A 56,264-nucleotide genomic window follows, 5' to 3' on the forward strand; every position below is an offset into this window, starting at 1 on the left:
AAAATTAATCAAAGTAGTAATTTGTGTTGGCATAAAACTATGACCTTTACTGGTCGAGAGTTATATGATGATGTGTCAAGAAGCACCAAGACAGTACCTAAACATGGCATTGGAGAGTTCTCGACAAAAACTATAAAGCCAACTTCCTCAAAATCATGGGATACCAACTTCAAACCACGGAGCTCAATGTTTTGTGCCGAGACCTTTACCGACAGTTTATGCTGCCATTATTTACCAAAACCAACAGAGTGGCTCATTCTCGACTTGTCCTTTATGTTCTCATGGATATGCTACATACCCTCCATATAACACAATGGTGCCTGTCCAACCACAGCTTGGCTTTTCAGATAATCACCCTGCTAACAATCTTGGACCTCAGAGCGCTGCGACAGGAAATTATAGGACTCGAAAGAAAAATGCAGCAAATTCATTTCCAGTGCTGAAAAATTTCAACATGCAAGTTGGCTTCTTAGATAATCACCCTGATAATTATAATTTTGCACCTCAAAACTCAAATTATGCTGCAGGTAGAAACATAATGACTGCAATGGAAAATTCAGCAAGTGCATGTCCGTTGCTGGCTTTGCAGATAATCATCTTGGTAATCATAATTTTGCACCTCAAAACTCAGTTTATGTTGCAACTAGAGATATAGTGTCTCCAATAAAAAATTCAACAAGTGCTCTATTGCCGGAATTTGCAAATCTCCCTGCAGCAGCAACATATGAGGAGCAAGAAGCGCAAATTGTGGAGGAGAACCCTTTAGATATCTATCTGAATTGGGAGAACATAGAGATGATGCTGAACCAGGGTATTCCCCTCAATGATCCGAGCCTATCTGAACTTAGTGGGAATATCTAAATTGAAGAGGAAATTTTAGCGAGTCTGTACATATAAGTCGCGTAACAGTTTAAAAAACTTCGAGATTGCTCTAATTATTTATTAAGAGTGCTGGCCCTATGTTCTGGATTTCATTGGTTAAGGAGTTCTGTTATAATGTTTTAATGGTCTTAGAATCCTATTAAATTCATTATAAAATTAACTTGAAATATTTATTATTAGAAAAGAAAACATTTTTTGAAAAAAATTAGGAAAAGAAAATTTGGAAGAGTTATTCTTAATGAATGGAGGGGAGAATTACCATTCTTTTACTGAAATTATCATTAGTCTCTTGTAATATTTTATTCTATTGATTTTTAAAGAATAAAAAAATCATAAAAATATTTTATTTTTAAAAAAGAAGTATTTATTAATTTAAAAATGGTACTGCAAATTCTAGAAATAATAACATGTGCTTTTTGAATTTTTTTTTTAAAATAATTATTTTACTAAACATAAATACAAAATATCACTGTACCTTTAATATATTTTATTATAAACAGCTATATCAAGTCTAAATTTAAAAAAAAAAATCAAACATTAGCCTATTCTATAATGTATTGGGCTTGGACTTGTGGAGTCCAAAGCCTGAAGACTATACCTTTTGTTCATTTTTAATTTATTTAATTAATATTTTGATTACTTTATATTAACCAATTCAAAATACTTTTTACTAAAAATATTATTGGTATTTTGTAACATTTTCCCATATTTCTTTTTAAGAAATAAGAAACTGATTAAAATATTTAAAAAAATTTAAAATTAGTATTTATTAAAATTTTAAAATAGTATTCCAAAATCTAGAAATAATAACATGTACTTTTTAATTTGAAAAAAAAAAAACTATTATGACAAAGATAATGTGAAATATCATAATTTTAATCTATTTTTAATCTGTTTATTACTATACAGATATATCAAGTCTAAATTTACAAAAAAAAGTTCAAATATTAGCCCACTACATAATATATTGGGCTCAAACTTATACGTCTCAAGGCCCAAAGACTATGACTTTTGTTTATTTTTAATTTATTTGATTAATATTTTGATTATTCTATATTAACCTGTTCAAATATTTTTTGCTGAAAATATCATTGGTCTTTTGTAGTATTTTGTCATATTGGTTTTTAAAAAGTAAGAAAACAATAAAAAATTTTGAAAAAAAGTTCAAATGAATATTTATTAAATTTTTAAAATGATACTCCAAAATCTAGAAATAATAGTATGTACATTTTTAATTTTTAAAAATAATTATTTTACCAAAACTAATATGAAACATCACAATTTTCCTATACTTTTAGCCTAATTACTATTATAACTAAGTAGATCATGTTCATATTTTTTTAAAAAAAGTTAGAACATTAGCCTATTTCATAATGTGTTGGACTCGGATTTGTCATGTCTCATGGTTCTAGGACTATACTTTTTGTTTATTTTTAATTTATTTGATCAATATTTTGGTTACTTATATTAATCTGTCCAAAATATCACTGTACCTTTAATATATTTTATTATAGACAGCTATATCAAGTCCAAATTTAAGGGGGAAAAAAATCAAACATTAACCTGTTCTATAATGTGTTGGGATCGGACTTATCGACTCCAAAGCCTGGAGACTATACCTTTTATTCATTTTTAATTTATTTGATTAATATTTTGATTAATTTATATTAATCCATTCAAAATACTTTTTATTGAAAATATTATTGGTATTTTGTAACATTTTACCATATCTATTTTCAAGGAATAAGAAAGTGATTAAAATGTTATAAAAAAATTTAAAATTAGTATTTATTAAAATTTTAAAATGGTATTCCAAAATCTTGAAATAATAGCATGTACTTTTTAATTTGAAAAAAAAAACTATTTTGACAAAAATAATATAAAGTATTATAATTTTACTATATTTTTAGTTTGTTTATTATTATACAGGTATATCAAGTCTAAATTTACAAAAAAGTTCAAATATTAGCCCACTACATAATGTATTGGCCTCAAACTTATTCGTCTCAAGGCCCAAAGACTATGACTTTTGTTTATTTTTAATTTATTTAATTAATATTTTAATTATTCTATATTAACCTGATCAAATATTTTTTGCTGAAAATATCATTGGTCTTTTGTAGTATTTTGTCATATTGGTTTTTAAAGAGTAAGAAAATAATAAAAATTTTTTGAAAAAAAGTTCAAATGAATATTTATTAAATTTTTAAAATGATAATCCAAAATCTAGAAATAATAGTATGTACATTTTTAATTTTTAAAAATAATTATTTTACCAAAACTAATATGAAACATCACAATTTTACTATATTTTTAGCATAATCACTATTATAACTAGGTATGTCATGTAAAGGCGCGGAATTTAAAAAAAAATAAAGTCATGAATTAAATATAGAAGCGAAACAATAGAGTTTATGTAACACTTAAGTGATTCTAATTTTTTTCTTATTATTTTTATTTTTCTTTTTTTGTATTTGAATTTTTTAGATTTTTATTTAACTTAATTTAATTTAATTTAATGAAAATAAAAATAATAATAATGATAAAATTGGGTAAAAATATTATTTGGATTTAATTGAAATTGATTTTGGGAAAAAGATGTGAAAATTTGGATTCGGGGGTGTTTTTGAAAAGAAAATCGGAAACCCGGGGTCAAAACGCAATTTAAAAAAGTTGTGCCATGTCAGCAGCCACGTCAGCTGCCCGGTCAGCTGCCCCGGCCAACCAGGGCATGTCGCGTGGTAAGAAAGCGCTGACACGGGATGGGCCACGTGGGCGATCCGCGGGCGTGCGATCGGACGGCCCAGATCCATTCCTGCGCGCATGGACGATCCAGATTTAATCCCAATTAAATCGCGATCGAACGGTCCAGATTTAATCTTGATGGATGGTTGAGATTAAAAGGCAAAGGATAAAAATAACCCCACTCACATCTGACCACGAAACCCTAGCCGCCAGTGCCTCACCGGAGAAGAAGAACCAGACGCCGGAGGAGCCAGCCGCCGCTGCACCGGAGAAGTTTCTGACCGCCGATCGAGGTAAATTTTCTCCCCCTAGCTCGTTTTTCGATGCTGAGTCGGCCTATTAACGAAAATACATACAATAATACAATCCAACTTGAACATAAATCTTTTACATAGAAAATAAAGTATCTATCATTCATGTAAACAGTAATTGGTCAAATACTACTAGTCAAATATAAATACTAATACACACATACACACACGTACGTACGTACGAGGGATGTTATGAATTATTATATGCATGAAACTAAGGCACATCATTACAAAATTAGGTCACGAAATCTTCTATATCTTTATTATTAACTTAATTGATTAGTACATTGGTGAATTATTCATTTCATAAATACTTATTCTTCTTTATTGAAATATAATCTCTCCTTCACGAATATTGAAAAACTCTTCCTCTACCTCCAATTATGATTATCCAAGCCGCACTAACAACTTTACTATACTATTCCTCATAGGTTAGGTTGGTGAATATTCATTAAAAGTTTATCTTTAAATAATATTTAAAAAAGAATAATAAAATAAATTAAAAAAAGTTGAAAAGGTTTATACTACTCTAGGGGCCCGAACAACTAGATTCATGTATGTGTCAAACTCTTTGGTTAGGCTTCAAATCACGTGAGATGTTGGGATCAAGAATTTTATTCTTGAGATTGATTCTCTCCATCTTATGCATTAGATTATGAGTAGGGTCAATTATGAAGTAAGTTCTTACCACAGATGAGGAGCAAAACATTTGAGAGTTTTTGAAGGGGGATTATACTATCAATATTTTTGTTATCTATAAAAAAGGCAATGTGTGCACTAATTAATTAGTTAGTTAGCCCATCGAATCATCATTGGCTTTTTTAGATTTTAGTAAACTCCCAACAAGCTGGAGCTATTTCTTCAACTTTGTGATACTACTTAGGCCCATCTTATAGACACTATAGTTTCTTCTTCAGTTTTTTTTTTCTTTTTTTTTTTTTTTGCTCTATTTCTTTATATTGTAGGGGGGAAAAATCCAAGATGATCTTTTACGACTTCACAAACTTGTTAATGACTTAATTTATACCAGTGACGTTGAAAATGCTATTAGATTTATAAAATCTTCCATACGAGAGAATTGTTAGATTTTTCATAATTTTTTAACATTTATTTTCTGAATCTTTGTAAAAAAAAATAATTAAACATAATAGTTATTGATAAAAGTAAGGACAAAATCATTAGATTGAAACTCCAAATAACAAACAGTATTAAAAAAAGAGTTGAAGGTGTATAAACTAAGTATTAACTAACTTATATACGTAAGATTTCAAACACACATAATTATTTAATATCGTAATCCATTAAAAGGAGAATTTATTAATCAGAAGTTACATGATCATAAAAACTTATTAAGATGCCAAACACGACTTGAAATTCTTTTTCAAAACGATGAAATTCATTCCATGTCCCCCTTCTTGTTTTCAGAGCTTCCATGTTCTTCTTCCATGATATGATTCTTAGCAGCAACACCAAGAATAGCTTGATAATTTTTCATAAATTTCCTCAGTGCTACCATCTCCTTCTCTATATGCTCCTTAACTGTTACCACTCAAAATAAAATATTGTATAATAGTTACACTCTCACATAGAAACAATATCAATTGAAATTAATTTATTGATAAAAAGTTAAAGGATTTGATATATAAATACATATATATATATATATATATACATGTTTGTGTGTATACCTTGTTGGGTGTTCGTTGTACGTGCCTCCATATCCTTTATAAATTCTTTCATTTTTTTTATTTTCAGCATTCAGCTTCTCAGTTTCTAACTGCTTGTTATGCATGTAAGCAATTTAAAAAAGTCATGAATGATTTGATTAGTTATTATTGAATTATTAAAAATGTACATGTGTATATATAATGATAAAAAAGCATAGTGATTAACTGAGGTAAATAATCACCTACCATCACTGTGTTCAATTTCTTTTCTAAATCAGTTGAATCAAACATCAATTCCATGAGGTGATGTTGAAGAAAACGAATCTCATTCAATTCTTCTTGTGTAAATTCTGTCATGCTATGTTTTACACAGTTATTATTAGTTAAAAATCAATCTTAGACATAGATACAGATTATCCACATCTATAAGACAAGATGATATTAGATTAGATTGTTTAATTTAGTATATGTGTCACATATACAAATATATATATTAACATACATATAATTAAAAAATTGTGTTTATTATACCTGTGTTGGTCTAACGAATAATTTGGATGAAATAAAAGAAAACGTGACGATGGAAGATTTCCAAACACTTGAGACTGATGTCGAGGATGAGGCTGAGGCTCAGGGAGAGGCTGAGGTTGAGGTTGAGGTTGAGGTTGAGGCTGCGCTGCTGCCCTCTGCACTGAGTCTTCGGGGCCGTTAACGCCATTTTGGGCAGACTCAGCGTGCATCACTTTCTTGCCCTTGTCCATGGTTGACACTCACCTAGCTACACCCAGGTTCACAATAAAAAAGAAAGGCACTGATCAATCAATTAAACAATTATATGTAAGATTCATATTAATTCTATCAAGTAAACAATTAAGTAATAAAATAAAGAGAAACAACGTATAACAATAATTAAAAAAATCAGAAAACGTCAAGCAAATGAACATGGGAGAAAATTATAATAACTATAACATAAAAAAGTAAATCATGACAACAAACCGGCAAAATAATTGAATATCAGAAATATTGTAAGCAAATTAAGAGAAAAAATAAATAATTTGCTGAATGAAATTCTAACAACTAGTTAGATAGTTGCACGCGTGAAGCCTTTCACTATAAATGCTGGTATTAGATATGATTACATTAAGAAAGAAAAGTAAGCAAGAAAAAAGGTAGGAGGAAACAAAATAAGAAGAAAGAAAGGAAATTAAACTCTAACCTAGAAATGAATTTGGATGTTTTTCTCTTGTAAATTAACCTAGCACATCCCTCTATTTATATTAGCCTGCCAAGTATCTAATAAATTCTTATTGAAAAATAAGTAAGAAATTGACATAAATGAAAAGAAATTTACTGATTTTTCTAATAGAAATTCAATCTTTCACTGTATCCAAGGACCGATATAATTCCAATAAATGAAATCCCAGTCGTCCATTTCTCATTAGACTTTCTCAATATATATGATTTTCCCTCCTAGATATATTCTACCATATTTCTTTTCTCGTTAATCAGATGCTTATTCTATTTTTTTGTATAAATGTCAAATAATCGGTAAATTTGATTTTGCCTAATTAAGATTTAAGAACTTCCATTTACAAAGATTTAATATCTTCTATAATTGGAAATGCATCAAATATAAAGTGTGAAAATATGTAGTGCTAGATTTATGTGGGATAATACTGCCAACAAAATTCTTCTAGAATTTCATGTAGACTATACTCATAAATAATTTTATGTTGAATTTTTTTTATAGATTTTGTAATATACGGGTCCGGAATTTGACCCGGGATTAATTTTAAAAATTTTAAAAAATATATAAAAATATAATTTTAAAATTAATAAATTTTTATTTAATGTGAAATTAGGAAAAAAAATAGGTTAATAATGAAATTTAAAATAATTTTAAGAAAAATAGATGAAAATTTGGGTTCGGAAGATATTTTTAAAAGAAAAATCAAAAACTGATGGTAAAAATACAATTAAAGAAAATTATGTCACATAGAACTGTCCAGTTAACAGCCTAGACGAATCGGAACGTGTTACGTGGCAAGACACGTTGACTCGGTGCCACGTGGGAGGCCACGCTGACAATTCGCGTGCCTGCGATCGTAAGTGTACCCGCGCACATGGACGTGTTACGTGGCAAATTAACCCAGCACGTCCCTCTATTTATATTAGCCTGCCAAGAAAAAATTAAAATTTTTAGTGAAAATTTAATTTTTCATTGTATCCAAGGACCGATATAATTCCAGTAAATGAAATCTCAGTCCGTCCATTTTTCATTAGACTTTCTCTATATATATGATTTCTCCTCCTAAATATATTCTACGATATTGCTTTTTCTCTTTAATCACATGCTTAATCTATTCTTTTTTGTATAAATGTCAAGTAATCAACATTAAATTTTATTTTGCCTAATTAAGATTTAAGAACTTCTTTTTACAGAGATTTAATATCTTCTATAATTGGAAATGTATTAAATACAAAATGTGAAAATATTTAGTGCTAGATTTATGCGGGATAAGACTGCCAACAAAATCCTTCTAGAATTGCATGTAGACTATACTCATAAATAATTTTATGTTAAATTCTTTTATAGATTTATATTTATTTAAATTATAACAAATTAAAGATCTTACTTAAAATAATATAATATAATTAAATTTAAAAAATAATTTTTTTATAAAATATATTCTAGATTTAGTTAAATTCAGTAGAAGCTAAAATATTTTATTTCAATTTTACATAAAATTTTATGTGTATTTCATTTTCTTATCATAACAAAATTTACATTATTTTTTTTAAAACAAAAATTTATTAATTGTATGAGCAAATTACAACATACTTGTCCTGTTGTGCCTAACAAATGGCTCTTGAGTCAATATCCACACGACCCACATTTTCAAATTCTTATGTTTATTATTTCTTCCTTTTTGGGTCATTATCGTGATGATTTTTTTTTTCATTTATTTTATGTTTACGTTTACTGTTATTGAACCTAACAAGATTTAGTGGGTACGAAGTATGATCCCAATTAAGATAATGTCATCTGTCTTAAAATAGTGTGTTCTATGTTAAAGATATTTAGTTTGAATAATAAATAAATTTTAATTATAAGTATAATAACGAATGAATAATTTTTTATTTTTAATAATTAAATAAATATAATTATTTCATAATATTTCTGATTGCGGAATATAATAATATGCATTTTTGCGGATTATGCTCATATTTTCACAGTTCTATTACCAGAATTAAGTGACAATGTTAATTACGTAATTATTTTTTTTATGGTTATCTTTTTTTTTTTTTTTATGAAAAGAATTTGTATGGTTACCTTAAAATGCCTTGTTAGATCCAATTTTGCTACTATATGTAAGACTATGACGGAACCTAACTTGGAACATTTGGGAATATAATTAATAAAATTATATTTGATAATTAAAAAATTTTACCTTGAAATAGCTCACTGCAGCTACAAATGTGGATAATATTCTTAATTGAATATGCTTAACTCGAGTTCGATCGAACCTGCCTGAATTCAACCTGTTATCATTTCTAACTATAAATTGATCATAGACAAAATTACCAATTTGTCAAATCTATTCCGAATGAAATAAGTAAAAATCAGTAACTAACAAGATACGAAATGAATGTAAATCAAAAGTTAGAGACTCAAAGTATCTGTAAAATGAATATGAATTTCATACTTGTCCAACCCCACACTATATATATAATTTGTAAAAGTTTAATTTTATTTTTAATTCCATTCAAAATAGTAAAATTTTAATTGCTAAATATTTAATGTTATAAATGCATACTATTATTTTATTTTTATCATTTAGTAAGAGTTATATTTTATATTGGTTGTTACTTAGAATTTTTTTAGTTATTTTAATTTTTTATTTAAATATATTTTTTTAAATTAAAAAAATAAATAAGACAAATAATAAATAAATATTTATTGTAAATTTAATAACAAATGAATAATTTTTTATTTTTTTAAATATAAAACGAGTATAAATTTATATTTTTAATAGTTAAATAAATACAAAAATAAATATGATTCTCTCCTAGTATTTCTAATTGCAAAATCTAATAATATGTATTTTGCGGGATATGTTTATATTTTCACAGTTCTATTATCAGAATTAAGTGACAATGTCAATGACGTAACTATTTTTTATGGTTATCTTTTTTTTTCAGGAAAAGAATTTGTATGGTTACCTTAAAATGCCTTGTTAGATCCAATTTCACAACTATATGTAAGATTATGACGGAACCCAGCTTTGAACGTTTGGGAAAATGACCTCAGCATGAGCTTAATCAAATTTTCTTTTGGTGAAATTCAAATATAAGACATAAACATATATTATATTGGCTAAAGTCCAACACCAACTGAAGGCCAGTTAAATGTAAATCAATTATTTGGGTTAATTTAAATTAAAAAAATAGTTATTTGTCAAATTAAAAGTTAAATAAAAAAATAAATAAACTTAAAGGTTAAGTTAAAATAATCATAAGGCAATAATTAACTATATAATTAAATAATTGATATATCATTTTTTTAATAAAAATATTACGAATTTGAATCAAGTTATATTTTTATTTAAACTAATATTTAGTGTGTCATAATTATTACAGTAAAATTACAGTGTTCAAACAATCTATTACATTTCTCAGCCAAAGAAATAACTAATTTCTCATAATAAAAACAACTACAAGCATTACATATTTTATCCTTGAAGGGCGGAATTTCAAATCCTACTGGGCCTAATCAACTCAAAGCATAAACAATCTATTAGGCTTCTTTTAAGTCAAGAATGAAAAGTAGGGAAAACTATACATGGCAGTCATTCCCTACTTTCTTTCTTTTCTCCTCAATTCTCTCATTCCAAGCATAATGCTAATAAAAAAAAAAGTTTTTAAGGAAGAACCTGCATTGTGTACTGAAGTTGTTAATAATAGCATGAGATTATATGTTCGGCCTCTTTTACAAACTAAATGTACCTGCATAAAATTTTTCGAAAAACTTAAAACTCGTGCCATCTCTAAAAAAGATCTATACTTTTGAAAATGTTCTTGGTTACTGTAGACGAATTAACATTCTCTACATTAAAATAACAAAAAAAAAGTTTTTTTTTTACAAGATAAAAATATAAAATTTTAAATTCATTCAAATTACTGATATTATAATTGATGTACTGATATTTTCGATTAAAATAATATTGTCTAAGAGAAACAAATATTTTTACCATTTTAAAGGAATCATAATAAATTGAGAATATTAGTTCAAAAGAATAGGGTACACCTTCACTCTCATCTTAAGTACTCAAGAATTTTCCAACCACCAATACATGAAAGAATTACAATAAACAAAAAAATTATGCCATTTTTCTTGCAGAAGGTCACAACATGACTTGATATATCTTGCGGTCGGACAACAAAGTGCATATTGTACCAAAGATTAATTGGCTCTCAGAAAATGTAGATGAAGTAAATTGCACTGAAAATTAAGCAATGCATTCAACGCTAACCTCTCAAACCATACTTCAAGGAAGAAACCTGACTAAAGCCCCCAACCAATCTTGTAGCTCAATCTCATGTTTGCAAATCTCAACTATTTGGGATTGCTACACAAATTCATTTTCTTGCTATTTTATTAGTGTTTATTTTTTTTAAATAAATAAATAATTTTATTTTTTATCATTTAAGTTGTTATCCTTAAAATATTTATAAAATTTCTAATCTATTGATAAAAAAATTTTATTCTATTATAATTCTAATAATATGAGATTATTATTCTCATATAATTCTAATTATATAATATTAAATAATTAAATAATTATATAATAAAATATGGTATTCAACACCCCTTAAGTTGGTATAGGGATATCGCACATGTCCAACTTGCAAATTAAGTTCTGAAAAGTCATCATACAATCTACCATAGGTGTATGCGCGTTCGACTCAGCTCAAATAGCTCGACTAGGCTCAAAACGACTCGGCCTGATGCAAAACAACTCAGCCTGACTTAAAACGGCTTGGTTCAACTCTAAAATAACTCGGGTTCGACTTTAAAATGGCTCAGGTTGGGCTTTAAAATTGCTCAGACTCAGTTATAAAATAGTTCGAAGTCAGCTAAAAAAAATAGCTCGAAATCGACTTGGCTCGTCTTCTCCGAACAGATCTCTGAACTTGCACAGAAAAATAAAATGACACGGCTTTTTTTATCGACATCTGTAGATATGTAGTTGTATTTTTTTATCAGTGTCTCCAGGCACCTTTTTATTAGCGCTTGTGATGTGCGACTGTAGTTTTTTATCGACGCTAGAGTGTTGCTGCACCTTTTTACTAGTGCTTAAGACATGTGACTGCACTTTTTACCGACGCCTCACTGCTGCTGAAAATCATTGTAAATACCACAAAATACATCGATGGGTTCAAATTTGTTTTGAGTGGTGATAAGAGTAGATCTGGATAAAATGGTACCAAATCAGCATATTGTGCTATTTTACAGTTTGGAAAGAACCCTAAAATAGCTTTATTTAGCTTTGATACCATGTTGATTTTTAGAAAAAAAAATAATAATTTTATTTCTCACCATTTAAATTGTTACACTCAATATATTTATAAAATTTATAATCTATTGATAAAAATAATTTTATTCTACTAGAATTTTAATAATATAAAATTATTATTCTTATATAATTCTAATTACATAATAGTAAATAATTAATTAATAAAATAATTATATAATAAAATATAGTATTCAACAATTAGACTTAGGGTCAGAACCAAAAATTATTAGACTCGGATTTGCATGTTCCTCCACAATGATCACATTCTTTTGGTTTTCCTTCTGCTTATTCTATGTGCTTGACAAGATAATGCTTGTGATTTCTAAATGCAAACTCCTCTTTGAAGGATCACTGTGCATGCTGAACACGAATTTTGAATTTGATCAATAGACTAAATTTAGTCTGCAAGAGGAACAAGCTAGTGTCCTGATAATGGACAATACCACATCTATTATGATATTATAGATTCATTACGCCTAAAATGAATTCTTTTATATGTAGCGAAAACATCATTTTAGACTATAAGATTTTATAGCATAATCTCCAGGTACTTTCCATAGAGGTCTATCAACTTCATCTTTCATAATACTCTTACAATCCTATAAACAAAACAAATATCGTACATACGGAGCATATAAAGTGGCCAGGTATCCAGTACATCTTTGTCGTCCTTGCTTTGTTCTGGCTCTCCTTGGAAAATATTACCAAGTAACGAGGAGTTAGGCTCATTCAGAAGCTCGACAATGCATGATAAATTATCAAGAGAACAATACCTGAGCAAAAATATGAGATGATACAACTGCATCCCATTCAGAATTCTTTGTATCTAAAATAACTAGGACTACATCAAATCTGCTCAATAAGAGACCAGAAAGTGCAGTACTGACAGAAAGACCTAGATGGTGTTAATAATAACTACAACAGAACAAATGACAATATTAATCAGATAAACCCCACGAAGAAGAGGAAATTAATAAAGAAATTGTGAGAGACCTGTGACTAAAGATTTTTTTCCATGCTATGCCAAATGATGCAGTGAGGATAGTAGAATTTATAACTGAGCAACTAATTTTGAAAAGCACATATTGAATCAATCACACGCTTCCCCTTGTTCATCACTCAAAATTCCCAATACAGCACCTACTAACCCAAAATTATTTAAAGACACATAAAGTTTTATTTTGTTATATTTCATTTAAAAACACATAAGTTCTTTAATTATAGATTAGAAAAGATATTTAAGTAAAATTAACTTTGGTACTTAAAAAATGTCAAACATTAAAAGACACATTATTTAGGAAAAATAACCGAGAATTTTCATTCCTAAATAGACTAAACTTATTTATGAAAAATATCTAGCTAAATCTAATAAAAAATATATATATAAGTGCTCGAGAAAATACAGAATTATGCTTAGTTCATTAATATTTTCCTTAACATAAGAAAATCTTAAAAAAAATAAAACATGTATGAGTCGAAAGACATTAACAGAAAACAATCGAAAAATTTGATAACAATCAAAACAAAACAGGTAAAAATTCAGTTCATAAACAACTTTAAATGACAAATAATTGAAGATTTAGCAGACGGTAATTTTATCGAGAAATAAGAGTTGTGTTTATATATATATTTCTATACACATGTAAGTATCTGTATAATTATGCTCTTAACATATTTGTATAAAAAAATCATTAGAGACAGAATATATAAGAAGATGAAGAAACAAATATACTCGAAGATATATATATGTATATGTATATATGTACGACTACCTGTAAACTCGTACCTATAATGTGTACGTATCAAAAAATTCTATCAGAAAATTCTTTGGGCACAATACATAAGATACTTATAATTTATTTGTCTCAAAAAGTCGTATAAAAAAATTATAAAATATATATTTTTTTGAAGTAAAAGAGAAATATTAATATGAACAATAATATCAAGAGGGTACTGCCTGTATACAAAATAAATTTATATCTCGGTCAAGTGGTTGATGACCATCCTAATATAGTTCCAATCTTTCATGTCATGACCCAATAATATTGAACCAAAAATATTAACCCATCTATTTCTAATTTTTACAAAGCAAATTTTTATATTCTCAAAAATTCTCATATTTCTTTCCTTCCACACAACCTAAAAAATGGTAAGTACAATTAGGAACAATTGTCTATTCTTTTTGCATATACCTGACAAGCCTATAACTCTTTACCAACAGCGTCCGCACTGATCCAATTTAACCTCAGCATCCCATGGACTGTCGTCCAAATATTGTAAACAAACGGGCAATAGAGTAAGAGATGATTGCATGATTCCTCAGCACATTTGTAAAGATAGCATATGTTAACCAAAATGTTGTCTATCCTTTTCAACATATCAATAGTAAGGATACTTCTTTTAGCAGCTTCCTAGAAGGAGCTTTTGACTCCAGATCTGCTTATATGGTGCTGACAGCAAAACATTATCCCATTTCTTGCACAAGAATTTGTAATATGACTTTACCGAGAAGCCCTTCTGCTTGTCAAGTTTCCAAATCCTGCTGTCCCCACTTTCCGTCAGCTTAATATTGGTCAAACAGCCAAGCAAATTGCAATATTCATCCACTTCCCTATCTGAACCTTCAGATCTCTATTAACACTCACATTCCCCCCCCTTCCCCACTCAAACGCTTTCTCTCTTTAGCAATGGAGTAATGTTTGGAAACCTATCTATCCTTCAGTCTATCCTCCGCCAACCATTCATCCTGCCAAAAGCGAATCCCCGTCCCATTCCCAATCTGCCAACCGACACAATTCATAAACCCACTTCCCCCCTACTGATTTTTCTTCCAAAGACTCATCCCATATGGTTTATATTTTCCCCTTCTTCCCCCATCCCTTTCCCAATTCCCCCACCTCGCCTCCACCACCGTCCTCCACAATTTTCCATCCTCATTCTCAAACGCTTTCTCTCTTTAGCAATGGAGTAATGTTTGGAGAGAGAGAGAGAGAGGGAGAGAAAGAGAGGGAAAAAGGGGGGGAGAGAGAGAGAGAGAGAGAGAGAGAGAGAGAGAGAGAGAGAGAGAGAGAGAGAGGGAGAGGGAGAGGGAGAGGGAGAGGGAGAGGGAGGGAGAGTGAGTGTTGATATGAATATTCGGTTGCCTATAATGTGATATTTTTCCTATATGGCTCTTACTATTAATTTTTTATAATTATTCAAAATCCCTATTGTAAGAAAAATTTTCTTATTTGTACTTAAGAATTTTTGTATATATATATATATAAGTCATTTGTAACACAAAAAACATAATGGAAATAAAGTAAATATTTTTTCCTAAATTTCTACATGGTATCAGAGCAAACTAAGGGTATTTTAGGGTATATTTTTAGGGTTTCTATCAAAATCTTCTCATTAGCCACCCAAAATAGAGGGAGTCTCACCAGGCTGCTAGCCGCCCTACTCTGGTGATTATCTCTGCCCTACCCAACCTACTTGCTCCACCAGACTTCAGCGGTTCGAGCAGTGTTTGGCGGGCAGCTCTCTGGTTCATGTTCTCAACTCATCTAGTTCGCGTACCCAACCCATCTGCTCTTTCGCACATAGCCCTCTACTTGCTCCGTTCGCCTACAGTGGTTCACGTGGCATTTCACATGCAACCCTCTACTTTGCATTCTGATCCATCTACTTGCAGCTATTCATGCTACTTCCTTCTCTAGTTCGTATTTTGAGCTACTCCGTTCACGCAAGACACTAGTTTGCGCATGAATAGCTTCGTAGATCCGACTTTGCTGCCTGACCTGATCAATTTTCTGGGATTCGTGTGGCTGCGTGCGATTGTTGTCCTCCCAGCCACGCATGGTCACGATCTACCCTCCCTTGGCACGCAAATAGCATTTGTTTCTGGAGCCTAAGTGCGTTGTTGAGGTGAACCGCTTCCAAGCTAATATGAGTCATTTTTTGGAGCCAATTTGAGCTATTTTTGGAGCTGTTTTTGCTGTTCAATAGATCTGGTTCCAGCTTGTAGCAATTTTGACATCCTTGATAGTGACAGGAGTAAAGAGATTGTTGGTTCCAAGTTCGGGTTACCCTTCATCAACTATTATGATGTATGTGAGTTAGTTAAACATAAGAGTTCATGTCATGTGAGTAACCATAGAAGTACTACTCCTTTTATGACCATTCATTCTGATGTTTAGGAATCTACTCAAAATACATCTTTATCTAGTCATAAATGATTTATTATTTTCATTGACTGCTGTAGTAGATTAACATAAATTTATCTGTTGAAAACTAAAAGTGATGTGTTCCTATACTTTCAGTCATTTTATAAAATGGTATGTACACAGTTTGATGCTCAAATTAAAATTTTAAAAGCAGACGATGATACAGAATATATGGATGATAGATTCTACACCTACTTAGAGTCTAATGGGATAATTCACTAGACACGTTGTGTCAACACCAATGAACATAATGAGGTTGCTAAAAGAAAAAATAAACACATAATGAAGGTTACTCGATCACTAATGTTCACCATGAATCTACCTAAAAATTATTGGAGAGATGCTGTTCTCTCAGTTGCTTATCTTATCAATAGAATGCATTTATGAGTTCTTAATTTTAGAAGTCCTCTAGAAGTTTTATAAGGTACAAATTCCTATATTGTTGCCCCCAAAGTGTTTGAATGTGTCTGCTTTATTCATGCTAGAAACGTGAGTAAATTGGAACTTAGATATCTCAAATGTATATTTGTTGGATATTCTGCTACTCAAAAGAGTTACAAGTGTTATCATCCGCCATCTAGAAAATAATTTGTGACTATGCATGTTACTTTTAGAGAATTTAAACCATACTTTAGCTCCACCCAAACACTTCTTCAGGAGGAGAGTGAAATAGAAGAGGTGATGTCTAGTTTGGTCACTCTTGACAATCATATTCAGGGGGAGAATTTCATAACAGAAGATCATATTCAAGAAAAAAATGTGAACGACTGGATAAACCAGACTTGAAGAGGTATTCAAGGAGAGATAAGATAGAAAAAACCATCATGCAGTCTATTTTAGGTAAAAAATCTTTTTCAATTCGTAAAGATACTGGTGAGTCATTTTTGCCTTGTGAATTATTTAATAAACTCATTTCTCTTAGAAAAGGAGTCAGAACTTGTAATAAATATTTTATGTCTAAATTTATCTCTTATTACTCTCTATCTCCCTCCTACAAAGTTTTTGTCTTATTTGTTTCCTCTGTGTTTATTCCACAGGATTGGAAAGAAACTCTAAAAGATCCAAATGGAAGGAATGATTGAAGAAACGAAAATATTGGCCAAAAATGAAACATGAGAACTTATTTCAACCCCACAAGAAAAAAAAGATGGATAGTTGTAAATTGGTGTTCACTGTAGAATACAAAAAAGCAAATGGGTCGATTGAAAGATACAAAACTAGATTAGTGGCTAAAGAGTATACTCAGACCTATGAAATTGACTATCAAGGAACTTTCGCACCTGTCGTAAAAATGACCACAATCAGAATATTACTATCCTATGTTGCTAATCTTGATTGAGATTACACCAGTTTAATGTAAAAAATGTCTTCCTCCATGGAAACTTAGAGGAAGAGGTATATATGAAAATTTCACTTGGATTCGGAGATGAAAGAACATACGAAAAGGTCTGCAAATTAAAGAAGACATTGTATGGATTAAAACAATCTACAAGAGCATAGTTTGAAAGGTTCAGAAGAGTTATGATCTCTTTTGAATATCAGCAAAGCAATGTTGATCATACTCTGTTCATCAAGCATTGTGAGGGTAGGATCACTCTTCTCATTGTTTATGTAAAATAATATTGTAGTGACTGAAAATGATACAAAAGAGATGACTCGACTAAAGGGACTTCTTACTCGAGAATTTGAAATTGAAGATTTAGAAAAATTGCAGTACTTCTTGAGAATTGAGGTTGACAAATCTAATAAAGAAATTTTCATTCTTAAAGAAAGTATATTTTAAACTTATTAGAAGAGATTGGAATGATGGATTGCAAGCCAGTAGAATCCCCTATTGAAAGTAATCGCACACTACAAACTAGCAGTTGTACATCAGTTGACATGGAAAGATATTAGAGATTGGTTGGAAGATGCAAGCCAGTAGAATCCCCTATTGAAAGTAATCGCACACTACAAACTGGCAGTGGTACATCAGTTGATATGGGAAGATATTAGAGATTGGTTGGAAGACTCATTTATCTCTCACATACCAGACCAGATATAACTTATGCAATTTGTCTGATGAGTCAGTACATGCATGATTTTCGTGAAACTCATTTACATGCTGTCTTTTGAATATTACAGTATCTGAAATCTGCATCAAAAAAAGGTTTACTCTTCTTCAAAAATAGTCACCTTAAGATAGAAGCATTTATAGATATCAATTGGGATGGATCTTCAGATGATAAAAGGTCAACTAATGGTTACTGTACATTCGTTGATGGCAACTTGGTTACATGGAAAAGCAAGAAGTAGAGTGTGGTTGCCCATTTTAGTGTTAAAGCAGAATATAGAGTAATGACTCAATGGGTATGTGAATTATTATAGTTGCAAAAGCTAATGAATGAATTAAAATTACTTAAAGAAGGAAGTCTATCATTATTTTGTGATAATAAAACAATCATTAGTATTACACAAAATCCAGTTCAAAATGAACTGACGAAACACATTGAGATTGACCGTCACTTCATAAAAGAAAAAGTGTTTGATGGCTCCTTATGCTTATATCATGTATCTTGTAGCAATCAAGTGACAGATATCTTCACTGAGGGACTTTGCAACAAAATTTTTTAGAACTTGATATGCAAGTTGGGCATGTGTGATATCTTCGAACTAACTTGAGGGGAAGTATTGACATGAATATTTAATTGCCTAAATAATATGGTATTTTTTCCTATATCTCTTACTATTAATTTTTTATAATTATTCAGAATCCATATTATAAGGAAAATTTTCTTACTTGTACTTATGAATGATTGTATATATATGAGTCATTTGTAATACCAAAAATATAGTGGAAATAAAGTAAATATTTTTTCTTAAATTTCTACAAAGAAAGAGGGGGAAGAGAGAGAGAGATAGAGACATAGAGAGAGAGGGAGAAAGAGGGAGAGAGATAGATAGAGAGTGAGAGAGAGAAGGGAATGGGAGAGAGAGGGATAGAGATAGAGAGAAAGGAGAGAGGGAGTGAGGGAGAGAGAGAACAAGAGAGAACGAGAGAGGAGGGGAGAGAGAGGGAGAAAGAGAGAGAGAAAGGGAGAGGGAGAGAGAGAAAAGAAGAGAGAGAGGGAAAGAGAGAGTGAGAGAGAGGGATAGAGATAGAGAGAGAGGGAGAGATAGAGAGAGAGAGAGTGAGAGTGAGAGAGAAAGTGGGAGAGAGAGAGAGAGAGAGATGCTATCTTTTACCTTTTTAAACTTTATATATTCTCATGAGCAATTACACTTGACAGTTAGCTTTTGCCTTCCTACTATCCAGACATGTTTCCACGGGTTTATCTTTCTCAGGGAGTTAACATAATGGATAAAGATGTCTTCTTCTATTTTTAAGGATGCCAACTTATTCAACTTAATCTCAATTGGCATATATTTTCTTCTGTTGGTTCAACACCTAACAGGTTTGGTCATGTTCCCTAATACACTTGTCTATTCTTATCTCGAAGGTTCAAGGGTATTATTTCACTTTGTTTGAGAAGCTATTTTAGGAACATGGTTTGATTATAATCCTCAATGGATGATAACATACCTCTTCTTGGGTTCTTAATTTATTCCCTACTTGAATGGGAAGGCAATTCTTATAATCTTGTCTATTTTTGTACTTTGAACCAGTCCTTAGTAGAATGATAATATAATTTCGACAACTTTATTTCCTCATAGAGCTTGTTCTCAAATCAACATAACAGTTTAGCTCTTCCAAAACATATGCATGATTCTTATGATCTCAAAATCTTAAGATTCACTCTTCTAAGTCATAACAATATCAAATCTCAATAGTATTAATAAGATATTTGCTCGTAATCTTTTATCTCCCAATGTATCATGTTTTAATCCATCTCTGCAAAAATGAAAAGATTATTTTGTCAGCCATAAAAAGTCAGTACCAACAAAACCCCATAAGAAGTATGCAGTCCATGCAAGTAATACTGGGAATGATCAACCCATGCATGCTTTCAGGGGTATTCAAGATTGTCATAATCTTTTTTATATCATATGGAGTTGAAGTAGTAAGAAAGCTACACATATGGACTATTGCTAAGTTGTTACAGAATTTTAATGATCATAGCTTTTTATTACCATCTCCAAAACAAAAGCACAGCAACAATATGGTTGAGCTTTTAAACATATTTGTAGATAATAAGACAAACCTTCTGAATCTACTGTCTTCACAGACAAGGAGGCTAGTTTAAGAGAATTCATCTCAGTTTTCACTAGTGAAGAAACATATTGAACATATTCTGCTCATTCTTCCATGTTCATTGCACCTTGTAATGAATGAGTGCTCTTAAGTTTCCACCTGGGTATTATTCGAACTTTCCTCACTGAAATAATCCAATAGTAATTGAAAGCGTGAGTGAACTTTATGACATTTTAATCCCTTCTCCTTATTAACTTCTGAACCAAATCTAAATATATGTATACTAGATCTAAGTACATGCAAACATATATATCCAAACCAATTTTCAAGCAGGAAACTTAGTTTTAAAGAGATAATTACAACAGGTGTCCATAAATGTATAAATGATTGATATGTGAGATAACCACTATCGCACAAGAATGTCTTACCTTTCACTCTTATTTTTCCAACCACTTTCTTTCCTGTCACTGTGCATATTTGTTCTGAATGCTTACTGGCCCTCAATTCTGTCATTTGCACGCCTCGAGGTTGGAACAAAAATTTTTGTAATCTATATAAGAATATGAGAGACCACCATTTAGACTTAACCTAGCCATACAAGTTCAATGAATTTCATAAGCAGATAAGCATCAGACAACCTACCCAAAGGCACTTCGCAGAAGAAGGCATTCATCACGCAGAAACTCAGTTGCCTCAGTGCAGCCTCTCGCCTATGCAAACAGACAAAGCCGAATGCATGCATCACAAGTTATAAGAGTTTGCCAGGCATACGGACTAGTGCAATAGCAAAATTGGAAGGCAATATTAATGAAAAATATACATGAAACTCTGGAATGCTGATGTTGACAGAAGAAGCATATCAAGAAATTTTCTTCATAAAAATACATTCAGGGTATACCAGTTTAAGCCGGTTAAATTAGCACTGAGAAGCAAAAATACATTCAGGATCTACCAGTTTAAGCCGGTTAAATTAGCACTGAGAAGCAATGAGCACTGGTAGACATCAAATTTTCACTTGTGGCAACCTTATCATGCTCTAGTAAAATAAAATCAGACTATAAAAGTGGGTCGACTAGTGCAAATTGAATTTCAGATGCATAATACACCTTGTATTATAGCAAGGTGAATGATCCAGGCTGCTTTGCCAATAAAGGATTTGCACTCCTCCACTTGTGGTATTTTTTGTACTGCAAAAGGCCAATTCAATAAACTTAAACGCCTGGAATTAATGGCAAGTCATAAACAAAAAGTGCTAACTGTGCACTGTACTGAGCACGGAAGAAAAAAGAGCCAACTGTCGCCTCTCGCTACCAGTGTCTTTTAAAGCTTGCATCTTGCTATCATCTGCTGAACATTCTTTCCTACCATCAAATTCTGATTCCCTCTCCTTGGAAATTCTTACTTCATGTTGCTCTTCTTCTGCAAAGCTCTTCACTTCTCTTTCAGTCTCAATTATAGGTGGTGCACTTGGTGTACCCATATGTTCTACCTCAGCATGAATGCTTTTAGAGTCAACAGGAGTAACCTGTCCGACTCATTAATTTCCAGCACAATGAATCATCTTAAAAATAAAGCTTTTAAAGGATTGATATAGTTCTATAGGGAACATCAATTTCAATTCAACACCAAGATCTTCTACTTTTAAGTAAGCCAAGAATTCAAGATCCCTATAAATTCCACCAATGTCAACTTGTCATAAAAACCAACACTTTAAGCACAATCCTTTTCAAGGATTGATTGGATAACAAGGTTAAGATAAAGGAAATGCCCATCTTTACAATTCATGCCATAAGATCAGGGTGTTCAAGTTCTTATTTGTCAGAGAAGGAATGTATTACAAACTAAATAATAAATTGAACATGCAACACTTTTAGATCCCTAATCTAAATATTTTCTATTATAATCATATTATAATAAATTTCCTGATCTTATGAGATCAGGAAATGACTTCTACTTTTAAGTAAGCCAAGAATTCAAGATCCCAATAAAATTACCACCAATGTCAACTTGTCATACAAACCAACACTTTTAGCACAAATCTTTCTTCAAGGATTGATTAGATAACAAGGTTAAGATAAGGAAAATGCCCATCTTTACTATTCATGCTATAAGGTCATGGTGTTAAAGATCTTCTTTGTCAGGAAAAGAATGTGTTACAGACTAAATAATAAATTGGACACCAAATAATAATATAATATATATATACATGTATATAATAATTTTACACTATTGATCACCAACAGCAGTAGTTCATGAGTCAAATTTTAACATCTATAAAAAACATGTATCTTTTGCCTTATAAAGTGTACAAAGATACCAAAATTCTTACTTGGGCATCGGATAATTGAACTCCTCCAAGTCGAGCACTAACACCTGGGAACGAATTCTTGATGACAAATTTCATCATCCCCAACTCGCCATTTGTTACTGCTAGGGATCTCAATCCTCAAATTCTTTTCCTTCAAGAACCCTTTATTTAACTTTGAGCTATACTTGTTACCAAGAACCTCCTCTTCATCATATTCCTGTACAAGTCCTAAAACCTCCTCCTCTTATTCATCCACAGAGAAACTCCACCGGCACCATTAGAAACCGAACCGACACTCTCTTGTTTTCATCATCGAGGCAAGAAGTCGCAAGGCTGTGAGGAGCTAATAAGGCAGAGTGGAATCTCAATGGTGGCAACCCATGAGGAGACATGAAAGCAATGGGAGTATTATAGGAAAAAGGAGATTTCAGAGATGTATCAAGAGGTAGATTCTTGTTAAAGGGAGATCTGATGTAAGGTTCTTGATCCGTATCCGTCCCCTTCTTGATGCAGTTGATTGCATTTTCATCTAAACCTCCGTGAACATCTTTAAACTCTCTACACAAACTTTACAAATTACTCAAGCACAACAAAGAAATCAAGAACATGAATTAGCTAAAGAGACAAAGATTAGGAAGAGAGAGTGAAAGAGAAGGATGAGAAGATAAAGGGAGAGAGAGAGAGAGAGAGCAAAAGAGAGGGAGAGATAGAGAGAGAGAAAGAGAGAGAGAGAGATAGAGAGAGAAAGAGAGAGAGAATGGGAGAGAGAGGGGGAGAGAGAGGGAGAGAGGTAGAGAGAGGGAGAGAGAAAGGGAGAGTGGTAGAAAGAGAGAGAAAGAGTGAAGGAGAGAGAGATAGGGAGAGAGAGAGAGAGGAAGAGAGAGGGGAGAGGAGAGAGAGGAGGGAGAGGGAGAGAGGGAGACAAAAAGAGAGGGGGAGGGAGAGAAAGAGTGGGGGGAGAGAGAGAGGGCAAGAGAGAGGGAGAGAGTGAGGGCAAGAGAGAGAGAAAAAGAGAGAAAGAGAGAGAAAAAGAGAGAGAGAGAGAAGAAGAGAGAGATAGAGAGAAAGAGGGAGAGAGAAAGAGAGACAGTGAGAAAGTGAGAGAGAGAAAAAGAGAAAGAGAAAAAGGGTGAGAGAGAGGGAGAGATGGAGAGAGAGAGATAGAGATAGAGAGATGGAGAGAGAGAGAGAGAGATAGAGATAGAGAGAGGGAGAGAGAGAGAGAGGGAGAGGGAGAGGGAGAGAGAGAGAGAGAGAGAGAGAGAGAGAGAGCGAGAGGGAGAGCGAGAGAGGGGTAGAGAGAGGGAGAGAGAGGGAAAGAGAAAGAGAGGGAGAGAGAGAAAGACGGAGAGAGAGGAGAGAGAGGGGTAGAGAGAGAGAAGGAGAGAGGGACAGAGAGGGATAGGGATAAAGAGAGAAAGGAGAGAGCGGAGGGCGAGAGAGAGGGAGAGAGGGAGAGATGGAGATAGAGAGGGAAAGATTGAGAGAAAGAGAAGGAGAGAGAGAGAGATAGAGAAAAAAGGAGAGAGAGGGTGAGAGAGTGAGAGAGTGAGAGATTCCTAGAAAGAGGGAGAGATGGAGAGAGAGAGAGGGAGAGAGAGAGAGGGAGAGAGGAGAGAGAGAGAGGGAGAGAGATAGAGAGAAAGAAAGAGAGAGTAAGAGAGGGAGAGAGAGAGAGAGAGAGAGAGAGAGAGAGAGAGAGAGAGAGAGAGAGAGATGTTATCTTCTACCTTTCTAAAGTTTATATATTCCCATGGTAGGGCAATTACACTTGACAGTTATCTTTTTATCTTTCTACTATCCAAACATGTTTTCAAGGGTTTATCTTTCTTTGAGAGTTAAGATAATGGGTAAAAATGTCTTCTTCTGTTTTTAAGGGGTGCCACCTTATTCAACTCAATTCTTAATTGGTATATATTTCCTTATGTTGGATCAGCGCCTGACAGGCTTGGTCATGTTCCTCAATATACTTGTCTATTCTTATCTCGAAGGTTCAAGGGTATTATTTCACTTTGTTTGGGAAGCTATTTTATGAATTTGGTTTCTTTATAATCCTCCGTAGATGATAACATACCTTCTCTTGGGTTCTTAACTTATTCCCTACTTGCATGGGAAGACAATTCTTATAATCGTGTTGTACACTTTTGTAGTTTGAACTAGTGCTTAGCAGAGTGATAATATAGTTTCGACATCCGTATTTCCTTACAGAGCTTGTTCTCAAATCAACATAATGGTTTAGGTCTTCCAAAACATATGCATGATTCCTATAATCTCAAAATCTTAACATTCACTCTTCCAAGTCATAACAATGTCGGATCTCAATACTGTCAATAGAACATTTTCTCGTAATCTTTTATCCCCCAATGTATCATGTTTTAATCCAACTCTCACTACAAAAGCATATAATACTTGTCTCAGTCAGTAACTTCTTTGGCGAGGGTAACTAATGAAACCTAAGGGCTTAAGAGAACTCCTCTTTACTGCCACACAGAACACTTTTCCTAACTTTATTATTCTTTAGATCAAATGTAAGGCTTTGATAGGGCTTCTCAGGATATATTTTAAATAATTAAATCTGGAAGCTGATGTTTGTGAAGGAGTAGAGCTTGTACTTGTACAAGAAAAAAACCTATTGTCTATATTAGAAAGGGCTTCTATAAAAAGAATCAAAGGCTATTGATTTACGAAAAAGAGTTATTTGTCATCCTCTATGCAGTTAGCAAATGGAGGCATTACTTGGAAGATGCTCCCTTTATCATAAAAACAGCTATTTGTCATCCGTTATGCAGTTAGCAAATGGAGACATTACTTGGAAGATGCTCCCTTTATCATAAAAACAGATAAAAAAAATTTTAAACACCTAATGGAACAAATGGTAACTTTCATGCTGCAACAAAAGGAAATTGTAAAATTGCTGGGACTGAACTACTCTATTTAGTACAAAAGGTGTAAAAAACAAGATGATTAATGCACTCTCCAGAAGAAAATATGAAAATCAGAAGAAAAAAAGGAGGTGGTAAAGCTATCGGCAGTTACCGCTAATTCACCCTCTGGGCTCGCAAAAATCACGACAAGCTACCATGGAGATCCTCTTACTGAAGAACTAATGAAACAATTTCTAATTAAGAAGGATGCCCTACCATGCTATCAACTCGAGGCAAGAATATTGAGATGCAAAGATAGGTTGGTCATTAAAACATTAGGAGAACTAGGAAAAACTAATCCAAAGGTGCCATGACAGAGAATCAGAGACACTTATGAACTCCTCAAATAACAATTTTTCTGGTCTGCTATGAAAGAAAATGTAGTGGAATAAGTGCAAAAATGTGAGACATGCCAGAGGTGTAAAACAGAAAGTGTTCCACCATCGGATTTCTATAACCACTTTCTCAATCCAACCTAGCCCCACATCTCAATGAATTTTATTAAGTAGCTCCCCAAATCAAGAGATAAGAGACCCAACCCATACAAAAATCACGACAAACTACCACGGAGATCCTCTTATTGAAGAACTAATGAAAGAATTTCTAATTAAGAAGGATGCCCTACCATGCTATCAACTCAAGGCAAGACTATTGAGATACAAGGATAGGTTGGTCATTAAAACATTAGGAGAATTAGGAGAAACTAATCCAAAGGTGCCATGACAAAGAATCAGAGACACTTATGAACTCCTCAAATAACAATTTTTCTGGTCTGCTATGAAAGAAAATGTAGTGGAATAAGTGCAAAAATGTGAGACATGCCAGAGATGTAAAACAGAAAGTTTCCACTGTTGGATTTCTATAACCACTCTCTCAATCCAACCTAGCCCCACATCTCAATGAATTTTATTAAGTAGCTCCCCCAAATCAAGAGATAAGGGACCCAACCCATGCAGGGACTTTTGTGATTTTTCTAGTTTTTGTAGGCTATATGTATTCTGTAGAACATTTCATCACCACGGTAAGTCTTAATGCAAAGAAAAGATTCTTCTAATTCAAATCTTTCTCGGGTCTGCTTAGCCTTTCTCCTTCCTTCTCCTTCTCTCCTGTAGTCTTCTCATTTCTTTTATAATCTTTTCTCTCATCTGTTTACACTTTAACATGCACCAGGTACATATCAAAGGTACCTGACAATATGCTAGCACAATCACTTGTAAATTTCTTGTACTGTTAATCTTTATCCAGCTAGCAATGTGTGTCTCAAAGGATATAAGCTTTTACTTCTGAACTTTGTTAGCTCCTTGGTAGCCATTACACCATGTTAACAAAATATGACCAGCAGAATGTGTCTTTTCATCATAAGAACATCCGGATATGATATACTTCTAATATAGATGTCAAACATCAAGGCACGTGAAAATAATTGTAAGAAAGCAGCTTCATAAAACCTTCCGTGAAACGTTATTATCAAATCAGGAAAACAACGTCATGCTTATTTCTCTTTCCCAGCAATGAAACCAAATATTATCAAAAACTAAGGAGACATTACACCATGTTTACAAAATATGACCAGCAGAATGTGTCTTTTCATCATAAGAACATCCGGATATGATATACTTCTAATATAGATGTCAAACATCAAGGCACGTGAAAATAATTGTAAGAAAGCAGCTTCATAAAACCTTCCGTGAAACGTTATCATCAAATCAGGAAAACAACGTCATGCTTATTTCTCTTTCCCAGCAATGAAACCAAATATTACCAAAAACTAAGGAGACAAATAATTACTCAACAGCTACAGTATTTCAAACTTCCCGAGAAAATATTGAAATCTGGAGAGGCATACCTCCTGCCTTGTCTAATTTCTCTCACTCTTTTACCTTTAAAATGAGTACAAGTAACTCATTCACAAGCTCTAGGCAGTTCTTTGTCGGAGTAGTTACATCCATAACATGTGAGAGGTAACTGCAAGGAGAGAAAAAGTAAATACATCAAAAGAAATCCACAAAAGACAGCTTAACAAGTTCTAGCAGCCTAATAAATTGAAAGATTTGCATATAAGCGCCTATAACAAGGAAAAGAACATCTGAAAGTATCCGCAAATTCAGTCAACAACCATTTCAAAGGTCCATGCAACCTCAAGTTCCGGGAATGAAAATGTAGTGCACGCATAGCATCCTCCAAAAGCAAATCATATGCTAGAGTTTCCACAATAGGTCCACTCTGTAATAAGCAGAAGTACAAAAATAAAACCCTTAACATATATATAGATATACTCCACCCACAAATCACATAAGGGATTTGCACTCCTCCAATTGTGGTATTTTTTGTACTGTAAAAGGCCAATTCAATAAAATTTAACGCCTGGAATTAATGGCAAGTCATAAACAAAAGGTGCTCTAACTGTGCACTGTACTGAGCACGGAAGAAAAAAGAGCTAACTGTCACCTCTCGCTACCAGTGTCTTTTAAAGCTTGCATCTTGCTATCATCTGCTGAACATTCTTTCCTACCATTAAATTCTGATTCCCTCTCCTTGGAAATTCTTACTTAATGTTGCTCAACTTCTGCAAAGCTCTTCACTTCTCTTTCAGTCTCAATTATAGGCGGTGCACTTGGTGTACCCGTATGTTCTACCTCTACATGAATGCTTTTAGAGTCGACAGGAGTAACCTGTACAACTCATCAATTTCCAGCACAATGAATTATCTTAAAAATAAAGCTTTTAAAAGATTGATATAGTTCTATAGGAAACATCAATTTCAATTCAACACCAAGATCTTCTACTTTTAAGTAAGCCAAGAACTCAAGATCCCTATAAAATTACCACCAATGTCAACTTGTCATAAAAACCAACACTTTTAGCACAATCCTTTTCAAGGATTGATTGGATAACAAGGTTAGGATGAGGGAAATGCCCATCTTTACAATTCATACTATAAGATCAGGGTGTTCAAGATCTTATTTTTCAGGGAAGGAATGTTTTACAGACTAAATAATAAATTGGACACCAAATGATAATATTATGTATATATATACTTATTATATATATGGCAACTCTGTTATTTTACACTATTGATCACCAACTGCAGTAGTTCATGAGTCAAATTTTAACGTCTATAAAAAAATCCATGTATCTTTTACCTTATAAAGTGTAGAAAGATACCAAAATTCTTACCTGGGCATTGGGTGATTGAACTCCTTCTCCAAGCCGAGCGCTACCACCTGGGAACGAATTCTTGATGGCAAATTTCCTCATCCCCAACTCGCCATCTGTTAATCTTCTGTTACTGCCAGGGATCTCAATCCTCAAATTCTTTTCCTTCAAGAACCCTCCATTTAACTTTGACCTATACTTGTTACCAAGAACCTCCTCTTCATCATTATCCTGTCTAGGTCCCAAAACCTCCTCCTCCTCTTCTTTACGCACAGAGAAGCTACCACGGGCACCATCAGAAACTGAATCGTCACTCTCTTGTCTTCATCATCGAGGCAAGAAGCCGCAAGGCTGTGAGGAGTTAAGAAGGCAGAGTGGAATCTCAATGGTGGCAGCCCATGAGGAGACATAAAAGCAGTGGGAGTATTGTATGAAAGAGAAGATTTCGGAAATGTATCAAGAGGTAGATTCTTGTTAAAGGGAGATCTGATGCAGGGTTCTTGATCCGTATCCGTCCCCTTCTTGATCCAGTTGATTGCATTTTCATCTGAACCCTCCGTGAACATCTTTACACTCTCTACACTATTTTTACAAATTACTCAAGCACAGCAAAGAAATCAAGAACTTGAATTAGTTAAAGAGACAAAGATTAGGCAGAGAGAGGGAAAGAGAAGAACTGGAAGGGGAAACTGAGAGAGAAGAGAAGGGAGCGGAGCGGATGTTACGAATTGGCAACGGCTAGTTTGACATATATAAATAAATAAAAGAACAGCTGGAGGCGGTTGTCCAAACGCACTGCCACTATACGTCTATACGACCACGCGCGGAAAAGAAAGTTTATTTCTTATCTATATTTATATATCTTTATATTTTCATGTATAAGGAGTATGTCAATTACTTCAAATTTTAAATTTTATGGAATAAGAATTAAATACAATTTAAATATTATAAAATTCTAAATCAATTTAATGTGCAATTAATTTTGTTATTTTTGTTAATTTTTTTACTTAATATGTGAGAATAGAAAGTGAGTTTGTCCAATTAATATATAAATAATATTAAATCTAGTTAAATGTTATTACTATTTTTTATATATTAGTTAATCAATAATTAAGATTTATCAATTAAACAAAAATAAGTATTTCGTATTAAAAAATTGTAATAGTCATCTAAATTATCATTTTTAATTATTAATTTAAATTGTAAAATATTTCTTATTTGGAACAATATTTCAACAAAATTTTTACATTAATTGTTTCAAGTGCAAAACTTTATAAAGATTAGAGTTAAAAAAAATTATGTTAATTGCATGGTACCACATTCTAAAATAAAAGTTTAAACTATCTCATTTGAATAAATATTTATATTATCATAATTTTATTACGGTCACAAATTACAATCATACATTTATTTACCAAGTTTAAAGTTATAAATATTTGGATTATTTAAATTATTAATTTTTATTAATATTTACTAAAATCGCCTATCATAATTTTGATATTATATTATCTTAGAATTTATTGAATTAGCGTGTGCTCTTATGTCATTTACAACTAACCAGTAATGATTATTTGTTATAGGAATTCTGATAACATTAAATCAAATTCAATAATTTTGATACGAATAATTAATGACAATCAATAACCATAAAAAAATATAATCATTTATAATCTTTAAAATAGTTAAGATGTCTATTAATAGTAAAATTATCGGTTGTCTATATATTTATCTAATAACTAGTTTATTAGTATTAAAAAATTAATATTATAAAATATATAGATAAATTATTACAAAAATTATAAACATTATTGATATAAAAATTATAAAATGTTATGTTAAATTTAATACTTATTTAATATCTTTATTTAACTGAGTCCTTTGACTGTTTTGATCATACAGTCAAATCCAATAGGACCCATTAGTTCAATTTAATTTTAAGAACTATGATTCAAAAGCATAAATACAAATCATATTCATTTACTTACCAAATACATACTGGTGTTTGTATACATAATATGTATATACACATACTCGTATTATTATTTTTTTAATCTTCTTCCTATTTGTTGGTGTAAGGTGCTATAGAGGAAAAGGCAATGAAACAATAAAATAGAATGGAACAAAAAACTCCTCTTGTGTGCGTTGGCTACAGGACAATTCAGAAATAAACCAATCCACAGTACAATTATACCGCCTTCCATTCTCCAAATTCATATTTAGTTACCCCCCAATTATCAAATATTTACACAAATTGCCACAAATCCACCAATTATTTTTCATTGTCGCACTGCAAATACGTACTGATGAAGCAATAGTGTATACATGTAGAACAAGAACAATTATGGGTGCAACTTAACCTTAGTCCTATTACTATATACAAATCGCAGAGAAAGCGAAAGGTTAATTAATCCCTTGATCCAGAGTTGAGTTAGTTAGTCTCCAAGTAACCATAGCAGCAGCTTCACTGGCTTGTTTCGTCGGTTTCCTTTTCGTTTTTATCCTGATACGTGAGTATATCTCACTCTCCACCTTCTCAGATACATATAAAAAATATCCGTTGAGTTTCTTTTTGGCTTCTTCTCTCTTCCTCCATGTTTTAGTCTCACTACTCACCCCCATGATATTTCTCGTGTGACCCTTCTTTCCTGTTTCCTTAGGATCTATATATATCGGGTCCCATTGCAAAACAGTTTCTCTGGGTTGGTCCTGGGTTCATGTCTGATAATAGGGTAGAAGAAAAAATGATGGGTACTAATCGAAATGTTGACATGATTCGTGCGGGGATGAAGGACGAAGGGTAAGAGATTTTTGTTAAGGAGAGTCCTCGTGAGGTTAGCAATAATTGTTACAGAAAGCTTCGTGATGGTCGTCATGACCAGCTAGATCATGGTGATTCAAACAAATTGCTTTTTCTGCAAGAAACCATGGCGCCTGCAACTCCAGTTATCAAATCCCGAAATGATGACCTTGATTTTGTTCTTATTGACGATATTGATGATGAGGATTCGGAAGAGGAGGAGGAGGAAGCTGGCGGTCCTCTAGCTGTCTCCACTGTCATGAAACCTCAGTCGAAGTGGATTGGAGAGCTACACAATCGTTTTCTAGGTGCTGTGAGACAACTTGGTGGACCTTTTAGTGAGTAGCCCCAATCTTATCCTCCTATTGGTTGATTTTTAAATTTTAATTTTTTCGTATGTTTCTTTTATTTTAATCTTTCTAAAAACTTAAAAGGCAGCTTTATTTTTGTTTGAGAAATACATTTTGTCTTCTACTTCTTTTCTTTTTGTCTTTAGTTCCAGAGGCTGCTACATTAAACACTCCATTATTAAACTAAATCCATGTTTTTTATCTTTCAATTACAATCGCCATTGGTTAATTCTGTTTAATTCTTTTTTGTTGGAGAAAATTAATTCCTAAAGCATGCACAATCACACCAAAGTAAAAGTATAAAGAAAAGAATACAAGTATTTTACATGGTTCGGCAGTATGCTTACTGGTAAGAAAGAATTCTACTATGTAATATGAGAGTATATCACTAATAAGTTAGCAAATCTATTTATAGAGAAACTAGCAGAGTTTTTCACAAATAAAAACTCTATAGGATATACATAAAATATTTTTAGGATAAATACAAAGAAAATCCAAATAAATTATCCTCAAAATATAGATAAATATTGCCAAAATTCAAGACACATCAATAAATCTTCCCTTTGGCTTGAATTTCCTCTATCATCAAAACAGTTAATCATCTTGTCGCACCGTCTTGCCAACATGTCCCCACTAGGGTGCTATTGAGTATCACATACTGCAGCCAAGTTTAGGCCATACCTAAACTTGCTATCTGATCCCTGAACAAAGTGACATCTACCATCAAGTTCTCACACACAATACCAATCATCTTATCAGTATATGAACTTCTTGATTCATGCAAATCAATTGGTTCCGTAACTGATAAGTTATATGCATCTAGATTTCATACCTCTGTGGTTATCTAATCTATCTTCTCTCCCTATCTGTTGCAATACTATATGGTTGTTGTTGATCAGGTGCACTATCACATTTTTTATTAAGATCATGCACTTCATTCTTTGGACCATTAGACTGAACTTTTAATTTTTCTTGTTCTCTGACACCGTGATCTAATTCTGCTATTGTCTTCCCCTTCTGACTATCTAATGAAGCAGACTCATTAAATATCATATATCTACTAATAATCAACCTTAGAGACTTTGGATCACTACACCACAACTTGTAGCCTTTCACTCCATATGCATACCCTAGAAATATGCATTTCTTTGCCCTTGGTTCAAGCTTACCATCCCTAACATGAGCATAAGCAGGACAACCAAACACTCTCAACTGAGAGTAATTAGTATGTGACCCAAACCATATCTCAAAAAGGAGTCTTACTCTCAATAGCTGTGAATGGAGATCTATTAACTAAGAAACTAGCAGTATTCACAACTTCAGCCCAAAATTCCTATCCCACACCTGAATGAGACAACATGTTTCATGCCCTATCACAAAGTAATCTAGTCATGCGTTCTGCAATACTATTCGGTTGTAGTGTTCCAACATAAGTGCGGTGTCTCACTTTACCTTCCATACTGCAAAAGTCATCAAACTCATGATTGTAAAATTCTAACCCATTGTCAGTCCTAAGACACTTGATCTTCCTCTGTGTGTGCTTCTCAATCATAGTCTTCTATATGAAAAATGTTAAAAATGTCTATTCCTTGGATTTTAGAAAATACATTCATACCTTCTTAGAGTAATCATCAATTAATGTCATAAAGTACTTAGCACCACTCTTGAAAAAAACTCTGTATGGACCCCATAAGTCAAAATGAACATAATCCAACTTACCTCTGGTCCTGTGCACTGTCTTTTTATTGAACTTCACTCTAGTCTGCTTGTCAAACACACAATGTTCACCAAAAACCTAAAACTCCTTCTTTATACCCATTCAACAAACTTTGTTTGCTCAAAACAGATAACCATTTGTTACTCATGTGACCCAAACGTAGATGCCATAATTAATTCTGATTACTGTTCCCTAATGCTAGAGTAGCTTCCCCTGAAACTACATTTTCCTGAAGAATATATAATCTAGATTCTAAACTATTTTTCATGAGTACCTCAGAGCCTCTACACGCTTTAAAAGTATCATTCTCTGCATGATATTTATAACCCTAAGTCGCCAATGTAGAAAGAGAAATCATATTCCTCTTCATCTGAGGAACATGACAACACTCAATAGTCCTGATGATTCCCCTAAATATTCTTAATCTGATATTACCAATCCCAGCTACAAATAATGAACTGTCATCTCCACATATACATGGTACCACTTATTTGCTTGTAAGTAGCAAACCAATGCCTATGTAGACACATGTGGAATATAACACTAGAATCAAGAATTCAGGAGTTCTTTCTATTATCCGAATTCATATATAGAACTACTCTAAAACTGTTGTTATTACTATCATCAGAATTATCCTTGTCGACTATATTAACAGAACTCTTATACTCCTTTCTTCTCTTCAGCATAGGGCAATCTCTCCTAAAGTGACCCTTCTCCCCACACTTAAAATAGTTTCTCCTTTTACCTCTAGATTTTGATTTGCTTATTCTTTGTGCCCTTCCCTTACTTACCAAACCTTTTCCTTCTGTTCTATACTCAATAAAGTTCTTTTGTAATTCTTTCGATTTTATTGCGTTGCTAACATCATCTAGTGAAATATTAGTTTTTTCATACAGTAGAGTATCAATAAAAGTTTCATAAGAAGATTGTAATGAATACAGAACAATCAATGTCTGATCTTCATTTTCAATCTTAATATCTATGTTATTCAGCTCCATAATTAAAAAATTAAACTCATCAAGGTACTGTTTAATGGGCGTACCTTCACTCATTCTGAAATTATACAGCTTTTTCTTCATATAAAGGTAGTTCGTCAGCGATTTTAAGAATACAAATCTTCTAGTTTCTTTTACGCATTTGAAGCTGAAATTTCTTCAGCAATCTCTCGCAGAACATTGTCATTGACATTCATAAAAATTGCACATAAAGCTCTATCCTACATACTTGCCTTTTTCAACTCTCTCATACCCTCTAGATATCTTTCTTCAATTTCCCCATAAAACTTGTAGTATTAGGAACGATCTCATTGTAATCTTCCACATACTGAAACTTCTCTATCTTATACTTTATGAATATCATTTTGAATCCCTAGACTATGCACTAAAAAACTAAGAAGGGAGAAAAAAAATTGTCAAAAAGTAAAAAACACTCACAAGGAGTCACAACTACACAGAAAACTACTGAACAGAACCACCGAAACACAGCACGTGCCTTCACGCGCCACCACACTCCTCCACGTGCCACCACACGCTCCTCCACATGCTGTCACATGTGCGGCCACTGGAGATGTCACGCACAGCCGTCAACCACCTCTTACTGCCGCTAGAAAATACCAAAAAAGGCACAGAAATGTGCGACTCGACGGATCTAGCATGAATATGGTAAAAACGCACCGAAAACACATAGGGATTGCCGCAAATCGAGTCTCATGTGAACCGGGTGCCACCGCACTGGTTCATTTTCTCCGACGCGCGTTCTCTTTCTCTGGCTCTAGTTTTGTGCACAAACAAGATCGGACGTCACGAATCTGCCTTCGATTTCTCTTATTTGCCCCTCCTATTCGAGTAAGATGGTTTTCTTCATGTGAGTCGCCGCACATCCAAGCTTCTTTATTTCATGTTTGATTTCACCGGTCGCCACTCGCACAACCCAGCTTTTTCCCTTGTCGATTTGGTTGAACAGATCTGAGCACAGACTGTTTTGATCATTCAAGCCACGATGTCTACCGTTTCGCCCTCTCTGTATGGTTCACCTTCTTCATGTAACCAGAAAAAAACCAGATTTAATTTAATTTTTTTCTCACTGACTAATATGCTTTTTCTCTTTAACCCAGCTGAAACCTTCCTCTAATACCACTTGTTGGGAAAAATTAATCCTTAAAGCATACACAATCATACCAAAATAAAAAGATAAAGAAAAGAATACAAGTATTTTACGTGATTCGACAATGTGCCTACATCAATGGGCTAGACTAGTAAGAAAGAATTTCACTATGTAATCTGAAAGCACATCACTAATAGGTTAGCAAACCTACTTATAGAGAAACTAGCAAAGTTCTTCACAAATAAAAACTCTATAGGATATATATCAAATATTTCCTAGAATAAATACAAAGAAAATAAAAATAAATTATCCCCAAAATATAGATAAATATCAATAAAATTGAAGACACATCAACACTTTTGTCTCCCCTCATAGATTCATTCTTACGAAGAAAATTAACATATATGTATATATGTGTGTGTATATCACATGCCCTTTGACTATATTGCCTTTGTTTTTTTACTTTTCAGATCCATTATCGCATGCTTTATTTTATTTTATTTTTTCATTTTATTAAATTTCTTCTCTTTTTTTTTCTGCTTGACACATGAATTCTTCTCTGGATGCACTTTCCTTACCTCGATTGTTTCTTTCAAAAGGCAACTAGTTTACTAGCACCATTTTTTTGAGTTATAATCTTACTGATATGTAAACCAGACAATGATGAGAACTTTAAGTTGGCAAGGAACTCTAATTAAATATATCATTCTTATTTTTCTACCTATGTTTTCTGTTTTGCAAAACTGGGGTTCCCTTAATTCTTTTAAATGCTACTATGTTCCATCAGTTTTTTGATATCATGACAATTTTAGTTGGAAAAAATCAAGTTACATCAGTTTTGACCAAGTTGTTACCTTCTGTCTTTTTCTATTTTTTTCTAGAGAAAACTCTTGAATGTGTTTTAGAAATTCACTGTGCTTCCTTGTTGATTATGTGAATTTGTTAATTTGCATACTGCTATTACCTAATTTAGTATCGAGTGAGTTTAGCAGAACATTGAGTTACATATCATTAATTCTATTCTTTGATTATATGATACGTGTGAAAAACACATTGCCCAATGGCCTAAATTACATTAAGCCTGGTTTTGAAGAATTCCTTAAATTTTGATATACAGCTTTTTAGCACATAAAAATCAAGGAAATTTAATAGTTAATGCTGAATGAGAACTTGTTTGTTGGTAGTTGATTGGATTTTGATAACTACTTTTAATCCTAACATATATCGGCTCGCACATTATTGATTCTCTACCAGGTTCATGGGGCAAGCTTGTTGCTTTGCAGTTGTTTTGTGTGTCATTTTCGGGCTTTTTCTCTTTTTGATTTCTGTTCTCTTGTAGTTAATTGTTTTTGGATAGAATGATCTTGGAAAAATTTTATCATCGATCTTAATAATATCAATTTTTTTTTACCTTTTGACGTGCATTCTAAATTAACACTTTTTTATTTAGTAACCAAGAAACTTTATTATTTTTCCATTACTGTGGAAAAAAAATTGAGATCATCTGATAAGCTAAGTTTTTCTCATCTTTTAGTTCCCTAGATATAACTTTTCCAAAAATTATTAATTTTCTGCTAAGTGCTAACTCAAGTTTGTCGCTTTTCGTTACTTCAGATGTTTCAAAAGACCAGTGATATTTTTAGCAAAAAGTATATGAACGGGCTATATAAAATATCAAAATTTTAATTAAATAAATTAAAAATGAACAAGAGGTATAGTTCTCGGGTCATGAGTTCTAATAAGTTCGAGTCTAATACATCATGAGCAGGCTAATGTTTGAATTTTTTTTATTAAATTTGGACGTGATATACTTGCCTGTAAATAAAAAAGACAGTTAAATTATGATATTTCATATTATCTTTGATAAAATAATTATATTTTTTCAAATAAAAAATATACATGTAACAACCCAGAACTTAAAAAGAAATAAAGACATGAATTGAATGCAGAAGCGGAATAATAGAGTTAGGGTTTACATTTCTTACACAATAGTTTAAAATACCCAAAAGGCTTACGGGAATGTCCATTTTAAAAGAATAAACAAAAATCAAAGAAATAAAGAAAAAGTAAAAAACTGAGTATTTTAGGACGACATTCTCTAGCTTTTGAAAGAGTTCAGGTGGTGAACTATTCACAACTCTTTTATTGATCGGGATCTGGGTATTGGTCCTCTTGATTTGAAATAGTTAATGAAGGGGTGAGCTACACTAGCCTAGTAAGAATATCACACTACTCACCGATACAGAAAATGAAGATTGGTAAAAATCATAAAATAACTAATAGAGCTCTTAATTTAAGTAAATTCATTTATCATAAGTAAAATCATTTATTGCATACTTATCATTGCGAGATTTACAAAATCGACCTATAGAAACAATAGCTCAATAACATCATAATATCATATTCAAGTAAGCAAGAATAAATTTTCTCTTTTTATTTCTCTACTGATATCCATGGGAGTCCATAGGAATGTCCTACTATGCATGAACCAACATCTAACTTTGTCAACTAATCGACCGTCCCCATACCCTGTCCGGTATGAGTACCAAAAATATCATCCCTTAATACCTTGTCTGATATGAGGGTGAAACAGGCCGTCCCAATACCCCGTCTGGTATGAGTGCCAAAAATATCAATTCTCGATACCCCATCCGGTATGAGGCGATATTCACGGTAGGATTCCCTATGTACCCAGTCTGTCCACTATCTTTCAGAATATCAAGTAAGGCTACCATTCATTCATTCACTTAACCAATAAATGTTTTTGTTTACATTTAATTTTTAGTTTTACAATTTAACCGTAAATTAATGCAAGACAAACAATACATGCATCAAGGAAATACAATTGAATCATTTTACAAATTATAATATATTATCATGCATTTAACGCTGTAAACTTAAATAATCAGTTAAACAGGACAACAATAATAAATAACTGCTTCTACCTCCATTAGTAACCTGTAATTAATTCTCGAAGTTTTCTAAATTATGAAAAATACCGTATTATTGATAATTAGATTTTAATTTCATAACATGGAATAAGGTGAGGGATTCTTACACGAATCAATATCTAAAATACCAAACTTTCTACTGCGCCTACTAGCGGTCCCCCGGTTTCTTAAATTTTTTTACAGAGATTGAAATATACTTCACGTACCTAAAAATATCCCAAAAAATTTAAAATCGGTGTTAAAAACTTTTTTCGGCCAATTTTAGAATTCTGGTAAGCGGCAGTTTACCTCAGCCTCGCTGTTTTTGAACAGTTTTGGCCAGTTTTGGCTGATTTTATACTTGTCCCTGCGAGAAAACACGTTAGGAAATCTCGGTTGACCAAAAAAAATTAAAAAATAAAAACTTACCGGCAGTAGAATTTTTCGGTGAGGTGGCTTCGCTGGCTCACCTTTGCGGCTGAGTGTTTTTCTTCAGTCAACCTGTAGAAAATAGAATAATAAACACAATGGTGGAAAAATTGCATAAAACGGGAAACGGGAAGGGGCTCATCAGAGGCGATTTTGAGTTTTGCCCGCGGCAGCGCCGTTGGGCTTTGCCTACAGTTTTTGGCTCATCCGTCATTTCTTTTACTCTGATTTGGCCAAGGGATGTTCAGAATCAAATTTCGAGCCGATAGAAGAATTTTTACCTTTTTTGGCAGTCGGAGGTGGCTCCAGCGCTGTGGCAGGCGGTGGTCGGCTCCTTTCTCTAGTGACTTGTTCTTCTTCCCCAGTGGGAGGGTGATAGCTAGGGTTTGGATTCAATGTGATGCGAGATATTTATATCCGTCTCCCTTAAATCTGGACTGTTCATCGCATTTGATCTTGATCATCTAATCGCGTTTAAAGAGAAAATAAATCTAAACTGTTCATCGCGATTTGATCTCGACTGTATGATCACGTTTAAAGAGGGAACGAATCTGAACCGTTCATCGTGTTTAATCGCGACCATTCGATCGTGCCTGAGGAGGGAACTGATCTGGAGCATCCGCGCGCGTAGGAACGCATCCGAGCTGTTCGATCGCGGGCACGCGGATTGCTAGCGTGGCCTCTCGCATGGCACCGAGTCAGCGTGCCTTGTCACGCGGCGCGCTCCGATTCATCGAGACTGCTAACTGGGCGGTCCTACGTGGCCCAATTTTTTTTAATTGCGTTTTGACTTCTAGTTTTCGATTTTTCTTTCAAAAATACCATCTGAACCCAAATTTTCACCATTTTTTTCTAAAATTATTTTCAATTTCATCCTCCACCTATTTTTTCCTAATTTTACATTAAATAAAAGTTTATAAATTTAAAATTTACATTTTTATATATTTTTTAAATTTTAAAATTAATCGCGGGCCAAATTTTATACCTGGGTATTACAATACATGCTATATTTTTAGATTTTAGAATACCATTTTAAAAAGTTAATAAATATTCATTTAAAAAAATTTAAACATTTTTATCATTTTCTTATTCTTTAAGAACCAATAAGGTAAAATGTTATAAAAAAAAAATCAGTGTTATTTTTAGTAAAAAATATTTGAACGGAGTAATATAAAATAATCAAAGTATTAATCAAATGAATGCAAAGTGAAAAAGAAGTATAGTCCTTAAATCTTGAGACTAATAAGTTTGAGCCAAGAACATCATGGAATGGTCTAATATTTGAATTTTTCTTAAATTTGTACTTGATATATCTGTGTATAATAGTAGACATATTAAATGCATAATAAAATTGTGATATTTCATATTATCTTTGGCAAAAAAAATATATTTTTCAAACTAAAATAGTATATTTTTTATTTTGGAATAATATGTTAAAAATTTAATAAATACTCATTTCAAAAAAAAAATTTAAACATTTTTATTATTTTCTTATTATTTAAAAACTAATAAGACAAAATGCTACAAATAATCAATGATGTTTTCAGCAAAAAATATAAAGTAATCAAAATATTAATTAAATAAATTAAAAATAAACAAGAGGTATAGTCCTCGAGCTGTAAGTTCCGACAAGTCTAACCCGAGCACATCATGGTGTGGGCTAATGTTTGAACTTTTTGTTAAATTTGAACTTGATATACTTGTTTATAATAGTGAACATGTTAAAAGATATTGTAAAATTATGATATTTCATATTATCATTGGCAAAATAATTATATTTTTTTCAAATAAAAAAGTACATGCTACTATTTTTAGATTTTGGAATATCATTTTAAAACTTTAATATATACTCATTTAAAAAAATTTAAATATTTTCATCATTTTTTATTCATTAAAAACTAATTAGGAAAATACTACAAAATATTAATGATATTTTTAGTAAAAAATATTTGGGTTACTTAGTATAAAATAATTAAAATATTAATAAAATAAATTAAAAATAAATAAAAGTATAGTCTTTGAACTCCGAGATCCAAGTTGAGCCCATCATCTCATAGAGTAGGTTAATGTTTAAATTTATTTTTTTAAAAAATTTCGACTTAATATACTTATCTATAATAATAAACAAGTTAAAAGTGTAGTTAAATTGAGATATTTTATATTATCTTTAACAAATTATTATTTTTTTTTTGCAAATTAAAAAAGTTTATACTATTATATTTAAAGTTTGGAGTACCATTTTAAAAGATTAGTTAATACTATTTTTTATAAAAGGATTTCAAACATCTTTATCGTTTTCTTATTTTTTTAAAAAACCAATAAATATTTCAATAGAAAGAGGTAGCTTTATCCTAAATCAAATTAGTTTGATTTAGAAAAAAAATTATACCCTCCATTCATTAAGAATAACTGTAATGCCCCAACCCAATAAGGAGGTACAAATCTACTCATACCATTTTCTCATACAATGGGCCTACAAAGCATGCATGTACACAACTCAAAAATTTAACATAAAACTTAACATCCCATGTAATATATACAATAGTTATATATTCAGAACATGAGCTCAAAATTTAAAGTTTAACAAAACAAAACAAAAATTCTTAAAATATGAACAAAATATACATGAACTAGAACACTTTCATAAGTTCTACTCGTCTTGCAACAGTTCTGTCTCTTTTTTCTCATCTAAAAAATATTAGGGTGAAATTTGATAAGCTTCACAAACTCAATAGATATTTCCGTTCTTCCAAAATCCAGATTAGATATCATGCAAAAACACACAATATGTGCAATAGTAATGTTTTCAATACAAAATTTGCTTATAATTTTCACCATTTTCTAAACCAGAATTCACTTATTAAACACAAATTTTTTCAGACATTCTAATTTTATATTTTTTAAATCGGATTTCTCAATTATACTCGAATATCATTTATAGCCTCGAAGTATCATCCCATACACTCGAAAGAACATATATACACTCAGAATGTCATTTCTAACGTTTCATTATGCCATGACATTTATATTGTCGTTGAAGAGAGATGAAATGGATCTCCTCATTGCATTAATAACACACACACACAAAATCTCGTATTGGCCACAATAGTTACGTTTGCTAGGTGACCAATGCTCACAAAGACCTATCCACATCTAGATTAGGTTTCAAACTCTATCCATATGCAAGTTTACCATACTCATTAAACTTCAGTCACACACGCACCCTCCCCTCCTCGATTATGACTAAATGAGTAGGTATCCAGAGTCCATATACTACTTAATCATATCCACCCCTTTTCTAATTTCTTATTTATTTCATTTTTATTTTATTTTTTGATTTAAATACATTTAAATTAATTTGTTTCATAACTATAATTAATTCATTTTCTATTTTTATTATTTTCTTACATTCATTTCCTTCTTCTCAATCTCTCACTTTATTAGTTTTTCCTTTTCACTTATAAATTTTATCTCTTATCACAAATTCCAACATTTATCAATCCTTAATTTTTCTGGCTTCCATCTCCTCATAATTTCCAAACAAGGTTCATTTGTCATATGTCACACAATCAAATGAAACAATGTCTAATGATACCAAGACCAAGAAAATCAAGTGTCCCAAACTCATTCCAGGCAGTTCCGGGAAGATGTCGAGGTTTTGTTCTTCATTAAGGAATCAAGTCAGTATCTGTTCCATACTAAAACACACATAAAATTAATGATATACATGCATACATTCAAAATTTTAATCTAGATTCAGAATTGGAAATACTTACCAAATTCCCCCAAAAAGATTATCTTCAATTTGATCTACTGCCTAGAATCACCATACAATAACATAATGAAATTTAATTAACGAAAATGAACCAAACCTAAAAGAAAACAACTAACAGTGGTGGTTTTGGGTAATCACCAACAGTAAGTTCATTCTTTGGTATTCGGCAAACCATCACTTCAGCTCCCTGCATCGATATGGGTGATTTATTTTCCAAAATCTATACGTATACACATACATACATATTAACATCTATATTCACCAAAAAACCATAACGAAAAAGGAAAAGGAAAGTCACCAGATTTGGTTTGGGTACTGTGAAAACTGAACAGCCTCAAGTTTCTAAATTTTCACCATCGGAGATGATTTTCTGGTTTTTCTAAGAAGACCTTCATGCTCACTGTGGTGATGTGAGCATTCTAGCTCTTAAAACCTGTACACACACGTTAATACCCATTTCCATCGAGAACCCACACTAAAAGGGGAAAAAAAACTCACCTGGTTCAGGTTCGGTGCCTAGAAAACTCGAAATAGCCTCATATTCGATTCATAGCTTTTGGAGAATAGTTTCCTTGGTTCCCCGAGAGAACTCCTCACTTGTCGCGATGATTGAGTGATTTGGTTTCACACCTGCATGCCCGTTAAAGTGAAACATGAAAAGAGAATCTCGGAGAAATAGAAAGAGACAAAACTCACCTGTTTTCTGAACGCTGGCATTGCATGCAACATGGCTTCAGAATCTACCAGCAATGCAGCATTTCCCAGTCGCGGTTCCTTTTCCCTTTCCTTCCTTTTCCCTTTCCTTCCTTCAGCCTTCTGCCTCCATGATACCTCCTCATTCCTCTTCGGCTGCATTTTCTTCTCTCCTTCTGGTTTCCTTGCTCGTCTTTATCTTGCGCGATGTTCTCTTCTCCCTCTCGGCCTGACCCTCACTTAGCTCGACCTCCTCTCTCACCCGCTCGACTCATCTCTCTTTCTCTCTCATTTTTTGCTCTCATTTGCTAAGTGAAAAAACTCTAATTTGTTCCTTGAAATACTAGTTTTCCTAGCCATATGATCTTTTAAGATTAGATTTGGGTCATTTAACCATATGTGATTTCAAGCCATCAGATCTCTCAAACGATGCGATCTTGACCGTCCATTTCCTAATTTCCATTTGCCCCCTTCCGCTCTTATTTAATTATGCACTTGATCCATTTTTCCCACATGTTTTCACTTAAATCCTTAAAATTTATAAAAACCCTCTAATTTCTAAAATTTCTTTCATTTAGACTTTAAGTTCTAATTTAATTTATTTTATCATAAAATTGATATTCTTTATTTTATTTACTTATTTATACACCCTTCTATTAAGGATCAAATATTACAATTCTCTCATCCTTACAAAAATTTGATCCTCCAAATTTGATACATTCTTAAAGTAAGTAAGGATATCGAGCTCGTATCGAGTTTTTAGTTTCCCAAGTAGCTTTTGCTGGTGAATGATGTTGCCAGAATACTTTAATCATCATAACAGTCTTGTTCCTTAACACTCACTCTTATCTATCTAATATGCCTATTGATATTTCTTCATAGGACATGTCTTTCTCGATAAGAACATCTTCATACTGAAGCACATGAGATGGATCAGTGTGATACTTGTGGAGCATTGACACATGAAAAACATCATAGATATTAGCTAACTCTGGTGGCAATGCTAGCTAGTAAGCAGTAGTCCCAACTTTTTTCAGTATTTTGAATGGTCCAATGAAGCGATGGCTCAATTTGCCTTTCTTCCTAAATCTCATAATGCCGTTCATTGGTGACACTTTTAAGAACACATGGTTCTTTGTCCCAAATTCTAAGCCCTTTCTATTATGGTTATTTATGTAAATTTTTTATCTACTTTGGGCTATTTAAAGATTTTTCTTAATTAGAACAATCTTTAATGTAGTTGCTTCGACTAATTTAGGTCTAATTAATTTTTTGTCTCCAATCTCTTCCCAACATATAAGAGATCTACAAGATCTGTCATAAAGTGCTTTATATGGAGCTGTATCAATACTGGATTGATAATTAGCATTATTGGCAAATTAGATTAGTGGTAGATGATCATCCCAATTTCCTCCCATCTCTAGTACATAAGCCCTAACCATGTCTTTTATTGTCCAGATGATTCTCTCCGTTTGACTATTTGTTTGTGGGGGAAATGTCTGAAAGATAATGTGGTGCCTAGAGTCTACTGAAGATTTGTCCAAAATCTAGAGGTGAAATAGGCATCTTGATATGAAACTACTGACACCGAAATGCCATGAAGTCTAATCACTTCTTTAATATATAGCCTGACAAGTTTGTTTAAAGGGTCTGTAGCTTTTATTGGCAAAAAATGGGTTGACTTTGTTATATCCACTATCACCCAAATAGCATCATGGTTCAGCTTTGTCCTAGGAAAACCCATCGCAACATCCATAGTGATATGTTCCCACTTCTATTCTAGAATTAGTAGAGGTAGGAGTAATCCTCCTGGCTTTTGATGTTCAACCTTGATCTTTTGATATGTGAGATATTTGTTAACAAATTTAGATGTCTTTCTTTATTCCATTCCACTAATATCGAGGTCACAAGTTTTGATACATCTTAGTGATGCCTGAGTGTATGGTAAATCTAGAATTATTTGTTCCTCTAATATGAGTCTAATCAAGTTCGAGTCATCAGGAATGCATAGTCTTTCTCTGAATCGAAGTAACCCATCATCATGAACTCTGAAGCCAGGTCTTTGACCTTATTCTATTTCTTTCCTCAAGGTCCTTGTAGCAGAGTTATCTTCTTGAGCATATTTAACTTTCTGAATCAATATTGGCTCGATTTTTAAGTTGGCTATATACATTCCCCGTTTCTGAATCCCCAATTGTAACTCTTGTAATGTTTTTCGACTTTTCCATTCAGAAGCTATTAGTTTTTCTATTATACGGGAAGCCTTGCGGCTCAATGCATCAGCCACCACATTTTCTTTTTTTGAATGGTAAGATATCTTGCAATCATAGTCCTTACGAAGATCCATCGATCTACATTAACGCATTTTAATTCTCTCTGCATAAAGAGATATTTGAGACTTTTATGGTCAGTATAAGTCTCAAATGTCTCTCTATACAGATAATGACGGCAGATCTTAAGAGCGTATACAATTGTAGTTAATTTTAAATCATGATTGGGTAATTTCGCTTATGGTTCTTCAATTGTCTTAACCCATATGCGATGACTCTACGTTGTGCATTAAGACACATCTTAAACCCTAACCTTATGCGTCAATATACACTGTATAACCTCCTGATCCACTTGGTAGAGCTAATATTGAAGTTGTCATAAGTCGATATTTGAGTTCTCTAAAACTATTCTCACAATCTGTAGTCTATTCAAATTAGTATAAAGGGTTGCAATATTAGAAAATTCCTTCACAAATTGGCAGTAGTATCCAGCTATACCCAAAAATTTATGGACATCTTTCACAGTGGTGGGACGTTCTAATCCCATAGTAGGCTTGAAATCTTCGCCAGATCCACGGATACTCCGTCCTTGAAAACCACATAACCTAAAAAGTAATATGTTTGAGCCAAAATGCACATTTACTCCATTTTGCATATAACTTCTATTTTCTAAGGGCTTTTAGAATATATCTCAAGTGTTCTGCATGTTCTTCTAGACTATTTGAATAAATCAATATATCATTAATAAATACAATAATGAATTGATATAACCAAGGCTCAAATATTTGATTCATCATATCCATAAATACCGCTGGGACATTTGTCAACCCAAAAGGTAAGACCAAAAACTCATAATGGCCATATCTGGCTCTAAAAGTGGTCTTTGGGATATATTCAGTTTTAATTTTCACTTGATGGTAATCGAATCGTAAATAAATTTTGAAAAAGACTTGGGCCCGTTGCAATTGATCAAAAAGATCATCAATCCTTGGCAAGGGATATGTATTCTTGATGGTAACTCGATTGAGTTCTCTATAATCAATGCACATTCGTTTGGTTCCTCCTTTCTTCTTTGTGAACGTCACAGGAGCGCCCTAAGGAGAGACACTAGGGTGGATAAATCATTTTTCTTGAAGTTCTCTCAAGTGTTTCTTTAACTCTTATATCTTAGCTTTTGTTAGTCTATAAGGAGAAACAGAAATGGAGTATCTACTTGTAAGTTAATAGAGAATTGTATTTCATGATTCGGGGGTAACCTTGGAAGTTCGTTAAGAAATACATCTGGATATTCTCAAACTACCAATACATCATGAAAACCAATCCTTTTGTTTTTATTACCTACCACGTCAACCTTCACACATTAGGTTTAATAATTTGTATAACTTAAATAATAATATACTATTAATAACACCATCCTATCACAAAGTAAAAGTTTCTTCATTAGGAATATTAAATACAACCTTTTTATTACGATAGTCTAGGATCGCATAATAAGTTGCTAACTGATTCATCCCTATAATTACATCGAAATCCCCCACATCTAAAAGTATCAAGTCTATCTCTAGTTCCCTCTCAGCTATCTCTATTATACAACTTTTATATATAACATATGAAAGTAATACATTCGCACTTGATGTGGATATCATTAAAATATTCTTCAAGTAAACAGGTGTAACACTCAATCGTGGTGCAAAAGTATGTGACACGAATGAGCGTGTGGAACCAAGATCAATTAATACCTTAGCTAAATTTTTAAAGACAAGTTACATACCTTTGATGATGTCTAAATTCGTTTCATCATCCGATGCAGTTAAGGTATACATTCGTCCTTGCTTTGGAGTTTCAGTATATTCATTCATGAGTGGGCAATTATAAATCAGATGTTATTGGCTACCACAGTTGAAACAGGACTAAGTGACATGATGGCACGATTGGTTGCCATGATTCTTCCTGCGACTACGGCAGGCTGGTACTTTATTGGGTGCTAATGGTGGTCTAAGAGGTATTTTCGTTTTTCATTATAGGCCTTTTATCTTGTGAACCAAACACTAGAGTCGATCTTCTCGGAGTTATAGAAGGTCTAGAACCTCCTGCTCCTGATGATGAACTTCTAAGTTTGCTTTCTACTATCTCTGCTTTTGTCAAGACTTCAATATAAGTACTCAGTTCTAAAACCACAAGAGGATCCTAAATCTCTATATGTAGCCCCCACTAGAACTTCCTTGCCCTCTGTCCTTCATTAGTCATAATTGTTGGAGCAAAACAAGTCAATTCAGTAAACCTTCGAAGCATACTCAACTATTGACAAGTTTCTCTGAGTTAGTTGTATAAATTCCAACTCCTTTTGATTTTGAAGACATGTAGGAAAATACTCGGCATTGAATGCCCCTAGAAACCGTTCCCAGGTGATGGAAGTAGGTAAAGTGGTCTGTCTAAACTCCCACCAATGGTTAGCTTCGCCTACTAGTAGGTATGTAGCAAGAATCACTTTCTTCTCAGTCGTCACACCTAAAATTCTGAATGCTTTTTCAACTGCCTTTAACCATCCCTCAGCTTCAATAAAATTCTTTATACCAGTAAAAGTAGGATGATTAAGTTTCATAAACTTCCTATGACAATCTTGATCCATAACTGGTGGTTCTGGATTATATGGAGCTACTGAGGAAGGACTAGGTAATTCTTCTCTACCTTCTCTAGGTTGATTGACAAGCTCCTCTACTATGTGGTACAGCAGATCAATATTTTTCTACAAGTACATATAATTAAGATGTTACCCTGGTAGAGGTTGTCCACGTCTCATTTTACAACACTACATCCAGAAAAGAAATGATTAGAACATTCTAATATAAATTTTCCTACTCCTCAACATCCCGAAAATTGTAAGAAATCACGTTTAAACTCTAAAACCTCATGCACAAGGGATAATTCTAGGAACGTGAGCTCTGATACCACCTATAACAGCCCAACCTAATAAGGAGGCACAAATTTACTCACACCATTTTCTGATACAATGGGCCCATAAAGCATGCATATGTATAGCTCAAAGATTTAATTTAAAACCTAATATCCCATGTGATATATACAGTAGTTATATATACAGAACATGAGGTTAAAATTTAGAGTTTAACAAAACAAAATGAAAATTCCTAAAATATGAACAAAATATACATGAATTGGAATACTTTCACAAGTTCTACTCGTCCTGCAACGGTTCTAGCTCTTTTTTCTCATTTAAAAAATATTAGGGTGAAATTTAATAAGCTTCACTAACTCAATAGGTATTCCCATTCTTCCAAAAGCCTATATCAGACATCATGCAAAAACATACAATATATGACAAATGTAGTAGTAATGTTTTCAATACAAATTTTGTTTATAATTTTCACATTTTCTAAACTAGAATTCACGTATTAAACACAATTGTTCAGACATTCTAATTTCAAAATTTTCAAATCGGATTTCTCAATTATACTCGAATATCATTTATAGTCTTTAAGTATCACCCCATATACTCGACAAAATATATATACACTTGGAAGGTTATTTTTAAGGTTTCATTGCACGATGACGTTTATATCATCGTCGAGGAGAGGCAAAATGGATCTCCCCATCGCATGGATAACACATACATAAAATCTCACATTGGCCATAACAGTTACGTTTGTTAGGTGACCCACGTTCATAAAGACTTATCTATGTCTAGACTAGGTTTCAAACTCTATCCATGTGCAGGTTTATCATACCCAGTGAACTTCAGCCACACACGCACCCTCACACCTTTGATTCTGACTAAATGAGTAGGTATCTAAAGTCTATGCATTAATCACTCATATCCACCCCTTTTCCAACTTCTTATTTATTTTATTTTTATTTTATTTCTGATTTAAATACATTTAAATTAATTTGTTTCATAACTATAATTAATTCATTTTCTACTTTTATTTGTTTTCTTAGATTCATTTCCTTCTTTTCAACCTTTCACTTTAGGTGTTTCCTTTTCATACATAAATTTTATCTCTTATCATAAATTCCAACATTTATCGGTCCCTAATTTTTCTGGCTTCTATCTCCTCATAATTTCCAAACAAATTAAGGTTCACTTGTCCTATGTCACATAATCAAATGAAACAATGTTTAATGATGCCAAGACCAGGAAACTCAAGTGTCCCAAACTCATTCCTGGTAGTTCCAACTATCGAGAAGATGTCCAGGTTCTATTCTTCATCAAGGAATCAAGTCAGTATCTACTCCATACTAAAACACACACAAAATTAATGATATACATGCATACATTCAAAATCCAATTTAGGTTCAGAATCAGAAATACTTACCAAATTCCCCCAAACAGATTATCTTCAATTTGATATACTTCCCAGAATCACCATAAAATAGCATAATCAAATTTGATTGACGAAAATGAATCAAACCTAAAAGAAAACAACTAACAATGGCAGTTTTGGGTAATTACCAATAGTAAGTTCGTTATTCGATATTCGACGAACCACCACTTTAGCTCCTTACGTCGGTATAGGTGATTTATTTTCTAAAATCTGTACGTATACACATACATACGTATTATCATCTATATTCACCAAAACTCCACAACGAAAAAGAAAGTCACCAAATTTGGTTTAGGTGCTGTGAAAATCAAACAGCCTCAAGTTTCCAAATTTTTACCACTGGAGATGATTTTCTGATGTTCCCGAGAAGACCCTCACGCTCACCGTGGCAATGTGAGCACTCTAGCTCCTGAAACTTGCACATACACATTAATACCCATTTCCATCGAGAACCCACACCGAAAGAGAAAAAAAAAAACCTCATCTAGTTCGGGTTCAATGGCCAGAAAACCCAAAATAGCCTCGGATTTGATTTCTAGCTTTCAGAGAATGGTTTCCTCAGTTCCTCGAGAGAACTCCTCACTTGCCATGACGGTTGAGCGATTTGGTTTCACACCTGCATGCCCGTTAGAGTAAAACACGAAAAGGGAATCTTGGAGAAATGAAAAGGGACAAAACTCGCCTATTTTCTGAACCCCGGCGTCGCATACAACACGACTTTGGAATCTGCCAGCAATGCGGCATTTCCTGGTCACAGTTCCCTTTCCCTTTCCTTCATTCGGCCTTCTGCCTCCGCGATACCTCTTCCTTCCTCTTCGGTCACATTTCTTTCTCTTTTTCTGGTTTCTTTGCTCGTCTCTCTCTTGTGCGGTGTTTTCTTCTCCCTCTTGGCTCGACCCTCACTCAACTCGGCCTCCTCTCTCACCCACTCACTCATCTCTCTTCCTTTCTCATTTTTGGCTCTTATTTGCTGAGTGAAAAAATCCTAATTTGTTCCTTTAAATACTAATTTCTTTAGCCATCTGATCTTACAATATTAGATTTGGGCTGTTCAACTGGATATGATTTTAAGCCGTCAAATCTCTTAGACGGTGCGATCTTGACTGTCTATTTCCTGATTTCTATTTGCCCCCTTCCACTCTTATTTAATTATGCATTTGACCCCTTTTTCCTACACATTTTTAATTAAGTCCTTAAAATTTATAAAAACCTCCTAATTTCTAAAATTTCTTTCATTTAGACTCTAAGGCTTAATTTAATTTATTTTATCATAAAATTGATATTCTTTAATTTATTTACTTATTTACACACCCTTCTATTGAGGATCGGATATTACAATAACTCTTTCAAATTATCTTTTCCTAATACTAAATTTTTTAGTTTATGATAAATTTAATAGGAATTTGAGACCATTAATAAGAAGTAAATATTATAAGGAAACTCCTTAACAAATGAAATCCAATACATATGACCAGGACTTTTATTTGGATAACTAGAGTAACCTTATAGCTCTTTAAACTTCTATAATACTCATATTTTGTGGACTTGGTAAATTTTCATCTTCAATTCAGATGTTCCCACCAGATGCAGATGGGTTCAAATCGTCGAGGAAAGCACCCTAGTTCATCATCTCTATGCTCTCCCAATTCAAATAAAGATCCAAAGGGTCCTCCTCTACAGTTTCTGCTTCTTGTTCTTCACCTGCTACTGGTGCTGCTGCAGGGAGATATTCAGATTCCAGCAATGGGGCACTTGTTGAATTTTCTATTGGAGTCACTATGTTTCTAGCTGCAGCATAAACTGAGTTATGTAGTACAAAACTACGATCACAAGGGTGGTTATCTGCAAAGCCAACTGGCACCGGACATACACTTTCTGAATTTTTCATTGGAGTCATTATATTTCGAGCTGCAGCATAAACTGAGTTATGAAGTGCAAAACTACGATTACCAGAATGCTTATCTACAAAGCCAATCGGCACCGGACATGCACTTGTTGAATTTTTCATTGGAATCATTATGTTTTCAGCTGTAACATAAACTGAGTTTTGAGGTGCAAATCTATGATTACTAAGATGATTATCTACAAAGCCAATAGGCACTGGATACGCACTTGCTGAATTTTTCATTAGAGTCACTATATTTCCAGCTGCAACATAACTTAAGTTTTGAGGTGTAAAACTATGATTACTAGGGTGATTACCTGCAAAGCCAACCTGCACCGGACATGTACTTGCGGAATTTTCCATTAAAGTTACTATGTTTCTAACTGCAACATAAACTGAGTTCTAGGGTGCAAAACTACGATTAATAGAGTCATTATCTGCAAAGACAACCGACACTGGACAAGAACTTGCTATATTTTTCCTTTGAGTCTTGTTATTTCTAGGTGTAAAATTGTTAATACGGTGATTACCTGAAATGCCAAGCTATGGTTGGACATGCATCATTGTGTTATAGGGAGGGTATAAACCATAACCATGAGTAAATAAGGGATAAGTCGAGAATGAGCTATTCTATTGGTTTTGGTATATAATGATAGCATTAAATGCTAATATAGATCCTGGCTAAAAACCTTCAGCTTCATAGTTCGCCACTGCTAGAGCATGATTTTGCCAATTTTGAGTTTCCAATTTTTGTTGAGTACTCTTCAATGCCATGTCCAGTTACTGTCTTTTTGCTTATTGACACCTTACAACATAATTCTCAGCCTGTAAAGGTCTTAATTTTATGCCAGAAAAAAAATATCATTATTTTTATTAATTTCAGAATCAAGTGATCAGATTAAACATTGTCAAGTAATGAGGTTCTAGACTTGTAATTGGCTTGTGATTATCATATTTTGACTAAATTTTCTATAAAATATGCCAAGAATGAAGCGTATTGATTATGAAAAAATGAAGAAGTTTCTCTGCATAGAAAATGTAGTATAACACAATCTATAATAGATAAGAAAAGTTACCTCACCTTGTAAACCCCTTCTTCTTATTTCTTTGCCTTATGTCGGGGTCTGTAAGGTCTTTTGGCTCTTGGTTTTCTAATATTCCCGCAATAATAAGCATAGAATATAGGAAGTAACAATTATTAAATCATTACTAAAGAAAAAAAGACTCTTAGAGTTTTTAATTATTTTTGTTTATCAAGAAAATCTCCAAAAAGAGAATGGTGTCTCGTTTTACAAATTTCTCTGGGATAAAGTAGCAACAGGACGTGGAGAAGCACCAGACTTAGGGATCAAGGAAGGACCAAGCTTGGGGCTCAAGGAAGCATAAGGAACCGGGGAAACACTAGGAATGGTGAAAACATAAGGAGCTGTAGAAAGAACAACTGCTAAAGCATTAGTGCATGCACAAACACTAGTTTTTATGCTTTCTTTACCTGTCATTTAGTGCCATTATAGATTAAGGTTAGGTCACATGATCATAACCAAATACATTTGAGAGGTTGAATAGGTCTTTGCACTAGATATTTAGAAGCTGGATCTCAATTTCAAAGATAAGGTTGATGTTTAAAGGGTATTGTAAGAAACCAATGGTAGAGTAGGAAATAAGTAAATAATATTTAGGGTAAAAAAGGTGAAATTTGGATAAAAGTTTGGATATAAAGTTTCGTCTATATCTTCTTTGCAGGAGAAGAAAAAGAAAAAATCTATCTTAAAAGCCTGAAAAGTTTTACTAACAAACATATTTCTTCTAAACTCTCTAAGAAATTTTTATTTGAAAATTTTCTATTATTAAACAATATTTTAGATATTGAACACAATGCTTGAAAGGTATAGTGGTAATAGTAAATCAAAAGAAACAAGTATTAAGATAAGAAAAAAAAATATTACTTTTATATCTTGCGAAATGGTTAGAGTCCAGATCCTTCACCGGAAATTTTTCCATCCTATACTTCTGTAACAAGTATTGAAAAATATTAACTCAGTTACTTGAATTGATAGTAAAGTTGAATTGATGGAAATATATGATGTAAATATACCTGCAAACGGCTCTTAACATGATAAAGTTCAAGACCTGAAATATTCATCATCTCCATAACACCCTTTGGTGTTGCTTCTACAAATAATTGGCAGAATATTGATGCAATTATAAATATAGAACATAAAAAAAAAGGTGTATTGAACTAGAAATATAGATTGATAAGGGAAAACATTAAGTAAAGGAATATTAAGAGTACTAAACAGCTAAATTAAATTTAAACTCATTTGATTTGCTTGATGTTATCATCCCTTGAAAAAATTTATTTCATCAATAGAAAATAGTATTAGTGTTGGAGTTATGACGATATAACTGAATCATTTTAACTTTAATCAAATTTAAACGCATTTGATTTGCTTGATGTTATCATCCCTTGAAAAAATTTATTTCATCAATAGAAAATAGTATTAGTGTTGGAGTTATGACGATATAACTGAATCATTTTAACTTTAATCTCACTTTCAATGCATGGGTAGATCATTATTCTCATGTTTGAAGCAAGTATTTTTCTGGTTTTGACATAGACCTCAATTCGAAATCTTAAGACAGTAATATATATTTGCTAACTTACTATTAGTGATCTTAATAATGTGATTATTTACAAGGAAAAGTAATTGATAGAGAACAAAGAGACATTTACATAAATAGAATAGAATACTAGGAAATACAACCTAGTAAAATTTACAAATCTTGACCAAAGGCAACAAAAAAAAAATCAAAAGCCATATTCTGAAAGATAATAAGTATTAAAAATACTTGACATAAGCTTCAAAACCATGAAGATATGATTATGAACACACTACCTAAATTAGTCTGTATGTGAAATTAAAGCCAACTGTATTAAAGAAGGATCGTGAGCCAATGAATGCTAAACGATACTTTATGAAGTTGAATTCTAGTTCAATCTAAAAGAATATGACAAGTACACTTGACAAAAAGAATAAATGAAATTACAAAAAAAAAAAAGAAACGATCTATGGTAACTGATAGATTTTCCAAACGTGCATGGCAGGAAATAAAAAGCAAAGAAATATTAGATATATTTTCCTTTACACCATCTAATTCCAACTCAATCCAAGAGATCAAAAACAACAAGTATCATTATTGCAAAATTAAAAAAAAAAACATCTAAAGTAACGAAAAACGACAAACTTGAGTTAGTATTTAGCAGAAAATTAATAATTTTTGGAAAAGTTATATCTAGGGAACTAAAAGATGAGAAAAATCTAGCTTTCCAGATGATCTCAATTTTTTTTCCGCAATAATGGAAAAATAATAAAGTTTCTTGGTTATCAAGTAAAAAAGTGTTAATTTAGAATGCACATCAAAAGGTAAAAAAAGATTTGATATTATTAAGATTGATGATAAAATTTTTCCAAGATCATTCTATCCAAAAATAATTAACTACAAGAGAACAAAAAATCAAAAAGAGATAAAATCCGAAAAGGACACACAAAACAACTACACAACAAGCTTGCCCCATGAACCTGGCAGAGAATCAATAATGTGGGAGCCGATATATGTTAGGATTAAGAGTAGTTATCAAAGTCCAATCAACTACCAACAAACAAGTTCTCATTCAGCATTAACTATTAATTTCCTTGATTTTTATGTGCTAAAAAACTGTATATCAAAATTTAAGGAATTCTTCAGAACCAGACTTAATGTAATTTAGGCCATTGGGCAATGTGCTTTTCACACGTACCATATAATCAAAGAATAGAATTAATGATATGTAACAATGTTCTACTAAACTCACTCGATACTAAATTAGGTAATAGCAGTATGCAAATTAACAAATTCACATAATCAATAAGGAAGCACAGTTAATTTCTGAAACACATTCAAGAGTTTTCTTTAGAAACAAACAGAAAAAGACAAAAGGTAACAACTTAGTCAAAATTGATGTAACTTGATTTTATCCAACTAAAATT

At 32.6% G+C, this 56,264-nt stretch overlaps 1 protein-coding gene and 2 long non-coding RNA genes across 7 annotated transcripts; all 3 read right to left on the reverse strand.

Moving 5' to 3' along the window:
* Positions 1-18,299: 18,299 nt before the first annotated feature.
* On the reverse strand, positions 18,300-27,963 carry LOC110815990 (uncharacterized). Its single transcript, XM_088216033.1, has 6 exons — positions 27,908-27,963; positions 27,672-27,756; positions 21,202-24,426; positions 20,988-21,109; positions 20,570-20,743; positions 18,300-20,259 (listed from the first exon to the last, which is right to left on the reverse strand). Exons 1-3 carry the CDS (start codon positions 27,961-27,963, stop codon positions 23,479-23,481), a joined length of 1,089 nt encoding a protein of 362 aa, XP_088072159.1. The 3' UTR covers positions 18,300-20,259; positions 20,570-20,743; positions 20,988-21,109; positions 21,202-23,478.
* A 64-nt stretch (positions 27,964-28,027) lies between these two features.
* Positions 28,028-29,670, reverse strand: LOC110815994 (uncharacterized). Its single transcript, XR_015817772.1, has 3 exons — positions 28,969-29,670; positions 28,240-28,463; positions 28,028-28,123 (listed from the first exon to the last, which is right to left on the reverse strand). It is a non-coding gene; the product is annotated as an uncharacterized LOC110815994 (long non-coding RNA).
* A 12,120-nt stretch (positions 29,671-41,790) lies between these two features.
* Positions 41,791-51,397, reverse strand: LOC148266694 (uncharacterized). 5 transcript variants are annotated; one of them, XR_015817777.1, is made up of 3 exons: positions 43,745-51,397; positions 43,187-43,678; positions 41,791-43,090 (listed from the first exon to the last, which is right to left on the reverse strand). It is a non-coding gene; the product is annotated as an uncharacterized LOC148266694 (long non-coding RNA). The 5 variants fall into 5 exon arrangements; XR_015817776.1 differs by having other exon boundaries at positions 43,187-43,473; positions 43,547-51,397; XR_015817775.1 differs by having other exon boundaries at positions 43,187-43,481; positions 43,547-51,397.
* Between the last annotated feature and the right edge of the window lie 4,867 nt (positions 51,398-56,264).

The sequence above is a fragment of the Carica papaya genome, chromosome 3, assembly GCF_054855325.1.
Source record: "Carica papaya isolate Zhongbai chromosome 3, ASM5485532v1, whole genome shotgun sequence".
NCBI classification, from domain to species: Eukaryota; Viridiplantae; Streptophyta; class Magnoliopsida; order Brassicales; family Caricaceae; genus Carica; species Carica papaya.

Coding starts and splice junctions, on each gene's coding strand:
- LOC110815990 (XM_088216033.1), bottom strand. CDS start 27,963: ATGCGTGCACTACATTTTCATTCCCGGAACTTGAGGTTGCATGGACCT. Junction 27,757..27,907: donor TTGCATGGACCTTTGAAATG/GTTGTTGACTGA, acceptor CTCTCCTTGCAG/TTACCTCTCACATGTTATGG. Junction 24,427..27,671: donor TACTTGTACTCATTTTAAAG/GTAAAAGAGTGA, acceptor CCCTCTTTCTAG/GAATCTCTCACTCTCTCACT.